At 31.7% G+C, this 60,948-nt stretch overlaps 4 protein-coding genes and 1 non-coding gene across 6 annotated transcripts; 1 reads left to right on the top strand and 4 right to left on the bottom strand.

Moving 5' to 3' along the window:
* Window positions 1–491: 491 nt before the first annotated feature.
* LOC125605518 (protein COFACTOR ASSEMBLY OF COMPLEX C SUBUNIT B CCB3, chloroplastic-like) lies at window positions 492–1,580 on the bottom strand. The gene is made up of 2 exons (XM_048775212.1): window positions 1,124–1,580; window positions 492–1,048 (listed from the first exon to the last, which is right to left on the bottom strand). Exons 1-2 carry the CDS (start codon window positions 1,172–1,174, stop codon window positions 569–571), a joined length of 531 nt encoding a protein of 176 aa, XP_048631169.1. The 5' UTR covers window positions 1,175–1,580; the 3' UTR covers window positions 492–568.
* Window positions 1,581–3,969: 2,389 nt separating this feature from the next.
* On the bottom strand, window positions 3,970–6,092 carry LOC125605521 (tyrosine aminotransferase). 2 transcript variants are annotated; one of them, XM_048775215.1, is made up of 7 exons: window positions 5,745–6,092; window positions 5,223–5,562; window positions 4,922–5,140; window positions 4,786–4,845; window positions 4,541–4,696; window positions 4,368–4,461; window positions 3,970–4,291 (listed from the first exon to the last, which is right to left on the bottom strand). In XM_048775215.1, exons 1-7 carry the CDS (start codon window positions 6,014–6,016, stop codon window positions 4,170–4,172), a joined length of 1,263 nt encoding a protein of 420 aa, XP_048631172.1. In that variant the 5' UTR covers window positions 6,017–6,092; the 3' UTR covers window positions 3,970–4,169. The 2 variants fall into 2 exon arrangements, with proteins under 2 accessions (XP_048631172.1, XP_048631173.1); XM_048775216.1 differs by having other exon boundaries at window positions 3,970–4,286.
* A 6,713-nt stretch (window positions 6,093–12,805) lies between these two features.
* On the top strand, window positions 12,806–12,912 carry LOC125605522. The gene has a single exon (XR_007336995.1). It is a non-coding gene; the product is annotated as a small nucleolar RNA R71 (small nucleolar RNA).
* Window positions 12,913–27,521: 14,609 nt separating this feature from the next.
* Window positions 27,522–32,465, bottom strand: LOC106379857. Its single transcript, XM_048775220.1, has one exon. It carries the CDS (start codon window positions 32,463–32,465, stop codon window positions 31,569–31,571), a length of 897 nt encoding a protein of 298 aa, XP_048631177.1. The 3' UTR covers window positions 27,522–31,568.
* Window positions 32,466–42,936: 10,471 nt separating this feature from the next.
* Window positions 42,937–44,049, bottom strand: LOC106453707. The gene has a single exon (XM_048775219.1). It carries the CDS (start codon window positions 44,047–44,049, stop codon window positions 42,937–42,939), a length of 1,113 nt encoding a protein of 370 aa, XP_048631176.1.
* Window positions 44,050–60,948: the final 16,899 nt, after the last annotated feature.

Below are 60,948 nucleotides of genomic sequence, written 5' to 3'. Positions count from 1 at the left end.
CTCCTTCATGCTATTCTCATCTTCATCTATCTTCGTCATCTCCTCACCTCCTTCTATCATCTCTCTCTTTGATCATCTTTGATCTTCTTCTATCTTTCACCAAACCCGCTGTTACATTGTATCAGATGTTAAACATTTTAGATGTTGCGGATGTAAAAATGTTTTATAAAAAGAGATTATTTGGAAAAAAAAGAATTCTATACTATTAAAGCACTGTTTTTAGTTGTTGGAGTTATTCAAGCAATGGTCAAAATCTAACTAGTTTTATAAAGAGAGAGAAATATAAAAAAAAGGAGAGAATAACTTGGGGTTATTACTGAATTGTAAATGACTGCGATTTCCATTATAAAGGCAACATTGTGAGTATTCGCATCTTTGTCAAAAAAAAAAAAAATAGAGTATCTGCATCTTAATGCAACATCTATCCAAAACGAACAGACCAAAATCTCAAAATATGGATGCCCAGAATTCAAAAAATAATGAGCAGCACATACAGAAAGATATACCATCAACAGAGGCCAAAAGAGTGTACAAAAACAAATGTATTACGGAGTAAGATTCTCAGATTCTAGCTAATTTGTTGTTGAGAAACAAGAACGAGAAGTCCCTGTGGACCAACCAAAATCTCACTAAGGAAACTCACAAGTCCGAACCAAACCACTGGAGTTACATCGACTCCTGCAAGTGGTGGAATCACTTTCCTCGTCTGAACAAGGATTGGTTCGGTCGGAGCGTACGCCAAAACGTACGGGAACTTGTCAATTGGGAGTTTCGGGTACCAAGACATAACAATCCTCAAAATAAAGAGAAACCCAAAAGCTGATAAGGCAGGACCCAAGATCCCAATCGCGAGCTTTGCGGTTCCTGGATCCAGATCTGCTAGAGATATGTTATGCAAGGCCTCCGAGATTGGTTTTGACGAGACAATACTTGAACAGAGGCTTGTTGTTGTTGTTGTGTCTACTTCGATTTGGGTTAACGATGCTGAAACCACTGGAAGACATGCAGACCGAGTTCGAATGTTGGGACATGACCGTCGAGATTTGGCCTGAAAAATGTATTGAATTCGAGAGATGGTTAGAGAAAACAGGTGAGTTGATGCATCTTGGTCGATTTGTCTCACCAGACTGAGCGCCGGCAAGAAAGGTACGAAGCCGGAGGCTACTGTTGTCATCGCGAACTCTGTACTTGGTGAACAAAAAATGTTGATTTTTGACTCTGTTTTTGATTGAGCGTAAGGTTAAGAATACAGACACGACTCTGAAAATCTGGTGCAGGAGGATAATGCTGACATGGAATATCAGAAGCAAAAGTTTTTTTTTTCTTTCAAGGTAAACAAAAGGGATTTTACCGAGGCAAACAGATTACAAGCAGGATCTTTAACGAGAAATCGTGTGTTGTGCCACTAAATCTAAAATCCAATTCTGAAATATCCCTCTAGTAAAATGGTTCTTTGTGATTTATATTTAATGTTAATTATTATGTTAAAATATATGTTAATTATTACTTAAATAGTCTCGTGGCAAACAAAGAAAGGTGTGGCGATACTACACTCTTATTTTTTTAATAGAATAATATTTTCAAAACTTTATTATACATGTCTCTGATTTATTAATATTTTGTTTGACATATTTAATAATGATAATAATTTATGAAGTAAATATTTTAAATTCAACTAAAATCGGAGAAAATTGTGGTAAACACAATAATTATACATAGTTGACGTTTAAATAATTTTTGGCTAAGAATGAGCGTGTTTTTATAGTTTAAATATGTTTTTAATTAAACATTAATGTCTTCTTTACTTCTATTAAATATAGTTGACGTTTTCTAAATCAAAGTGTAAAATCTGTAAAATTTTAAAATGTATATTTAATAGGATATGAAAAATAGTTTATGTATTAAACGGAGATCCAAAATAGTTCGTGTGTTTAATGAGTAAATAAAAATTAGTTAGCGCATTTTTTAAGAATTTTCTCTTTTACAGTTTAACCACGTGTTTAGTTAAACATTAACATCGTCATCACTTCTTTTAAACATAATACGTCGTCTAAAGCGATGTGTAAAATTTACGAATTTTAAAAGTTTGTATATTTAATAGGCAACAAAAATTAGTTCGTGTATTGAACAGAGATCCAAAATAGTTTGTGTATTTTATTGGCAAATAAAAATTAACTAGGTGTTTTGTCCGCACATGCGAACATAATCATCTTACGAATAATTATTATTTTATATCTTATTAATCCAAAAATCGGCATTATAAACTAATATTTAATTATAAACTGTTTTATATCTTAGTTTTTTAACTTTATAATAAAAATATTGTTCTCAGATAGCAACACAATATATATAAGAATTCTCATAAGTTTTAAATATATTTTCACAATTTTCTTATATTAGTTTATAATTAATTATTTAATATAACATATAAATTTAATATTATTAAAATAAAATACGTGTTTTATTATATATAAAATTCATTACGGGTTTTGTGAAAATTAATAAATACTCAGTTAAAAACTAATAACAAGTCAATGACCTATATAAAAGCTTAAAACCTAATAAAATATGATAAATAAGAAAATAGAAATTTTAATATAACATATAGATTTAAATATTATTAAATCAAAATTTGTTGTTAATTATATATAAAATTCATTACGGATATTTTTTTAAATTAATAAATTAGTGATTCAGCTAAAAATTATTAATAAATCAATGACTAAGCTAAAACTTAATAAAAACATGACAAATAAGAAAAATTGACTAAAATCATGGAAAACATGACAAATAAACAAAATCAAAATAATTATATATCTAATTACATATGTTATAGTTATATTATTTAAATTAATAAATTATGGACTCAACTCATTATGGATTTTGTGAAAATTAATAAATACTCAGTTAAAAACTAATAATGAGTCAATGACCTATATAAAAGCTTAAAACTTAATAAAATATGACAAATAAAAAAATAAGAATTTTAATATAACATATAGATTTAAATATTATTAAATAAAAATTCGTTTTTAATTATATATAAAATTCATTACGAATATTGTTTTTAATTAATAAATTAGTGATTCAGCTAAAAATTATTAATAAATCAATGACTAAGCTAAAACCTAATAAAAACATGATAAATAAGCAAAATTGACTAAAATCATGGAAAAACAAATAAGCAAAATTGACTAAAATCATGGAAAACATGACAAATAAACAAAATCAAAATAATTATATATCTAATTACATATTTTATAGTTATATTATTTAAATGAATAAATTATGAACTAAACTAAAAACTATTAATAAATTAATGACTCAGTTTAAATCTAATTAAAACATGATAAATCAGCAAAATTACTTAAAATCATGAAAATCATGACAAATTAGCTAAATCACTTCATAAATAATAGTATAGATCTGTGCATTTTTAAAGAATTTTTTCTTTGGATAATACTAAACAGTCTCACACAATTTTATCCTTGGATTCAAATATCGTACATAAATTGTCTCACCTAGGAACGATATATTAAGGGGGGTGATTGGTAGTTGCTGTAGGTGCTGTCCACAGCCCTATTTATTTCCACAGCACCAAATTCAGAGCAATCAAGTTTTAAATTTTTTTTTGAAACCACAGCTCTTAAAATATCCTACAGCTGTACAAGTGCTCTGCAGAGCCAAATATCCAAAGCAATTTTTTAGTGCTTCAATAAAATTCTACAGCAATAAAATCTAAAGCCACAGTAAAAAGTCAACAGATTTTTTTCTACAGCAAAATATTTAAAGCTACAGCCATTACCAATCGGACCCTAAGTTAACGAAAGAGACTAAATCTCGAACCCCACATATTCGTATATTTTCTTAATTGTTTTCGAACGTTTCACCGCCTTATATTATCCTTTTTAACTCGTTTTTTTTTTGTAATTTTCAATCTAGATTCCCATGCTATTTCATGGTGATGGCTGCTATTAATTTTTTTTTTGCATTGCTAGTGTTTGACAAAGAGAGAACCTCATGGTAACAGCTGCTGCTTGGCATCACTTGGTTCATATTTTTGTTCAAAGAAAAACAAAGCTTACTAGTTATTACAATGTCTTGTTTTAGAAGTTTCTAAGCAAAACCTAATTTGCTTGGACTCTTGAGAAGGAGAGAGAGACTTACACTCATGGCTTTTTCTTGGAGTGTCTCTGGGAAAAGTTCTTTAGCCTGGAAAAGCCGTCTATGAGGAGATCCAGCTCAATCGCAAAAGTGATACGTAGCCAGTTCTTGAGCCCAACAGCCTGACCTGCAAGAGCCTCATTGATTATCTTAACTGCCCGTAACTGTCAACAAAGCTCGTTAACAAGATTACTATATTTTACCTGGTAGGATGATCAACGATTCCTCTTTAGCCAGCTTGCAGCAGAAATCCAAATCATCACTGATATCTTCGAGTAGCGACAGGTTTAGCTTCACCTGCACCGATAAACAAATGGATTAGCCTCTGAGATTGAGCTTTGACTGATGAGTTAACCTGATTGCCTCAGTTCTTTACCATCGTGAACATGGACCCCTCGGGTTTGCTGGGGCAAGTGATGCAAGGGATCTTCATAATCTCTTCATAACAAATCTCTGCACATTCTCTCATCTTTTCAAGTTTCACTGAGAAGAATTCTTCTTTCGTATTCCCAAGGATCTCAGGAATGGCACCCTGGCTCAGATGAAAAAAAAAAAGAAAGAAAAAATCATGTTTCCTAACAGAGATATGTGTTACAACACCAATGCATCCCATCAATATACCTGAATGAACGTTACAGCGTCCGTTGAAATGTTGATGACGTTGGTAAGAGACTGAACAAACTAATATATAAAAGACACAGAAGTTATATCACATTCACATACAACCAAAATGTAAATCAATTGCTAGGAAACAAACCCCAGAATCTTTCATGATGCAATGAGGGTCAAGAGTCACCATCCAGCCAAGTCTCCAGCCTGGAACAAACCATCTTTTCGATATGGCGCCTAACAAAACTACAGGCACTATCTCTGCAAACTCTGCCATGGACACAAATGGTTTATCCCCAAATGCATAATGGTCATAAACTTCGTCTGCGATCAAAAGTATTCCAAGCTTGCAAGCTGTCTCTGCAATCTTCATCACCACCATATACCAAAAATGAGTAAAACTTTGCGATTAAAAAAAAAACCGGAAAAGTGAGAAGCAAAGTGCACACCTTTTGAAGATGTTGGCGGGAAAAAACGTTTCCACAAGGGTTGCAAGGGTTGACAACAACTATAGCTACGGTTTTGTCGTCTGCAAGAGCTTCAACAGCATCGAGATCAACATCCCAACCATTTTCTGGTAGGAGGTCGAAATAACGAACCTCTAGCTGACTGAAAGACGCTCTGGAATCATACATGGGGTAAGTGGGCCTAGGCAGCAGAATGTTGGCACCAGGATTTGCGAGTGCGGAGATCAAAATCTCAATTGCTTGCAAACAACCAGAAGTGATATGAACATCATTTGGAGATATCTGGTAAGAGAGATCGCGAGAGAGGTACTCTGCAACAGCTCTATTTGAAGGGGAAAAAAGAGAAACACAAAGTCATCAAGATTTGAATTCAGACAACAACAGACCCTTAAGACAAGACACCCTCGAATAATGATATGGCGCCTAACAAAACTACATGCACTAAGACAAGAACCTTAAGACAAGAACATATAAAAAAGGAAAAAGAAGAGGAAGTAATCTTACTTCCTAGCGACAGGAATACCGGAAGCAGAAGAATAGTTGTTAAACTTGGTGGAGCTAACAGCGTCGCAGATGGCTTTAACAGCTGATGGATCAGTACTGAATCTCGGGAACGGAGAAGGGTCGCCATGTCCGAGGGCGATGACGGGTCTGGTGCCACCTTCGTCGAGATTACTGATTAAGGTATTAAGATACTCACGAATGCTTAAGGAGCTTGAACGTTCGACCACCTCGTTGGCTCCGAAGTTCCATCGCTTGGCTCCGATTTCACCCATCTTTTTTTGTCGGAAACGTAACACAGAGGAACTGAAGCTAAGGTTTTGTATTTTTGTTTGTGATATGTGACTGGCATAGAAGATTCTCTTCCCCAAAATATCTAATCCATAAAATCAAAATATAAATTAATTAAAGGGTTTTTTTTTTGTCAACATTCTGGATTTTATTAAATTCCAGCAAGTAAAGAAGAGTACAATTGAGCATCGACGTAACACACACGCGTCAGCTTAAGAAAAAAAAGAAATACAATACGTGTTCAAAATTTAACATGCAGATCTGAAAACTGTATCTCCGGCGCCCGCCAACGAACCACCCCTGATTGAAGCTACAGCTCCTCCATCACCATATTGCATCCTCTTTACTTTGCACTCTTCAACCTCCAACTTTCGCTCAATCCTTTGCTTGTGTTCAGAAAACTCCATGTCCATCGAATAATAACTCTAAGATAGATCGATTGACCAAACAAGAGATTTTTGCTAGACCATCTTCAATATAGAGAAGATGCCAGCTTTGCCAAGTCTCCGTTAAAGCCAGCCGAAATCAAATTCCACATCACCGCTTCCTTTCCGTTCAGAGACTTTACTAGAGCCATCTATTGGCTTCTCAAACAGAGAGTGAAGATCGATTCTTTCAGAAAAGGATTAAGTGCAAATCACAATTTAATGCGAAAGAGGAGAAAATAAACTTTTTTTAAACTCAAAACAAATAGGGAAAGATAAACATGAAGAACAGTCCCAATTTGTTTTGATTATGCACAACAAAATCGCCAAGCGAAGAGTAAATCCGATAAGCTGAAATTTTAAGAAAAATAGCCAAAGGATTGAGCGAAAAAAGATATTACATCTATGCCTGGCCATTCGGAGTCCCAATCGAGTTTCGGTTTAGTCCAATCGGGTTTCGGTTTTTCGGGTTTATCAAAATCAGCCTTATTCGAATTATATTAAAATTCGGTTCGGGATCGGTTCGGGTTCTATCGAGTTCGGGTCGGGTTTAATAAATCTTTAAAGAACCGGTATAACCCGATGTACTTTCGGGTTCGGGTTCCAATCGGTTTAAATGTACCTGATTTATATCTACTTTGTAACCAAAAAGTAACTAAAATCGGTTCTTTGGTTTTAAAGTACTTGATTTCTACCTATTTTGTAACCAAAACATAAATAAAATCGGTTCAAAAAAAAGAAAGGAACATCAAATGTAATCATTCAAAATCAAGTAAAAGGTAAACATAGTTATTGATCGAAAGAAAACCAAATAAATGAAAACATGAAACGAAAATCAAGTTCTCATGAAATGAAAAACATTATTCAATGAAAAATAAAACCCAAATCTAAAAACTTCAACATTCAACCGCCACCTTCAACCATCAATCTTCATATAATATATAATTATTTTAGATGTTCAATATATTTTGAATACATATTAGGAATTGAGATCATGTTTGGTACAAGTTCTTTTTGGAAATTTTGAATGTTTCGGGTTCTATCGGGTATCCATTTAGGTTCGGATTCAGTTCGGATAATACCCATAACCCGAAATACCATAAAACAAGATCCATTCGGTTTTTATGTCGGGTTCGGTCGGTTTGGATTCATTTTTATCGGTTCGGGTTCGGTTCGAGTTTTCGGATTCGGTTTATTTGTCCAGCTCTAATTACATCAAAAGAAGATAGATGAAATATTGATGTCTGTGAACAGGGAAGAAGAGGGATAATTTTTTTTTTTTTTACATTGGATAATTATGCTATTACAACTATCAGAAATATTACAAACGATTTTACAGCCGATTCAGGCATGACTGTTTCACCTGAGCTGATTCAGGTATGACTGCATCACCTGAGCCGCCCTATGGGATCCACGCTTGACGGTACTCCTTGTGCAATGATGCAGATCTCTTGTAAGTCTTTTTCTCTTTTAATTCGTATAATTTTGTCTTTTTTGGGAATTAAAATCCAGACTTCCTGATATAGAAGCATTAATGAATTCTTAGTTAAACCACTATACCAAAGAAGTTTCCACCCTTTGATGTTAGGAGTTTTCAAGGCTCCTAAGACAAATGTTGTAGTATAAAAGATTGTCGAACCAGTTCTGAGGGATATCAAAGCACTGAGAATGCAAGTACTCACTTAATCTAAGTGCAACCAATGATTTAGATGGGTTTTAAACTACTACTAAACTAGAATGCAATAACAGAATGATACTTTCTTAACTAAGGGAAAAGAGAACTCATGGGCATAGGGATTAGACCTTGGGTGATCAAGTATCGAATTAAGGATGGCAAATGATCAATCAAACTATCAACCTTAAGCCTAGACACAATTCTAAGCAAGCTCTATGTCTAGATGAATGCTCATTTGCTAACATATCTCAAACATCAAATGTCTTTGGTTGAATAATATGAAAGCAATCATTACTAACAAGTCTATTAGCTATCTTAGCATCTTTAACAACAAATGTCTTTGGCAAAGTATACTAAAAGCCTAGGAGAGTTGTCTCGGGCATTTCATCGAACACCTTTCGGGTGAGAAATGCCTAAGGATCAACTTTTGAGTGGCCAACTCAGAAGATGCATTATGATTACTCTACTAGCAAGGAAATATGAATGATCTACACTAAAACATCCTAGCTCTAACCTAATCACCCTTAATCTCCCTAACCCATGAATTCAAAAGATGATTACTCACTAATCTCCATGATTCCTCTTAAACCCATATTGGATTTCAGATTAACCATGTAGAGAAATAGATAAGAAATCAACAAGAACACAAGAACATAACAATCAAAATCCAAGAGATCCTTGTGTATTTCTCAATAGATCAAAAGATAAAAGATAATCTGCCACTGGTGGCTACAAAAGATGTTTAAAACATAGGTTTTTGAAATGTAAAAACGTGCATAATGAAATGACCAAAAGGCCCTTAAGTAAAACAGAAATCGAGCAGATAATAGGCGCGGAGCGACCTCGGCATGTCGCTCCGGCAAGTCGCTCCGGCCTTCGGGAGCGACCTCAGTGGGTCGCTCTGAGAGGTCGCTCCAGGCTTCGCTTCGTGTCGTCTCGCCATAGAGACGCGAGCGACCTCGGGGTGTCGCTTTGGGAGGTCGCTCCGAGAGGGGTGTGAGATGCGAGCGACTTCGTGGTGTCGCTCCGGGAGGTCGCTCCGGGCTCGTTCTCGCGTCTCCGAGTGATGAAACCGCGAGCGACTTCTCCCTGTCGCTCTGGTAAGGTCGCTCCAATAGGGAGGTCAGAGCGACTTGGTGGTGTCGCTCCGGACTGGTCGCTCCATGCCTTGCTCGCCCAATGACCACTCTAAACACTCCTTTTGAGCTCCAAATGCACCCAAATGTCTCCAGAAACTCCATGTGGTACTCAAATACCTGATAGAGACATATGTATGCAAAATGCAACCTAAACATGTCTAAATCCTAATCTATATGATGAAAATGTTTATGAATGAATGGATAAAACAATGTAAATATGCAAGATATCAACTCCCCCAAACTTGTTCTTTTACTTGTCCACAAGTGAACTTTCTAGAACTCATAGGGAGAGAGGTTGAAGGTGGGAGCACATAGCCAAAAGAAACACAACTAGCACACTCTCTTATTACACTCTAGCTTCTCTAGGCCTATCTTAACTCTTTTTGTTCTTACACTCATCATCAAGCATCCACACATTCAAATCAACCAACTCTCACATTCATTAAGCACAAAACATCAGGTGAATTCTTGCAAATGGTCAGTTGGTCCAAGTCATTTGGTTGGGTAAGGGAAGGCTTTTATTCAAGTGATTCAAGAGGTTCAAAACATATGATCTTTAAGGTGGTTTACTCTCAAAACAAGTAGCCTTGACATTGCACATAATATATCTAAGAAAGGGACCAACTCATGCATACAATGCTCAATCTCCATTGTTCTACCCTTTTCCCAAACATACAATTACACAATCATTCCCAAATGTCAAACCCAACTCACATCTCTCACCAAAAGATCCTAAGAACTTTAACTCTTTCTCTTTGAAATCTACAAGGGATTTTTCACAACCTCAAAACATTTCTTAGCTCCTAACAACTTTGCTAGCCCCCTTTTCTTTCTTTTCTTTTTTTTTTTTTTTTTTCTTTTTTTTTTTTTTTTTTTTTTTTTTTTTTTTAGGTTGGGGGCCAAGACTTTTCAAAACTAGAGCTAGAGGTTCTCTACTTATCCCATAAAACAATTCACTTAAGCACAAAGAGTCTATCCTTTTTATTTTTCATTTCTCCCAAATCATAATCACAACACTCACCCCCCACCTATAGCTAGACAATAGAGTGTCCAATCTAGCAAAAATGAAGATCAAGCATTGTCGTTCCCGATACTCTCAACATTATGCACATGTAAGACTTTCCGAAGAAGGCCTCACTCATCAAACAATGAAAGCTTAAAAGGAAGGAAAGGTTTTGGGAGTGGTCTACCACTAGAGTTTGTCAAAAAGATTGGCATAAAAGATGTGACAACTCAAGTGTGTATAGCCATGACTCAGTACACAAGGGACCATGAGCAAGAAGCATTAAGTTCGTTCAGTTCAAATAAGGTTGTAGTTGGCTTCAAAGACTGAGTTTCAGCAATCAACAAGTTTCAGGAAGAGTTTTCAAGGCTCGAAACATACAAGTCTTTTTGAGAGGTGCAAAAGCTACTCAGGTGCAACGTAGTGTTCTTTACAAGGCATTCAAAATCATTGCTCCCAATGCAAGTGAATGCAACCTATATGCTCTAGACTCTCCTAAAAATGCAAATGATGCAAACTAAATGATTGTTTTTTTTTTTTTATGCAAATAGGTATGCAATGCATGACTCAATGAAACAACATCAAAGCAAACATGATCAAATACTTGGTACCTCCCCCAAACTTGAGTTACACAGTCTCTGTGTCGTCAAGTAGAGAGAGATACCGAAAAGAAGACTAATATGCAAAAATGAAATGGTATATACAAGGGAGTGTGGTGGGTTACCTTCTATAGGGAATGAGTAGAGGGAGATGCTCCCTCCTCGTCGTCCTCAGGTGGTAACTCTTCAAGGTGCTCATCAGCAGGAGTGCCCATCTCTTCAATGTAGAAGGCTTGCCCGAACACAGTTGGTTTCCTCATTTTCCTCTTGATGTCAAAGTGGAGGATGTTCTCTTTACCCAAATGGAGATCAATCGTGCCCTCCTTCACATTAACAATAGCTCCTGCTGTAGCTAAGAATGGCCTTCCTAGAATCAATGGATCTTGAGCCTCCTCACCCATCTCAAGCACCACAAAATCTGTAGGTATCTCATACCTTCCAATCTTCACAGGGAGGTCCTCTAAGATGCCCACAGGATACTTCACTGAACGATCAGCTAACACCAGAGAGAGTCTACACTTCTTGTACTGAGTGAATCCAAGCTTCTTTGCAACAGACAAAGGCATCAAGCTGACACTAGCTCCCAAATCGCAGAGACTTTTCTCAAATACCATAGGTCCAAGAGCACAAGGTAGTGTGAAGCTTCCTGGATCCTCTAATTTCTCTGGAACATCAAGCCTCTGGATGATGGCATTGCACTCATGGGTAAGAATCATCATGCCTTCCATCTCCTTCTTCTTTGCAGCTACAACATCTTTCAGGAACTTGTTGTATTGAGGAATCAACATGAAAGCATCGATGATGGGCATTGCAACCTGAGCTTCACTCATTTGCTTCTCAAACAGAGCCTTGTATTTCTCTAGCAGCTGCTTCTTGAATCTACCAGGGAATGGAAGTTTGGGTTCATAGGGAGGAGGAACAAAAGAACTTTCACTTGCTGGAGTAACAACTTCACCATCTTTTACTGTCTTCTTCTCTTCCCCAACCTTTCCTTTACCTTTGGCTTCCACTATCTTCTCCAAGATCTCGTCATTGATCTTCTCATCAACAATCACCACTTCATCATCTATGTTGATGGCAACCCCCTCACCTAGTTTCTCAGCATCCTTGGTGAGGGTTTTAGGAGGTAACTGCTTACCACTCCTAAGGGTGATAGCTTTGGCCTCCTTGGGGTTTTGGTCAGACTTTCCAGGTAGAGATCCTTGCTGGCGATTCTGGTGAGTGTTCATGGAAGCAAACTGATTCTCTAAATTCCTGACTGTAGAAGCAAGGTGTGAGAATTTGTTGTTGAGCTCATTGTAGCTCCCATCAATCTTGGAATGAAGGTTCTTCAACTCATAACCAACATGCTTCTCACTTCTAGTCTGAGACTCCAAGATTTGTTTCAGTAAGGTATCAGTGCTGCTCTCTTGAGGAGCAGAGGAACCAGACGAGGGGTTTTGCTGAGGCTGATAGCTGCCTTGCTGGTTGTTTCTAGGCGGATAACCACTCTGTTGGTTGTTGGGATAGGATTTCTGTTGGTAGTTGTTGTACTGAAAGTTGGGCTCCTTTTTGTACCAGCTACCATTGTTGTTGATGAAGCACAACTCTTCCTGACCTTCCAAACCCTCAACCTCATTGACAGCAAGTGGATCTTCCTGCTTGGAGTTACCAACAAACTTCAGCTGCTCTTGGGTGGCTTTTTCAGCAATGAGTAGGTCGATCTTGTCTTCCAAAGCTTTGATCTCTTTCCTCGTCTGCTTATCATCTGTTCTACTGCCTCTGTCGTGGTCTCCACTGTAGACTGCATCACTCTTTACCATGTTGTCAACCAGCTCTTCTGCATCCTCCTCAGTTCTCCCCAAGAAAAACCCATTGCTAGCTGTATCCAGTCTGGCTCTGTACTTAGGAAGAGCACCACGGTAGAATGTGCTCAGCAAGCTCTCCTTAGAAAAGCCATGGTGTGGGCATTGAGCTTGGTAGCCCTTGAATCTCTCCCAGGCTTCACTGAAGCCTTCCAAGTTCTTCTGTTGAAAGCTGGAAATCTCGTTTCTCAGCTTAGCAGTTCTTGAAGTAGAGAAGAACTTCTCCAAGAATGCTTTCTTGCAGTCATCCCAAGTGGTGATGGAGTCGCTGGGTAGAGACTTCTCCCACTGACGTGCCTTATCCCCCAAAGAGAAAGGGAATAGCTTGAGCTTTAAGGCATCTTCGGACACACCATTGGTTTTTGACAACCCACAGTAGCTGTCGAACCTGTCCAAGTGATCAAATGGATCCTCTAGAGCCAAGCCATGATACTTGTTGTTCTCGATCACGTTGAGGAGTCCTGATTTGATCTCAAAGTTGTTGGCTGCCACAGCGGGTGCTCGGATTCCCAATCTATGACCATGAATGTTGGGGCGGTCGTAAGTGCCAATGGGTCGAGCTGCTCGCTGTTGGTTTTGAGGTATGTCTCCCATATCAGTATCCAATCTCTGCAAGTGAGCCTGTTGCTCTTCTTCTCTTCTCTTTCTAGCACACTCTCTCTCTAAAGCTCTGATGTCTGCAGCTCTTGGAACTAGGTTTGATGGACCCCTGCTCCTCAAGTTCATACACCTGTAGATTAAAGGGAGGTGAAGAAGAATCAGTAACAAAAGAAAATAAAAATGACTTAGTCTCAAGCAAGTGACTAAATCTCAATGTTTAAATCTACTCAGAATTTGGCAACGGCGCCAATTTGATGTTAGGAGTTTTCAAGGCTCCTAAGACAAATGTTGTAGTATAAAAGATTGTCGAACCAGTTCTGAGGGATATCAAAGCACTGAGAATGCAAGTACTCACTTAATCTAAGTGCAACCAATGATTTAGATGGGTTTTAAACTACTACTAAACTAGAAAGCAATAACAGAATGATACTTTCTTGACTAAGGGAAAAGAGAACTCATGGGCATAGGGATTAGACCTTGGGTGATCAAGTATCGAACTAAGGATGGCAAATGATCAATCAAACTATCAACCTTAAGCCTAGACACAATTCTAAGCAAGCTCTATGTCTAGATGAATGCTCATTTGCTAACATATCTCAAACATCAAATGTCTTTGGTTGAATAATATGAAAGCAATCATTACTAACAAGTCTATTAGCTATCTTAGCATCTTTAACAACAAATGTCTTTGGCAAAGTATACTAAAAGCCTAGGAGAGTTGTCTCGGGCATTTCATCGAACACCTTTCGGGTGAGAAATGCCTAAGGATCAACAACTGAGTGGCCAACTCAGAAGATGCATTATGATTACTCTACTAGCAAGGAAATATGAATGATCTACACTAAAACATCCTAGCTCTAACCTAATCACCCTTAATCTCCCTAACCCATGAATTCAAAAGGTGATTACTCACTAATCTCCATGATTCCTCTTAAACCCATATTGGATTTCAGATTAATCATGTAGAGAAATAGATAAGAAATCAACAAGAACACAAGAACATAACAATCAAAATCCAAGAGATCTTGTGTATTTCTCAATAGATCAAAAGATAAAAGATAATCTGCCTCTGGTGGCTACAAAAGATGTTTAAAACATAGGTTTTTGAAATGTAAAACGTGCATAATGAAATGACCAAAAGGCCCTTAAGTAAAACAGAAATCGAGCAGATAATAGGCGCGGAGCGACCTCGGCATGTCGCTCCGGCAAGTCGCTCCGGCCTTCGGGAGCGACCTCAGTGGGTCGCTCTGAGAGGTCGCTCCAGGCTTCGCTTCGTGTCGTCTCGCCATAGAGACGCGAGCGACCTCGGGGTGTCGCTTTGGGAGGTCGCTCCGAGAGGGGTGTGAGATGCGAGCGACTTCGTGGTGTCGCTCCGGGAGGTCGCTCCGGGCTCGTTCTCGCGTCTCCGAGTGATGAAACCGCGAGCGACTTCTCCCTGTCGCTCTGGTAAGGTTGCTCCAATAGGGAGGTCAGAGCGACTTGGTGGTGTCGCTCCGGACTGGTCGCTCCATGCCTTGCTCGCCCAATGACCACTCTAAACACTCCTTTTTGAGCTCCAAATGCACCCAAATGTCTCCAGAAACTCCATGTGGTACTCAAATACCTGATAGAGACATATGTATGCAAAATGCAACCTAAACATGTCTAAATTCTAATCTATATGATGAAAATGTTTATGAATGAATGGATAAAACAATGTAAATATGCAAGATATCACCCTTGCATCAAATTAAAGGGCTTAAATTAAAATTATTGGGATATGACAAATTGCATCAAAACTCCCTTAAATTATTAGCAAACTGACAACAATTACAATACTAAAAGCCAGATATCCTGAAATTTTAGCATGTCCACGTCCCCAAAGAAAATCAACCAATGGGAAGTTGTTTTTTTGCCACATCACACACGGATGTGACACGTGTCTCTTCTTTAAATTTTTTTTTGGATTCGTGACTTCTATTGGGCTCATACGGGAAAGGTTTTGGCCCGTTAAAAATTGGTTCTTTCGTCCACGATGCGTTGTTCCTAGGGTTCGTCGTATTTCCTCGAAGCTTTGATAAGTTCCAGCAACAATGAATGCGAGTGAGACGAATGTTGCGAAGAAGCTCTCTGTCAAGCTTTGATTTGTCGTTTTGTCTTTGGTTCTTATCGGTGACGTTACGAGATTTCTTGATTCATCCCCTTTAAGAAAATTCTTAACTCCATCAAGCACGATGTCTCATTCAATGGGTGGTGGATCTCCACCTATAAAAAGGTCAGCCTTCATACCCTGATCATCATCCTCACACTTCCTGACAGTATAAACTTTTTTAACACATTTTTTTATAGAAATTTTGATCGAGTTCAGACATTGAAACAAAGTTGATCTCAGCTGATAATGGCAAGGAGACTCCAACTTCTTTGATTCTTACAACTTCCAATTCAAAGGTTTTTTATTTCACAATCTTTTTCTCTTGCCTCTGACTATAAAAAAGTGATCTTCTTTATGGATTCGTGATAGTTTAGTCCAAGATATTCTCTTGATATGTTTGATTTTGTGTTTGTGATCATGTTTCGAGAGAGATTGTTGGACCCAAGAGAAGCAAGCATGATTAAGCTGGAAGCAATAAAAAACTTAACGGAGACGTGTATGTGGGATATCACAATGTTGAAGGTGTTTCTTAGATGCATCAATGTGGTTAGCTCCAACACGATCGTAGCCAGTTGATTGGTAGCCTTGAGGTGTCAATCGATACAAAGCTTCAAACATCCAGTGTGAAGATTGACAGTGTTTATTTTGGCCACTATATCTCTCTAACAATCATGGTTAAGTTATTTGTCACCAACTATGTTTATGCTTGTGTTGGTTGTTGCAAAAGATCTGTTTCTCTAACCCCATAATAATCATTTCAGATTTTGAACTGGCATGAGAGGTTAATCCAAGTTCACATTGATCGAGTATGTTGTTATACGCTGATAAAGATTTGATTCCCTTTTTCTATCGCAATGTCTCTTTTAGTATATCAATATATGCGTCTATATTTCTACTTCAGTGACCCATAATTTTATTAGTCGGCAGACCGTTGCTGCCTTACTGACTCTAAAAGCTTTGTGCTGACAGGTAAAGGGCATCTGAAGTACTTCTACAATCCGGTGTATACACATTAAAAGTTGGTTAGTATCAGTTTGAGTGGTACTCCATCAGTGGCTCTTCTCTGGGACCCATGCAACAGACCGACTGCTGCAGAGGCTCTGTACGTCCCGTTCTTTCAGGTAAACAAAAGAGTATTTGCTTCGACCCTATGGCTGTTACCGTTCCTGTTTAGATCTTGCTGATGGATATTCATAGTTTAAATTTATTCATTTTGAAGTCTCTAATGGGCTCCATTCATTGCATTTATACAGATTCAACCGCAAGTGTGGCCAGAGATAGTCCCCTGAAACGAGGATACCAATGGGATAAAGTGTTATAGTCGGATTTTTTGAATACCTTAAGTTGAGTAGCGGTATGAATTAGAGCAGAGTGATCTGCGGCCACTACATCTTGAAGAATAAAAATGGAAGGAGTGAGGCCAAAAAGAAAATAAATAGACATGCGAGTGAGTGACGGAGTGAGGGAGAGAGGGGGAGAGAGGTGAGTGCAGGTAAAAAGTAAAGTCATGTTGTGAACATTAATCTAAAAAGTAAAATCATGCTGTGAACATTAATCTGCATCGAAGTTAATTTAACTGCTTCCACCGTAATATTTTATTTTTCTTTTGCGTTGGTTTTATTCTGGATGAAGAATGAAAAGATTAATCAAGTGTTGTGATGCAGACGTAGCTATCATTGGATAACTATTTACTTCAGGTTTGGAAGATCACCATGAGGAATTTCCCCTGAGAAGTTGTTTGCAGGGTTCAAGACTCTAAGTCTGGCCAAACTTGAAAGAGAGGCTGCGATGCTTCCCTTGAGTTTTTTAAATATCAAGAATCTTAAGATTCTTTTCCTGGAAAATCGCTGGTAATGGACCCGGAAAGTGATTAAGTGTAAGATAGAGATGAGTCAGGTTCTTGAGGTTGATGATAGAAACTGGCTTTTTTTTCTATCTGTAACAAATAATTCTTTAGCTGGAGAATATTTGCTGATAAAATATGTGTTGTGAAACTGGAAAGATAAGCGGGCAATGTATAGCCGGTAAAAAATATATGTTTTACAGTCCAGAAAAAATTGACGGAGCCATCAAAAAATCGTGATCATTTCTCTTCGTTTAAGTTTTTGATTGTTCTGTTATTTGATTCTTGCGTGAAAAATTTCCCACTGGTATAACAATTTCTTTATAAGTGAAAATAGGAATATATTGATAAACATGTTGAAAAAGGTTGAAATAATCTACAACATCTTAAAATTAATGATAAAAAGATAAGAACGTTGTAGAATTTAAAGGAAAAGATGAAATCCTATTTAGTAAAGAAGATTATTCAAAATTGATAATAGAATAAGACAATAGAACAATAAAGAAAGGAGCTTGACATATTAAGAATGGATTAAATTGGTTATCTTTAAAAAAATAAAGAAATTGGTTATCTGTTGACCAGAAAATATTGGTGTCGCAATTGTTTATTCATTGAGAAAAAGCCTTATTTACATATCATGCATTTAAAAAAAAAATGTCAGAATACATATTATGCATTATCATATGACATCCAAAGACAACTACAATATAGAATTTTAACCACAATACATAATTTGTTATACTTTGTTAATAACTATTTTCTCAAGAAAATAACAATATTATGCAAATACTATTATGACCATTGCTCAAAAATTGATTATATATATATATATATATATATATATTGGAAAATTAGATGGTCCAAATAAATCAAAATATATGTAGGGCAGGTTGAAGAAAAAAACTTCAAAAGAGAAATGTTCTAATTTGTGTATATTTAACAATTATTTTACATTAAATATAAATAAGCAAGATAAAAAAATTCAGAACATAACTAAGATTAATTCATTATTTATTCATTATCTTTATTATGTTATACATGGTTTCTAATAATGAAAATAATTTTAAAATTGTCTAAAAGACATATATTTTTATAACACATATCTATATATATAAATATAAATACCAAACAAATAACAAAAATTGTAGGAAAATTCCGGGCGTAGCCCGGACCCGACCCTAGTAACCATAAAAACACGGTAATTAACAGACTAATCATAAAAAAACTAATGGCTATAATATATTTCGGCCGTGCATGTGGGCATGCAAATTATATAATTAGTTATTAATACATTCACTACTAATTAAAAGACTAGAACTATATAATTATTAAGTATGTATTCTTTTGAAAATTCTTCCGTATTTTTTTTTAAAATTTTTTTTGGTAAAATAAATTTCAAAATAAAATTAAGAATTTTACTTTTTTAATATTTAGTTATGTATTTTTTTTCATTTTCAAATTCTTATGAACATTTTTTTTTCAAATAACATCTTAATATATATAGGAATTATCTTTTTATTTTAAAATATTATTTTTTTAGATTTTGGATAATTTTAATCACTTATTTAGATTTCATATTTTTATTTGTTGGCTAATTTATATATTTTATTTATTAAGGATATAATAATATTAACACTATAACTTTCAACGTGGAAGCTCGAATGCGAAAAAAAAACTTCACAAATAATAGTATAGATATAATATTTATTAATTTCTTTTTTGTCCTTCGAATAGAAACACACACATCTTAGCCTACCTTTTATTTTTGAGTTTTTCTTCTGTTCACCTCTAGGATGAACATGTGTCTTCACCGATAAAACGATAGCAAATAAAATTTGGGAAAATTGCCAAATATGACCCATAATTTGATTTCAAACACAAAGGGTATACCCCAACTTGATCGAATGTAAAACTAATCCAAAAGGTTAGTGAAATTACAAGTAGCCCATTATGACAAAAAAAAACAGAATTTACTTTTACGAATATAACCCCTGGAAGTCTTCTAGGGATTTTGTAAGTATTCCAAGAAGTCTTCTCATATTGTAGATCTTAAAAATAATTTATAAACTTTATTAAAAATATTTTAATGGGTGAAAAATTGAATCATGCAACTCTGAACATTTTTAAATCATATAAATTAAGATATAGTAAAGTTGAATAGTTTTCAACACATATGAGTGAATAAAGTGAGTTATAGTATTCTTTGGTTTAGGGTTTGGTAATATATGTTGTAGTATTATTTGTATTTTTAGGGTTAGGATTTCAGAAGCTTGACATTTTTTTGGAATATTAAAATTTGACCTATATGGTTTAGCTTAGAGTATATTAAACACTTTCAATGTTTTTTTTTCTTCTATTTAGTTAGTTATTTAAGCTTAAGGTATAAATTTCTTCTAATAGAAAACTTCCCTCAAAGTCTTTTTTTTTTTTTGGTCAAAAACTTCCCTCAAAATCTTTTAAATCAAAAATATTTAACCTAAATAGAAAAATTTTGTTTCCATATAAAAAAAATGTACACATTCTATTTCTTCCTCTCAAATGGCTGCAACAAAAATATAATGATTCTCATCAAAACTCTCCAACCTTTCTCTAATCTTTTTGAACTTGAAAACATCAAACTTTATATGAATTTTTCATTTTTTTTTGTCTCATCTCACTAATTTATCTTGTTTTTGCAGATTTTTTATCACATGGTTCTCATCTCACTCCTTTAAATGTAAATCTATTAATTTTGGATTTCTACTTTTTTTTTGTGTTCTATAAGGGTACATATATCTAATATTCCACACATTTTCTCTTTTTGAAGCCATCTGAACGTTTTTGGATATGCAAGTTTTTCAGATCAAGGTTTGAATATACATGTTTTTCAGATATGGGTCAGACTCCGGAAGACTTCTCGGAAGACTTCCTGGAATCTTCTAATGGAGTTTTCTTCCATGTTTGCTCTTTCATAACAGAATTGAGCATTTTGGTAAATTTCCATGTCTGTTTTTTTTTCCATTTGGTAACCTCTTTTTGTATAAAGCTCTTACATTTTCCCAAACTAACACTTTCCAACCTTTGTCTAATCTCTTTGAACTTAAAAACACCAAACTTTATATCAATTTTCATTATTTTCTCATGTCTTTCTCACTTATTTATCTTATTTTTGCAGATGTTTTATCACATGATTCTCATCTTTCACTCATTTAAATTTTGGATATCTATTTTTATGTATTTTATAAAGGTAAATATATCTAATCTTTCAATCATTTTCTCTATTTTGAAGCCATTAAAAATTTTAATATCTTTAATTTAAAATGATTTTGGATATGCAGGTTTTTCAGATCTGAGTTTGGATATGCAGGTTTCTCAGATCTGGATCTGATTCAGGAAGACTTCTGGGAAGTTTTCTCGAAAGTCTTCTAAAATATAATGCACCTGAAGACTTCCTAAAAGTCTTCTGACTTCATGTTACTTCTTTCATAACAGATTTGAGCGTTTTGGTAAGTCTCCATGTCTTATTTTTCTTCATTAGTTAACCTCTTGTTGCATAAAGCTCTTACCTTTTTCTCAAACTAAAATTTTCTAACCTCTCTCTAATCTCTTTGAACTCGAAAATACCAAACTTTATATCAATTTTTCATTTTTGTCTCATGTCTTTCTCACTAATTTATCTTGTTTTTGCAGATTTTTTATTACATGGTTCTCATTTTCCACTCCTTTAAGGTAGATCTATAAATGTTGGATATCTTTATTGTTTGTTTTATAAAGATAGATCTATCTAATTTTCTACCCATTTTCTCTGTTTTGAAGGCATTTGAACGTTTTTGGATATGCAGGTTTTTCAGATCTGAGTCAAATTTTGGAAGTCTTCCCGAAAGACTTCCTTGAAGTCTTCTGACAGAGTCTTCTAAAACATAATTTCCTATAAGACTTTCTAGAAGTCTTCTGACGGAGTCTTCTCACATGTCAAGAGGAATAATCTCTAACTCCATGTGTAATAGTTTTATTTATGGCATGTTTTGTGATTTATGTGTGTACTTTTTTAGTTGTGAATTCTTTTATAAATTGAACAGATATTAATGAAAATTTTAGTAAATATGTTCATGTTTACAATATTATCTTGCCAAAAATGCTTGAACTTATTGAAGTTATTAATACAACTTTAATAGCAAAATAAAATAACACAAAATTTAATCAAATTTACTAACATTAAAGGAGAAGAATTCTAAGAAAACTTATTCAAATTCACAAAATATCAAAACTTACATAAGTTCAAACATATAGCACTTTCACTAGAAGTTTTTTGGGAAGTCTGCTCAGAAGACTTAAATTTAAACGGAAAAATAAAATATAAGCGGGAAATTTAAGCGAGAAATTAAAATTTAGGCGGAAAACTTAAATTTTAAGTGAAATTGAAATTTTAATTCTCATGAAAATTAAAAAGTATATCTAATGATCTAAGAAGACATACAAATCATATAACTCGGTAATCTTGAAGTTACTTAACCGTATTGAAAGTTAAAATAAATATCTTAAAGTTATTTAACGAGTTTACAAAACCTAAAGTATAGGACTTCCGTGGAATGTCTTCTCGAATTAGCTAGAAAAGTTAATAAACATGAATGTTGCTAACCTCATAATTAAAATCAATTAAGTTATGAATTTCATTCAGGAGCCCCATTATCGATTAATATACATGAATTAACAAGAAAATGTTATAAATTTTTTATAGTTATAGAGAAAATGAAAATTTATTAAACATTGACGTAGAAGACTTCCACAGAAGTCGTCCGCCAGAAGACTTTCAAGATGTCTTCCATTTAAGTCATGATTTCTTTGGAAGTCTTCCTTTGTAAGTATCAGCTTACTTTTGTTTTTGAAAAAATATCGAAAATACTAGAGAAGACTTACTGGTAAGTCGTCTGGACGAACAGTTCTGGGAAAAAAAAACTGATTTCATAGTTTCAACCAGTGAGATAACTTGTTTAGCACACATAAGTCTTCTCCAAGCACCCATAATCTCAAACAAAAGTGACCCACAAAGAATCGTAAGCTTCAATGGCTCTATGAACCATAAAAATTTTAGAATCAAAATCTTGGGTTTTTTTGGATGAATATGGAGAGAAAGTGAAAGAGATGTTGTTTTTAGTTCATAAGAATTGAGAAAGAAAGAGTGTAAATCAATTTTTAGGTGCATTAAGAGCTTTAAATTGGTTATTCATGGTGGTTGGTGTATTGATGGCAATGGTAATATTGTGAATACTTGAGTAAGATGAGGGTGATATAGTAAAATATGCATTTTCGAAAAAAAACAGGTGATGAAATTTTCATGAATAATATGTACTTTGGGGGTGAAAGAGGCAAGTCAAAGTTCCAAAAAAAACAATGGTTAGTTTTGTGTCTCATTTCAAGTTTTGAGTCATATTTGAAAAAAATCATTTTTATTTACCAATTGATCTTTAAACTTCTGCATAGTTTTCTTATATCTAAAAAAAATCTATATTTTAAACTAAAATTATTAATACTTCCATTAACACAAATATAAATTCAAATAAATAATTGTTTATTCAGTTAAAAATTAAACTTACTAGGTAAGGAACCCGTGCGATATCGCACGTGAACTCATTTTATAAAAACAAATAAGACATATTTTATTATTCCAAAATTTACCGCTATGAATTCTAAAGATTTATCATAATAGTTCATCTCTAAAGACTATCATTACTAACAGTTGCAATGGTTTATACATATATAATATTATAAAATAACTAAATTATCCAAAATTAAATTATCTAAATATTTTAGCCAATTTAAATATTTTTTAAATGCATATAAAATAGATATGAAAATGAAATACAAGATAACTCATTAGCACTTTATGCCAATTTAGGATAAAAATGTATATCCTGAGATATTTTGAGAATTCTTTATAAACTTATGCAGTTTTTAAAATAAAAACACACATCTTTAAACAAAAAGATAACTTTTTAGAAATTTATAAAAATTATGTTAAAAACGCATGCTTATAGTTTTTAACACGGTCTCTTAAAACTCAATATAATTTTTAACATAAAAATATACATCTTATAAAAAGGCATCTCTTTATACATTCTAACAATTTCTTAAAACTGATACATAAAAAAAAATAAAAAAATTTTAAATGTTTTCAATTTATACTTTTTCAAATTCAAACTTTTTATAATTTTTTCGAATTTTGTTTTCAAAATTTATTTTTGAAAATCAAAAATTATGTTTGAAACTATTTTTTAAAAAATTTTAAAATATTTTTTAAGTATTTATTTATATATTTATTAGAATCCTAAATTTTACATTCCAAAAATCCCACCATATCCCTCAACTCTAAACTCTAAGTCTAGATTAGTTAACTCTAGGTGTATAAGTGTATTTTACCTTTCATTAAAAGTATGGATAAAAATGGTTAATGTAAACAAGAAAAGTGGTACTATGAATGTGGTATTTGTGGTAATTTTTCTACATAGGGAATATCATGCATAGATTCACTACTACTTCAAAACTATTGCATTTTAAGATGAAAATATACATTATTATATTATTATATAATATACATTTCAGACATTTTAATTTTTTTTTTTTACAAATACAATTCTTAAAATGAAAACACATATTCTTAGTTATTTTGATAACTTATTTTATATCAATGCAACTGTTAAGTTGAAAAGGCACAACTGTTAACATTTGTTTTGGATTTCTCTTACTAATGTCAATTAAAAACTTAATATCAATTAAGTATATATTATTTTATACATTAAAAACTAACCATTATATTGACAATTTGTATTGCCTAGCAAATGAAATTGATCATAATTAAGAAACTGAAAATTTTCAAATTCTACTGGCATCAAATAGCCATTAATAATCTCAAATTTTGGTTGAACATTAATACTTAACTTAAAACGATGCTTAGTTTCTCTGTTGTTTTCCAAACTCCGAGATCACTAGTTAACAAAATATTTCCCTCATCTTCTTCAAATTTATAGACTTTCATTCATCTGTACGAAAAGTCACGACTTTTAGATTTGAAATAGTTATTTACTTATTTAAGATAATACATTTACAATATATTTTGAATAGGCACATTTATTACAAAAGAGAGGAGTTGCGATAAGACATAACTCATAAGAAATTTAAGCAAAAAAAAATTAAAACCCTCCGATAAGAAAACAGACAATTATGACCGTCGGATTGTAACACTTCACTTTTTTAAAAAATATGAAAAGATACATTTGTTACTTTAAATGAAATGTGTTTTTCGAAAAGAAAACTATTCAGAGAATAGTTGCCAAATATTATTTTCTTGATGACATAAACATTCATAGCAAGAATATTTGTATCCTTTATATCATAAAAACAGAAAAATCTGACCGTTGAATTGAAAATTTTTTCCTATAAAAGAAGATGTCAGCGAGTACACAATTTGAAAATACTAATAATTGTAGAAAGACACAAATGAGATATTTTAACTACTTTTTATGAAAATACACAATTTTTTATAATGAAAAAATATAACTCTTAAAAACTAAACATTCCAGTTTTTTTAAATGAAAGACACATCTTTTTCATAATGAAAACATACAACTTTTAAAACTAATACATATTAATTTTTAATGAAACTATACAAATTTTTAAATATTAATTGAGACTCCTAATGAAAATACACAACTCTTAAAATTAATAGAGTTCAGTTTTTACAATAATAAATAACTTTTATAATGAAAAGATACAAACTCTGAAAACTAATATGTTTCATTTTTTTATGAAAAAAATTCAACTCTTAAAATTTATAGAACTTATTTTTAATGAAAATACACAATTTTTATAACGAAAATATACAACTCTTAAAATTAATACATTTCATTTTTTTAGTGAAAAGACACCACTTATAATGAAAAGATACAACTCTTAAACTAAAAGATTTCAGTTGTGAGTTATAAACATTTGTGTCTTTTCATTTTAAAAATAAGATTAGTTTAAAAATAAGATTAGTTTAAAAATATTATCAAATTATAAAATGATGTGTGATTCTATAATATATATAAAGATGAAATTATTTTAAAATAATTATGTGTCTTTTCAATATGCAAACTATTGAAAAAAGTTTTGATGTCAAAGGTTGTGGCGCTGTGTTTCTATACTTTTGTGTTTTTTTTAATATAATGTTAAAGGTTGTGTGTTTTAATTATAAACAGTTGTGTTTTTTTAAGGGAAGTTTACTAAAATGACACAAATTAGTTATGTTATTACTAGAATGACTCATATTTTTTGAAATTTATTAAAATATTTTTTTGGTCGAAATTGCCCATACACATAGTTATAACAAAAAAAAAATATTACCCAAATGCCCTTATTATTTAATCGACGGCCGATTTGTTTTCAAAAAAATAAGATTAGTTATAAACATTTGTGTCTTTTCATTTTAAAAATAAGATTAGTTTAAAAATAAGATTAGTTTAAAAATATTATCAAATTATAAAATGATGTGTGATTCTATAATATATATAAAGATGAAATTATTTTAAAATAATTATGTGTCTTTTCAATATGCAAACTATTGAAAAAAGTTTTGATGTCAAAGGTTGTGGCGTTGTGTTTCTATACTTTTGTGTTTTTTTTTAATATAATGTTAAAGGTTGTGTGTTTTAATTATAAACAGTTGTGTTTTTTAAGGGAAGTTTACTAAAATGACACAAATTAGTTATGTTATTACTAGAATGACTCATATTTTTTGAAATTTATTAAAATATTTTTTTGGTCGAAATTGCCCATACACATAGTTATAACAAAAAAAAAATATTACCCAAATGCCCTTATTATTTAATCGACGGCCGATTTGTTTTCAAAAAAATAAATCTAATTTGTAGTTAATCAAATTAGTAATGGGCTTTTAGTACTTTTGCTTATCCCTCATTTTAGTCTAGTAATTTAATTTTAATATGAGTTATTGTAGTAATTTTAAGATGAATGTGAGTTAGTCTAGGTAATTACTCTTTTTTTAATTATAGAAATAAGGTTAGTTTAGAAAAGGTTATCACTGGCACCGTGGCGTTAGTTATTAGCATAACCACATATTTATTTATGTTTACTGTTGTCGTTTTGGTGTTGAAGATCGGTTATATCGGTGGAGGTTTTGTCCAATCTTCATCACTGTTTTGTCTGAATTCTTTTGGGCTTCGGTTCATCATGAAGATTTATCGTTTCCAATGTAAGGTCGATCATATTTTCTCATAAACGTTTTCATCCCTTGTATTCGTTTGGTGTTGATCTCTGTTGCCAAAGTGCTTTAGTGTCTCTAATTAGTAGAGTTTTCGTCCGGCTGTATCAGCCGGTGTTTGTACAAAAGGTTGCGCTCCTGGTCCTTTAAGTTAGAGATTCATGATCTTCTTAAAGTTTGTGTATCAGACCTTCAACGCTTGTGTCGTTGTTATCAAATTTGACATGTGGTTTGTACTTGGATTAGTACAAAATGTGGAAGGAAGATAGAAATCTTTGCAACCAAGGTTCCACAAAGCAATATTTTTTAACAATGGGAGTTCTATCTGGAGACGTACTCAGTGAGAAGTTACGGAGGAAACAACATGAACACATAGGGATATTCACAAAACATCAAATATTTTGCTATTCATTTGAATATATTCTAAAATTTTGTAACCAACTTAACTGCACATAATTTTTTTTTCTTCACCATTTTATTAGATTAGTGAAAATTTTATTTTGAAAAAAGTATGGACATAAACTATTTGTAGATATCCAAAATTTGTTTAAATAGTCACATCTTTTCAATTTAAGGTTGTGTTTTTTTGAAACAATACTTATATGGATAGTCACAACTTTTCATTATTAATAGTCACATTCTTTTAATTTAAATATAGTTATTTTCAAAAGTTACTTGTATGAATAGTCATAACCTTTCAACTTAATTGGAATTCACAACATTTGGAATTAATTAGGATTGTTATTATTAATAGATATATATAACAAAGATTTATTTAAAATAAAATTGTTACTGGGTAAAATTTGTAAGTCTTAAAAAGTTATTATTATACTTTAATAAAAAAATATATTTGGAATGTCCTCTTTTAAGGAAAAAAAATAGAAAAATTATTGGATCAAAACTCAAACTCATTTTAAATTTACGTTTAAAAAAAAAGAGGATAACCATAAGAGATGCTCCTATTAACAACTAAGAGAACAATATAACACAAACACTTGCTGTAACAAGATAGATATAGTGAAGCTCATATACACAACAAATCGGTATATATACTAATCTACTACAATCATTTTCAAAAACCATCTACGAGAAAAGCAGAAAATAGTAATGACAACACACAAAACAGTTGATACCATTGGAATCTCTCTCACATGCCATCTAAAGAGACATAATGTCACACGTTGCAGCATCCTCAAGATATCATCTCAGCCATAGTATGCTCGTTTTACCACCTCTGACACAAGCTGCAAAAGACCGACATGTTTACAACAAGTTGAACCTAACAGATCAGGTGGCCAACTACCAGAGGCCACTACATTGTAGGCATATAAGAGTACCTTATGTACAAAAACATCAACATTGGGCTGCATCACGTACGGACCACAGCCACAACTTCATACGACTATGCAACATATCTCTACGGTCTGCCCATGCTATACACTAAAAAAATTAATGAAGGGATCACATATCGGATAAACTTAGATAGGAGAGAAAGAAACACAAATCAATAGTTTGCTGGGAGTACACATGTCACTCGTCATGATAAGAAAACACAGCAATCCACTTTACATAGCTAATTTAAGAAGCCAAAGAATTCCAAAAAACTCCTACATGAAATTTATAAAAGACCAATGCTAGAAGTGTTATTATTACATACAGATGAGAAGATTCCTTGCTATCATTTAGATTTGTTCTAGAGAAGCTATGGTAGTTACACATCCAATCTTGCTTTTCCCGTATCTCTTACAATTGATTTCCCAAAACACAAGCAGGCCCAAACCCAAATAATGAAATTAACCCATTTGCATATCAAATGCCAACAACAATTTAATGACACAACAACTACACCATCATACACCCACCGACGCCAAAGCAAAAACTCCACCAGTACAAAATGACACCATATAAACCTTCTAAGTCTCACTAAATAATACAGCCACCACTCACACACATCCGTGTAGGTAAACATATGTGACTACACGACCAAATATATCTAAAACACCATCCTCCCACAAACCATTTATGCATACCAACAAGTACTCAATAACATATGCAAGTAACCAAGTAGAACCACACCATCTATACAACAAACGAGTAAGCAATATTTTAAAATCTTGTGCGCAGCGCGGGAGTACCCCTAGTTATTAGAAACGAGTAAGCAATATTTTAATATATTTTTACACTGGCATTTTGTATAATCTTGATTTTTTTTGTTAAGAGAAAAAATAGCCGACAAAAAGAATAAGAAGAAAAAATTAAAACTATGTATGATTGCTTCAAAAACTGATGGAAACAAGAGTGGTTATTTGAGAGGGGGACCTTGAGTCCAGGGGCGGACGTAGGTGAAGACCTAAGGGGACACGTTGTCACGGACTGATTCTTTACTTAGCCAGAAAGTGCAGTTTTAGCACCTTTTCATCCTAGTGTTTGCTAAGTCAGCCTAACTCCTATAACTCGATCAGTACATAGAGAGAGAGTAGGGACAATTTAGAGAGAAATTAGAGCTTAAGGAAGTATTTATTTTATAACTTGGTGAATGAACCTTACAATGAGGCTTCAGCCCTTTATATACACATCCCACTTTCTTAATGGACGGTCGAGAATGAACCGATCTAACAACTCGGATCTTTTCCTATCTATGAAGTTACTTAGTGGTGAAATAGCCTCCCTTAAGCAATTTCGCTCCTAAGTACTCTACATATTTTCACACACTTTTTATAATATTTAATACTTAGATATTTTACATAAGTACTTCATACATAAGAAAACTAAGTAAAAATGAGCTTGAATCTCCTTTCGCTTTGCCTGATATATGGCTCCTCATCATGGACGTTTTTGGGTCTTCAAAATGAACTGTGATATCCTCCCCCACCTATGCTGGAGTTTCGCGTTGCTTGGTTTTACGTAAACAACATATTATTCAGCCTTAAGTATATGTATGTCCATCAAGTTTCCTGACTTAACAGTTTACATACCACTCTTGGTAAAAATTCAACAATAAGTATCACGATGTAAAGATCAGATTATGTCCAAGCTTCTAACCAATGGTATATTTCTTGTGCTACAAAGTTATCAAGAATCACAACGTCCCATTCCATTGAATCTTCATTAACTAAATCACTAACTTAATTATGAGATGTGCTACTAGGACATTTGGCCTAGCCGACCTTGCAGGTGAAGTTGAAGTTGGAATCCGTGGATCCTTCCATGCTCTTACATCATAACCTAAATAGATCTTTTGCCAAATCTCCAACAACAGCAGAGGCCTCACTGCAGATAAACTAGTCTATACATATATATGAAGGGGTATCTATATCACTAGCTCGAAATGGCAAACTTAGTGTATAGTACTTACCACGCAAAATCCGGACACAATAATGTGATCGCTATCTAATATGTTTGTTTCACATATATGGATATGAGGGTCACAAATTTTTAAAATAAAGGACAAACCACATATTATACTAGATATTTTATAATAATTTTTAAGAAATAATTATAAATAAAAAATTAAAGATATCAGAATTTGAATTAAATCCTAACGTGAATGGTATACCTCCAAAAGAGAATTAATTTAATATAGGTTTAGTTTTTGTCTAGAAAGGTACACGAGCTTACAAACCCAAAACCTCGGCATCATTAAAAAAAAATGAACACTTTATATTTCATTTTTTACATTTACATTCGATGTGGACTATTTTCAATCAGAGAAGAGAGGTATCCAACTCATTGAAAAGTATTTCGAGAGACTGCAATGAGTGTCATCCTCTTTGGCCCAGTGTTCATTACTGAGGATGTTTTAACAATAAAAGACGGATTATATTCAACAAGAACAGTTACAAAATCTTACAATTTCAATGAACTCTGGTAATCAAGAGCCGACAAACCAACACAAAGGTCTTCAGAGACGAAAGTCCAAAAATGGGAAAATATGGAAACATAGAACAAGCACATAATCTAAACTAACAGATCCAAACTGGCAGAAGCAAGGAACAGATAAAAAAACCCAACAAAAATCAATAACAACAAGGCATGAAGATTGTGTTTCAAAAAAAAAAGTGTTTCAAATAAAACAAGTCATGAAGATTTTCTTTAGAGCTTTTTGATAGAGACAAGATGAGGGAATCCTCCTATAGTGAATATCCCAAGAGAATAAGAGACTAAAGCTTCATACTCTAGGAGACAGAACCACTTTTAGTTCATAAGTCATCAACCAGAAATGCGCAGACAGAGAAAAACCGACTTAAAACACAAAATTGAAGCATGACAGACTGTAGATCTCGATCAAATCATAAGATAAACCACAAGGACCGAAACCACTCATAAACAGGTTCAAAGTTGATCGAGAACTTGACAAGGATGAAGATCGAAACCAAATATGAGCCAAATTAAGAGAGATTAATATCAACATGCAAATCATTCAATCCATCATTATGTATCTTGGAAATAAATAGATCTGAAGGGTAGTAAACCCAACCCACGCTGACTAGAAAGATTAATAGGAGAAGAACGATTAACACACAGCAAGATTAGCTAAAACTCTTGTTCCTTCTGGAAGGGGCAAAGCAAGATTGAAGGTCTGGAAATCCACATGTAGAGTAAAACGAGAGCAAAAGCAAAATATCTAGATCAAAAGACAAAGAGCGACTACAGCTCTATGGAAGCAGCCGGAACGACAAACAGTCAATAACAAATGGATAGATCTAGAGAGAAGGTTAAAACCTCTATTTTATGGTTTATTTGTGTCATTCCTTTGTTAGATCACTTTTTCTCTTCGGGGTAATCGGTTTATTGGAGAGAAGGTTGTAAGTTGTAACATCTAGCCTTTAGACTGGAGTTATGTTTATTTAGAGGGTAGTCCATTATTCCCAATCAAAATATTTCGATTAGACAGGAAAGAAAGATATCCAAGACAACTATTTTTTTTGTCAGCATATCCAACAATATGATTATTTATGACATAAGATAAGAGATTTAGCATCAGAAAAAAAGAAAGAGAAGATAATAATATTGTCACTTGAACAAGTTACATAGGCATTTTTTTATTTTCTGTATCTATTTTTAAACTTACGAGCCCAAATAGGCTTCCCGTCGATGTAAAACTTTTGTTTACTCTCGCCCATAAGTATACGATCTACAGTAACGACTGAATCCAAGACCAGCCTCGCATATAGTGATTGTTGTTGAACATCCTGATTACTATTCAAGTTCTCATTGGGTAAGTTTCCACCGTACTTAGGTATGTGAACGCCCTTAACACAGTTTTCTCCATATTTTTCTGTGAATACCAGCCTCACTTCCGCTTCGGATACTGGGATTCCACGAGAAAACGTTAGAAAAAGGGACCGGTCGTTTTCAGTTGCGATGCAACTAGCATTCCAGCCCCATATACCACTAGGGATATGGAATAAATTTCTGCTGGAGAAATTATCCAAGGAAGCAACACTAGGCATCACGTTGATGCTCCCAAAAGTTGGATGCGGGAACCCGGGGATGATGAGAGGCTGGTTGTGGCTAGTGATGTAGGAGGATGGGAGAACTTGTTGAACGATGTCAGAGAAAATTCTTGAGCAAACAGTGGTTAAAAAGTTTTTGATTCCTGTGATGGCACTGTATCGATTTTGGTAGATTATTTGAAGAGATATATCCATAAATTCTGCAGTCACAGGGATCTGACTGAAACCATTTGGAGGTTCTTCGGATTCAAGACACCGGAAGCATAAGACAGCCTCATTAGCAAGAGCTGCAATGAGTGGATCGTTGAGAGCCATGATGACTGAGAAGATGTGCTCAAAGCCAAAGTCTTCAAGCCAAAGCCATGTGGCCATGACAAGAAGTGACTCAGCTAGAGATCTTGAAAATTTTTGTACCAATTTAACGAAAAGCAGTCTTTCTTGAACATAGAAAGCATGCAGTTGTTCAATGCTACAATTTGACATAACTGACTGGGATTTTTAAGAACTGAGAAAAAAATACCGACCGTCCAAAGTTTAGAGAATGTGAAAATTAAAGATAAACTATATTGTTCTCGTTATGTAATAGGTTCGTTTTATACAGATATATGAGGGTCACAAATTTAATAGATTAAAGATAATGAACAGAAAGATTTCATTATCTCATTTTATCCACACGATAATTAGATATTTTACCAACCAATAACTATTACAAATAAAAAATCAAAGATATAAATGATGGGTGTAAATCGCATTGTGAAAGGTTTACCGCTCAAATGATAATTTTAATTTAACATAGTCTGAATTATCCCTAACAAAACTTTATAGTCATTCAAACAAAGTAAACATTCTATTGATCCGCCTTGTTTTTTTTTTCTATTTTCTGAAGTGGCTCTGACCTAAGAATTAAGATCTTCAAATCATCTATATGATATTTAAATTTTCGCAAAAATGAAGAAGAATATTTTACATTTCTTCTTATGTTACATTTACAATTGTTGTGGATTATTTTTCACAATTCCCGAACCGAAAACGATTTGTTTTTTTTTTTGGAGTATGACAGACTATTGGAACACATGTTTAACTATTACAAAAATGTAAAAATGTTATATGTTAATAAAGATTGTTACAATTCAGAATATCAAATACTTTTATGAGATGATATATATGCTAAGTGTAAGGTACCTTTTTAGTAAATTACTGATACCATATGAACCAAGCTATAATTGGATATTATTTTTTTCTTTGATAAAAGTAATCAATAAAAATTTGACATATCTATGATTCACTGTATACAATATAATCTTAACATATATGTATAATATACATTTTAGTTATGATATATTTTATTTTCAACTATTTGTGGTCCTCTTTCCTTTTATTTAACTGAATATATCTAATTTTTTTATTTCTTTTCTATTTTGTAATTGTTTCTAAAAATTATAGATTATTTCAATAGTTTTGAAAATATATTTTTTTTTGCTATCAAACGATATTTTTCTTTTGTTTTTCTTTTAAATATTTTTTTATCGTTGTCTTTATTTTCTCGTGGCTGTGAGTTTGTATCTCATTTTATATTTTTAAAAATTGTTACAAACCATTTTATTGTAGAAGGGCTTCTCTTCCTTCACATGACCTATTTTAGATTTTAGACCGGCTCAAGATAAAGAATACTTAAAAGGAAAAATAACACAAAGTGAGGAGTGCCAATTAGAAGAGAAAAATAAAATGAACTGGCAAAACTAATCAATATATATATATATATATATATATATATATATATATATACAGAGTTAGCCATGCAAGAAAGGGTCATTCAGAAATCACCGCTTAAGAATATAACACTCATCACATCCTTTCTAGAGAATGTTGGGATCACTTACAATAACACATTTTCATGTATCTTCAAATTATCCTAAATCACACTTTATTAATAATTAAATAACATCTCCATTAACTGAATAATCAAAAAAAAAATTAAAAGAAAATAAAAATACCAAGTAGCAAAAAAGCGTTCAACGTCCAAACTACTAACTAATACTCAATCTCACCCGAAAAGGGTAAAGGGAGAGTGAGCAACAGGAAAGTCAGTCATTGATAATGTGATGTTAAACCTACAAGTACAGGGACTCAGACTTACACTTTGACACGATTATCTAGTCCTAATATTTAACAATCATGACACCTAATACGCTCAAGCCTTGTAAGTAGGGGTGGATTCACACACATAATAAGTGTGGTACGTGACACATGCTCAATAATATAAATCCTTTGAGTAAATATGTACGTAGTGAAAGTGTTAGCTCTTCCGGCTAATTCTTGACGATTGGTGCCTCGCCCAATTCATGTTCGAGCCTCCCCTTCTGTTCTTCATTTCTTTCAATTTTTTTAAAAACACTTTTGATCACTGTCACCAAATAGTTTTCCCTTTTACCTTTGTTTTTGTGTTAATTACCTAAACTATTCTTTTTTTATATATAATTTCTTTTATTTTGTGTTAGTTTCTTCAAAAATATAATTTATTTAAAATTTACTCAAACAATCATTTTTATTCAGTTTGCTTTTAAAAATTAGACTAAAATAAAACACTTTTAATCACTTTGTCAAGAAATATTTTTTGCCTTTACCTTTGTTTTTGTGTTACCTAAACTATTTTTCACTTTTAATTTTTTTTATTCTTTACTTTTTTAAACACTTTTAATCACTTTCTCACAAAATATTTTTCCTTTTACCTTTGTTTTTGTGTTACCTAAATATTCTTTCTTTCTATAATAATTTTATTTTATTTTATTTAGTATTAGTTTCTTCAGAATATAAAATTGATTTAAAATTTGCTCAAACAATTATTTTAATTAATTTTTTTAGTAATTAGAAAAAAAAAATAAAAAACTAATTTTATAGATATTCTGTGAAATTTATGATTTATTAATATTTATTAAATTGAATATTTAACCTTATATGATATATTGATTTTAATTGATTCATTAGAATAATATATAAAGTTTTAAAAATTAATTTAAATTTTATAAAAAATAAAAAGATTGGAGATCTGTTCTGATTAAACTGAAACTACACTCCAAAATCGCCATGAAAAAAAAAATCTCCAAAGAGAAACTAAAAATCTGATCTATTGATCAGAAGAACCAAAGACAAAAGATGTAACCTCATCTCCTCATCGTATTCCCTGTGAAAGAAGTAGATAGAAAACAGAAAAAAGAAGAAGAAAGAGAGAGCATTTTTCTTTTATAATTTATCTTAAGACAATCAGGGAGAGAGAGTACAAACAACAAAAATTGTAAATATAAAGTAGGTCACCTTTTATTATTTTTTCTTTCTAAAAAAATCAAAATGGTAAAACTGTGAATATTTGTGTTCCATAGGGTCTGCAGAGACTTTTACAAGACTTTGTTATTGGGTCAAAAAAGTATGTTGTCCTCTTTGCAAATAAAAACTGGGTGTTTTTCAAAACCAACCCATATTTTCAAATCAAACCCAAAACCAACCCCTTCTTTTTTGTCCATATGATTCATCAATAAAATTTCCATACTATCCTTATGTTTTTGAATTATTCACAAAATTACCATTTTTATTTATTTTTTTATTAATTTCGAAATTAACAAAAAATCAAATACACCCTAACCATTTCTTCTTATTTACAAAAATGCCATCACCATCAACCTTTTTCAACCACCATGAACCACCATTTTTGAGCTCTAAAGCTCTAGAATTCAATTTTCAACCATTTTTTTTCTCATTCTAACCCAAAAAACTTCATTTCTTCTCATCTCCTCTACATTTACATCTAAAAAACTCTCATAACTATCATTTTCATAATCACAAACTTCATATTTTCGAATTTCTTCATTAGTGAATCGTTAAAGATGCTTCTTTTTGCTCATATTTGGAGTTTGGACGGTTGAAAAGGTTGGAAACGAGCTTTACACAGGAAAAATGTAACTATTTACATGGTTTTCGTTCTTTTTCAGATCTGTGTCGCGACGGTAGACTGTTTCGTATGTCTAACGCCTCTGTGGAGACTTACGATGCAGTCTATTTGTCAACGCTCGGGTTAGTTTTGCAATTGACCAGACAAATTTTTTTTCTAACGCACACTTCCCCAATAGTCTCCGTCTTTACCTTTGACAACAAAAATAAAACTTTCAGTAGACTTACTAAGACGTCTACCTAAAAGAGGTTAGTTTTCATTTGACCGAACTTTTGACTTTTCAAAATAAACTTCAACGAAAGTCTACAAAATGTAGACTGCCAACGAAGTCTATAAAATGTCAGTTTTGCATTTGACCAAAACTTTGACTTCGTGGAATAGGTTAGTTTTGTGTTTGACCAAAAAGTTTAAAAAGCAATCAAAAATTTATTAAATTGTAGACTTCATATGCAGTTTTCTTATCTTAAAAAAAAATGTAGACTGCTTATAAAGTCTACTTTTTTATTTTGGTCAAATGCAAAACCAACCCGTCGGATTTGAGAGTAGACTTCACAAGAAGTCTACACACCTGTTGACGTTCATTTCAATCTACTGATTGGAAGTCAAACTTGGTCAATTGCAAAACTAACCTCTTTCAAAAAAATTCAAACATGTAGACTGCATAGGAAGTCTAGTACTGAAAGTCAAATCTTGGATGAATTCTGGTCAAGTGTGATTTACTGAAATGAAAGTCTACATGTACAAAATCACAACTTTTATTCAACTATAGAAAGCAACCCGTAAAATGGTCAATTGCAAAAACCAACCCAAAGAGTAGACCTATTTGACAGTTTACGTCTGTAAACTGAAAAGAACGTCTACATCTTCAGAGACTGAATATTAAGTCTGCATAGAAAAATCTATAAAAATGTGAATTTGTGTATTAAATTTGTGTATTATTCATTAAATTTTTTCTAGTTTTTTTATTTGACAGTGTGTGTTAGTTAATCCTAATGGTTTGAGTGATTTTGAAAATAAATTTTTTTATAATTATGAAGGTATAATTCATTTGATTTGACAATGTTGTTAGCTAATAATTGTAGACGTATTTGTAAGTCTTCGTTTATAGTTTTGCTAGTAAGGCTGAGCTTGTTTCAAAGCTGAAGTCGGTGGCTGTGGAATATAAATTTACATTCTCAGCATATAAGACAACGAAAACTCTGTATGTGTCTAAGTGTCGTGTTCAAGGATGTGGTTGGAAACTTAGAGCGAGTGTGAAGCATGGGCCAAAGACATTTTGGGTGACAAAATATTCGAAAAGGATGAAGAATGTTCCTTGTGCATGATGGCTGTACACATGGTAAACTTCTTGAAATGACACAAGAAGATTATGATCTGGACAACAAAATTGAGAAGATGGTGCTAACCTATTCCTTACCAAACATCATTTAAAACAAATGACTCCGAATAGGCAAATACTCCTCTTATGCCTGTCACGAATAATCGACAAGTACGGAACTTGATCGAGTTATCTAAGATACACTTTGTACGCCTTTGTGTATCAAGCCTGCGCCAAATACACTAAAATGTTTTGGATTGACTATATGTTAGATAATAAGTGTAGACGTTTTTGTAAATCTACAAATGTAGACTGCAGTTGAAGTCTACGTCGTAAATTCTATTAAAAGTGTATTTGTGTATTATTCATCATAGTTTTTCATGATTTAATTATTTTACAGTGTATGTTAGTAAAATTTTAATGGTCTTGGATGAATTTCACAATTTAATGTGTTATAATTATACACTTGATACTTATTGCAAATTGTTTTGATTAGTGTTACTTTTGAAAATTTTTGGGAAAATTTTGTATATATTTTCTTCTTCTCACATGTGTGTTAGTTATTATTTTAGCTTATGGTGGTTTTACTTGTTTGGTTGGTTAGATCTTGTGAAAAAATTGATATCTAACAAAAAATTAATAATATCATACAAGTGAAAACAACTAAAATGAATACAATGTTTATAGATTATGCATTAAAAATTATTTAAAAATTAATATTTTATTATGAAAGTTATTACAGAACAATATATTAAAAAGTATTCTTGAGTATGTTTGATTTTTCATAATCTTGATGCCTCAAATAAAGTTTTGGAAAAAATACCTGCAAAATAAAATAGAGTTATGAGAAAAACATAAGATAAAAAATGAAATCATATTTTAGTAGACTTTATATTAAGTCTACTTAAAGTTATTGTTTAGTAGACTTTAGTTGAAGTCTACACTAATGGAAAATTTTCATATCTAAAAGTGTGCATTTAGAAAATTTAAAAATACTTTGTTCTGGAAAATATTTCAAAAATGGTTTTTTGTCATCATTGTAACAAAGCAAAAAGATAATGTATGAATCTATAAATTTAGTTCATTATAAACACAAAATATCTTATAATGAATATATGGAAAGCTTACATTTTTGGGAAGATGATTTGAAAACATTGGAAAAGAATATTTGCAAAATAAAATAAAATTATGAAAAATAAGATAAAAATTAAAATCATATTTGAGTAAACTTCTAATGAAATATGCTTAAAAGTCAAGGCTAGTAGACTTCATTTGAAGTCTACCAGCCGTAAGTTTTAAGTAGATTTCAAATGAAGTCTACTCTATAAAAAAAAATAGATCTGAAAAATAAATACATTAAAAATATGAAATAAGTTTAAATCTAAAAAACTTTTAAAAATATGATTTAATAGACAAAATAGTTATAAATTAAAGACATATTAATATGAATTTTAATATGTAACTTTATTTGAATATAAATACTAGAACACATATTTTAAATCTATAGATGTAAACCTTTCATTTCTAGGAGGAGAAGAGAACAACTATGGAAGAAAATACCTGTAAAATAAGATAAAATTATTAAAAAACATAGAAAAAAAATTAAAGTCATATTTTTGTAGACTTCCAATGAAGTCTGCTTAAACTTTGTGGTTTAGTAAACTTCATATGAAGTCTGCAAGCTTTAGTAAACTTCTTTAGAAGTCTACACTGTCTGATAATTTTCAGATCTGAAAAATATATATATTTTGAAATGTGAAAATAATTTTAAATCTGAAAATACTTTACATAATAGAATTTATAAGGTAAACTAGTAGAAAATTAATGTAGAGAGCTTGATCTATAAATTTATTTGAATATAAACATGTAAATACATATTTAAAATCTATTAATCTAAAACTTACATTTTTAGAGGAGAAGATGAAATCCATGAGTGATAATACCTACCAAAAAAAGATAATATTGTGAGAAATAAATAACATAAAAATACACATTTAAAATCTATAGATCTAAAACTTACATTTTTAAAGGAGAAGATGAAAACCATGAATCATAATATCTAAAATGACAAGATAATATTGTGAGAAAGACTTGAGAAAATTTTAGAGAGAAAGAAGATAATGAGAGAGTCTTAGAAACAATTGAGAGAATTTTAGAGAGAAGAGAGAGAGTTTTAGAGAGAAGGGAGAGAGTTTTAAAAACTTGTGCAGCCACTTTAGAGAGAGACTGTATAAATTTTGTTTATATAGGGAGACAAAAATGTAACTAGGTTAAAATTTACGATACTGTAGACTTCGTTTGAAGTCTACTAAAATTAAAATTTTGGAGTAGATCTTACTATAACATAGTAGACCTTTTTGGAAGTCTACTATAATAATTTAATTATTGTTGTTTATTCTTTATTATTTTAATAATTTTAATATATGATTTATTAAATTTATTTATTTGTTTTTTAACAGTTATAGTATATGATTTCACTTTTTTATTCGTAAGGAACTTGACTTAGTTTAAATATAATGATGTTTTGTAAAACAAATTGAAAAATATAGACTGAAAAAGACGTCTTCAGATAAATAAACTTTATTGTAGGTCTACGAAACCCTAAACCACAAATATCAAACCCTAAATGTTTTGCTTGATAATCAAAAAGTCTCATTTATACAAAATATAAACAACTAAACATTAATATGCAGATTTAAGTTAAAAAAAAAAAAAAAAAAACAAAATCTAAAATCTAACCCTATGAAATCAACTACTAAAAGACATAACATGTTAGAACCTTTTGTTTCTAAAGTATGAACATAGTCTAACACATGATAACCAAATTAGTATATATTCTTCAAGATAGTTCGATTATATGAAATTTTAATTTATTTACTTCATATTATCCATTATATTGATGATTAGTTAAAAATATCATAATAATTATTTTTATACATTTTCAAAATTAAATAATTAGATCAAATTAGAGTGTAGACTACAAAACAATTATATAGGGTAGACTTCGTAGGAAGTCTATATATATGTAGACTTCTTTTATTACGTGTAGACTTCTAAAGGATAGAAATTAGAAACGTAAAATACATTTCTGTTTTTTGTTTGGTCATAAGGGTTAAATAGTATTTTTCACTACTCTTTTAGGTTGGTTTTGCATTTGACTGAAAGTGGGGTACACTTTTACATTTGACTTGAATATTTGGGTTGGTTTTAGCAAATGTCCCATAAAAACTTGGCATAACCCATACTCCTAATTGATAACTTACTCACGACCCATTCTTACAATTTTTTCCTTGTTTTACTTCGTGTTGCAGCATCTATCTATTATCATATCTAAACTTTTTTTCTTCACTATATTTTAATGAATAAGTACTAATAAATATTGGCCGATTATCAGAACCAATCCAAGGTGGTTGATAAATACAAGCAGATGATTACATATCAATGCAGTCATAATTAGCCACTGCTCTATAAATCTGAGATTTAATTTTGAACTTGGATTTATTACCAATACAAGTAAATCTTCCCTATATTGTTTTAAATCATGAAGCCCGGATAACAATAGCATATGATAAAATAAGGAAAATGAGGCTTATGCCTGATAGCTCCTAACTCCTTCTCATAATTGCCATTAATATCATTGAAGTCCCGAAATATTAGTTGAGGTTTGTGCTCATAAGCTCGAGCAGCAGCAACTTTATTAGTTTTCACCAATGGGCCTGACGATGTTTGAAAGTATTTCTGCCATCTTTTACATACATGTTTGAACAATAGAGAGAAGGGTTTTCCAAAATGAATCTTGACCTCATCATTTCAAAAGATGGCTAGTCCACCCTTCCCTCCTTAGCAGATACTACAACAGAGTGAGAATATTTTTAGTTCTTTTCCTACCTTATATACACACTTATCTACATTCATGATTTATATGAGAAGCATAACATCAGTATTTTGAACTCTCCTAATATCATTCAGATGTGGAATTGTCAGAGGTATTCCCAACCTTTGACAATTCCAAGCAATATCTTCATCACTCATGTGGTGTGTTTGAGAGTAACCACAATACCATGAACACTGGTTGATTGAGCATGGTATGTAGAAGACGAGCATATTTCTTGCCATTAAGAGGATGAATTGAAGGTTTATCCTCCATATATGTTTCTTGAGCTTTCATTTTACCGCATGTTCTCATAAATAATAGCAATTAGTTGCAGCATTGGACTTCCCAAGCTTTTACCTCCACTCTTCAACCCGAAAACTCCTTTCTCCATTAATTCCACATATACACCGATTGCGGTAATTCTTTCTTGTATTTTCGCTTTGGTTCTTGTCTTTGTCAACTCCACAGATGCAGCAGAAGAGCACTCTGGACACATTTCACAACCATGCTTCAAACACTATTACAAGTTGTACCGAACATCTGTAGCATATTGTATCAAAAGTCAAATTGTCATAGCTGAAACTAAAACTTAAGGATTGGTAAGGGGTTTTAATTAGAGTTAATTGGTTTGTACATGTTGAAATACAAGAACAGAGTGATATGGTTCATTAAAAATTCTTGGGTAAACACGAAACATAATTCATGCTTTTATCTTGGCAACAAGACAAAATGGTGGGATTTAATTAGAGTTCAGCGGTTATTTTTTCCTATAGAAATAACATTGCCTTCATAGTACCATCCAATAGCTTTGGTTTATTCTTTTCTTGTATGAATGTTAAGATCAAGCTTTGATCGTAAATACCATATTTGGTAACCGTCTGATCAAGCTTTGATTTATTATTCTTCTGTACGAACTACATACGCCGAATTATATCATGCATTTTACATTTCAAAATCTGACACTTTCCACTAATAATGAATGAATTCCTTGCAAAATAATTCCAATGGCTACTATTTGTTTGTTTAGTTTTGTTGTCGATTCATTTTAGTTCGTACCTCTTTTTCTACATGCTGAAATTTATTTTCATAAAAAAAAAGTATCGTACCACGAAATAAATACAACCTAAATTTTGTTTGATAATCATAATTTTATGAGAACCGTTTGTTACCTTACATATAATTTTATCGTAATTAATTTTAAACTTTGGTCCAAGAAAATTTTCATTTTGTAAACTTAAAAATTCTGATATTGTGGTATTTTTTATCAAATTTATAAATGTCATTAATGTTAAGATTCTAATTTAATTATGAATATTCTAATTCTTATCCCTATATCAGACATTTAATTTAAATATTCATTCTGAACTTTTACAACCAAGGAAAAAAGGTCTTTTGCTCCTTGGGTGCTGCACTTCAGGTTTTAAAATTGTATTATCCAATAGATGTCCAATAGATGCACTTCAGGTTTTAAAAATTCTGATATTGTGGTATTTTTTATCAAATTTATAAATGTCATTAATGTTAAGATTTTAATTTAATTATTAATATTCTAACTTATCCCTATATCAGACATTTAATTTTAATAATTATTCTGAACTTTTACAACCGAGGAAAAAAGGTCTTTTGCTCCTTGGGTGCTGCACTTCAGGTTTTAAAATTGTATTATCCAATAGAAAAAAATTCACATTCAAAACGAAAGATATATTAGAAAATAGGTAATCCACCTTGCCACTTTAATGAATTACAATGTAATAATAAAGAACAAACACTATTTTTTATTCAGAAGCAAAAACACAACTTATAAGACTCAAGAAGACGGTCAAACATGCGAGGAGGAGGGGGCAGCGAAGAACTTGTGAACCCAAACATGTTTTCCATCAATAGTGAACATGTTTTTGTTCATTGGAGTCACGATATCTTCAATCTTCGACGCATATTCCATCTTCAACACCATCCTCGCAAACAAGGGCTGCTCATTCTCTTGCACTTCTTGCATCACAATGGCTTCTATCACTTCTCCAAACTCCCTCGTGAAGTGAACCCTAACCTCCGATTCAGAAATTGGATATCCTTTGGAAAACTTTAGAATCACCGTCCTATCATCTGCCGGCGTCACCTCTTCCTCGTCCTCCTTGATGTCCGCCCCCTCTGTCTCCATCACGACCGCCTTTGCTTTTTTTTCAACATCTGGAGCAGGAACCCATTCTTGTGGAGCACTCACCTTTATAGGGGTTGATCGTCGAACACTCGATCTAATAGAGGTTCGTTGTTGAACACTCGACCTACAAGAGATCTGTTGTTGAACATTCCACCAGCTAGGGGTTTGGTGTTGAACACTCAACCTAGTAGGGGTTTGTTGTGGAGCACCCAACCGGATCTTCTTCATCTCCTCAATGAGTTTCGCCCTCTCTATCGCCAACAGTTGCTCTTTGTAGCCCTTCTCGTATATATCATCGAAAGCTCGGTTGCAGACATCGTTCAAATTCTTTGTCACTCCAACGAGAATAGTTTCGCGGTACTGGTTGATGTAACTAGGAGTGAGATTACTGTCAGTTAGACCTTTGAGAAAAGGAATAACCACCTCATCATTGTTGTTGTGGTTAAGGAGGAAGAAGCTTGAGTAGTCTTGGTTGTATAAGATACTTAGACACACACCGACTTCATTGGCCACCGCGTCGATTAACATGTCTTGTGATGAGACAAGATACGCGACCAAGTTGCGTGCAAAGCGAAGTTGCTCGACCACGAGGAGAAACGCAATCACTTGAGACGATTGGTTCATGTCTCGTTTTAGAACAAAGACGAGGCGAGTGAACAAGTCTCTATCGATTTTGTGGAAAGAATGAAACTCGTCTCGAGTTACCTCCACTTCAAATAAAGAAGAATCGGTTGAGAAAAATGGAGAAGGAAAAAGAGAAGAAGAATAAGCCATAATATTTCTTAGATTTTTTATGGAGGTGGTGAAATAATATTTGTTCTAGACTAAGTTTAAATAGATGACTTTCCAGTCAAATTGGTCAAAAGGTGCAATCTTTTTTTTCTATAATATACTTCCTCGGTCATATCTCTTATTAATGAGATTGAAAGTCATATACCTTCTGATAGAAAGAGTATCAAGGCTTCGTTTAACTGATAGATCATGACCCTTGGATCATCATGGATGATTCATCATTCATCTCTAAACCATGTATTCCAACTTTTTTTTGAATAATTTCCTTTTTATAATTCTTTCTTTTATGGAAAACCCTAAATCTTTTCTGACTTCTGAAGCAAAAATAAAAACACCTCATATATTATTATATATTACAATTTTACTAAATCAAATTAAAATTGTGAGGTTGACAATTGATGATATCTCTCTGTATAAAGTATGGTTGAATGGATTTTCTTTCTTTTAATGTACAATAAAAGCATTTCGGGTTTTGAATAATATAAATAAATAACATCTTCTTATATAGAATAGTTATATAGTAGAAGATTTGTACGAATGTAAAAGATTACATACTTTTTAAATCTAGAGTATCTCGAACTTATTGAAGGGCTCAATTTAATTTCCAAAGAAAAGTGTAATCCACAGATATATCCTCTTTCCGGTATTGAAATGAATTGTAAGTAAGAGGCGCATATTTGTGTTGCCACACGATCGAGTATTGTGAAGGGCCTTTGAACTTAAATTGCTTATCAATCTAAAACTCACCTGTCATTAGACCATCATTGTGTGGTTAGATTAATTATACTGCTAAAAAAGGTTACAAACTGGATTTTTTTTCTTATGGATAACTTCTTTGTACACAACCATGATCTTGGGAACAGTCAAAAGTTACATTAAAAAAGGTAAAAAAATATAAAGGTAAGACTACTAGAAGTATTTTTATTTAAATTATTAATTTTAATAAAAAAATCTTATTTCTTTGTCAAATATAATTGTTACTCTGAGTAAAAGCTTTAGAGTCATAATGTTTCTAGTGCTCTCTTCAAATTTTAATATTCCATGTTCGATAGATTAAGAGGTTCTTGCATTGCCCATAACCAACCATGGTACAATCTTGCTATAGCTTTTAAAAGCCCAAAACAGCACAACCAAAATAATTATTTTGGACGTCCTGATTTTAATTGAAATTAGAACAGCAAATTTTACAATAACAAAAAATAAGATAAGAGTTATTATTAATTTTTATTTTTTTCTTTTACTGTGAAATATCAATTTTGAAATTTTTCAAACCGTTCGTTAAAGAGAAATAAATGCAAAATTAACAAAAAAGGTGAATGCAACAAAAATAGCAGAGGCAATCAAGAAATATATATGTGAGGATATAAATATGGGACCTGATGCCTTAACAACTCATTTGTATCAGTTAGGTTGGGATATTATTGGAAAAGATGTGATCTGTGAAGCAAAAACATTTTTGATACATTATACATGAAAAATGGAACCAACCATACCAACATTTGTATGATCCTAAAATAGCTAGGCCAGCAACATTATATGATTATAAGTCCACTGGTTGTGAAATATGATTTACAAAATGATGCAAAAAATTTTGTAAAGAAGATAAAAGTTTTCCTTGACAAAATTGTTGTGCACATAAGAGAAATTAACTTCGACGAAAGTAAGGCAAAAAGTATGATTGAAAAAAAATACCCATTTAAAATTTCTATATTGATTGTGTGAAAATTATAATTTCAATCAGTTAACCCGTATTTATACTAGCCTCTTTTTCCTATAGGAAAATATCTTTATTTTACTAAAAATACTTTTTATAATCCAAAAAGCATATTGTACTAAACGAGTGTGATCTTTTAATGGTACACAGAGATTTAGTCACTTCCACAATCAATAAAATAATATTTGAATCTCCAAGCGCCTTCATAACATCCTAATTGTTCTTGACCTAATTCACTCGTTAAAATCAAAGAAACGAGTTTCACATAATGATATGGTGATAAAGACATGCATCACTAAAGCATATGATCAGTTAGAATGAGATTTTTTAGAATCCACATTAAGAGCCTTCAATCTCAGTGGACATTTGAACAAATAGATTATGAAAACTGTGAAGCCTATAGAATATCTAGTTATTATATATGGAAATGTGAAAGAAGTTATAAGGCCACAAAGGGTCTCCGACAGGTTACCTCTTGTCTTTGTACCTCCATATAATAAGTGCAGATGTTTTGATTAATCTAATTGCAGATAACATTTGGTCTGAAAAAGGAAATTAAATGGTTATGGATTCTCTCCTATCTCATCACTCCTCTTTGCAGATGATTCTCATTTTTTTGTCAAGCAAACACTAGGAATAGCAGAGAAACTAAAGAAATTCTCAAAGAACATGAGCTTGCATCAGATCAAAAATTAATCCATCCAGATCCATAATCACAATCGGCTCAAGTACATATGGTGCTACAACTACAACTTAAGGATATTTTGAATATTCCAAATCATGGAATATATATCATGGAGGAGATGATAAATAGATAGGGCTGTTGGAACAATTTAAACATTAAAGAAAGAAATGTTTGAGAACATTTTAAACAAGGTTTGTCAAATAAAATCAAACTGGAGCACAAATTTTATGTCAAATACTGAAAAAGCAGACACTTACTAAATCAGTGAGGTTTTCAGTGCCAGTTTTTTCAGTGTCTTGCTTTAAATTACAAAAAATAAATAGTGGATGAAATAACATATATGTTGATGCATTTTTTGGTGGGAAACCGGATAGCATAACAAAAGTATATCATGGATTGCATGAAAAAAACTGCAAGCTTTGAAATGGTAACACTTTAAACGGCACCACGATGCGGTTAATATAAGCTTTTATTACTATTATAACAGTACTACATCTATTCCGCATGTTACCATTCATACCCTAAGAAGGAAGAAGATTTAGGTTTTAAGGATTAAATTTTTTTTAATGATTCTCTTTTGGCTAAACAAGTATTAGGACTTCACAAACACATGAACTCTTTATTTGCACGACTAATGAAAGATTGATATAACAAAGACACAATTATATTGAACTCACGAATCAACCGTATGAATGAAGTTACATTGTTACCGGTTTCATCATCTGAAGAAAGGATTATACACCATAATTGGTGATGGTGAAACAACAAAAGACTATAAAGACAATTGGATAGAAAGAAATCCCCGTGATCAGCTATATGCCATCAGATAGTCAATGATCTATTAGTTAGAGACTTGATCACCTCCAAGGGTAGTAGCCAACAATAGAATACCAATCTTATAGGCAAGTTATTTTATGAGGAAGATAGTAAAATAATCATATTAATCTAGTTACAATCAAAGATAAAAAATGATTGAGTTATCTGTAACTATACAACGTGTGGAGAACGTAGTTATTGGACAACAGATAAAACATCAATCCCATCTTAACAAACATTAATACATCCATAATGGACTAAAATCAATATTATGGAAGCTCTAGGCCATGCCAAAAATAAAATATTTCATATGGAGGATCCAATCAAGAATTTGGAACAACTGCTAGATTAAGTACAAAGGGTAATTTTATGGATATGTTTCGGAGATGTTGCTCGACATCAGAAACTATATCACATATTTTTTTTCATGTCCGATCTCATAAATGATCTGGAGAATGTCTGAAAGTACATGGAAATATTACCATCACATTATGTGTTGATCATACTATTTCAATCATCAATGTACAAAACATACCATGGCTATCCAATCTGAAAGTCTGCTTCCTTTTGGATCATGTGGAGAATATGGAAGTCAAGATGTAACTTAATATTTCAAAAGAACATAATCTACCAAAACGTTATTATGGAAGCACATACTGAGGTACAAAAATAGATAAACGATACAACCAAGCCTAAAAGTGAATTACAGTGCGAGGGAGAACCAGTCACTTGAAGTTCACCTAACAATGAAGACAAAAAATATAAATGGGCACAACCAAATAATGGAATTGTTAAATTTAAATTTTATTCATATTTAAAAGAATGAGATTCAAGAAAATACATATTCGATTGTAAGAGATCAAAACAAAAACACTTTACTTTGGGAAATATCATCGATTGGCAATGTTACGACGGTTGTGGAGGCTTTCTACTAATCATATATGCAAAAAAATAGAGCACAGGTTTACATTCAATCACTTTGTAAGAGATTTCAAAATGTTATTCGTAGATATCATTACAGAAAATTAATTAATGTTTGCATTCAAAACATTTTATTAAGATATTTATGTCTCGAATCAAAAATTTATATTATTTATTTAGATACACTCGGAGTGTAATCAGATATCACGATATATTTTGAGTGAAAAAAACATGTACTCTCATTTCAGCTTTTGTTGTGTCAATCAAGTGGAAAACAATTCACTACAAAAAAAGAAGGGAATTGAATCACTTAAATTGTATCACATAATTAAGTGATTCTATTTCAAATCACTTATTTATAAATGAGACAAATAAATACAATTCAATAAAATGATATGTTTTTTGCACTTTGTATCACTTTACCAAATATGATACTATGATAAAAATTTATATCAGTTAAATAAATGATGTATTCATTAATTTAAGAAAAATTCCCTAAGATAGCTTTTTTTTAGTTTTTGTCACAAAGGCTTCATGTCTTATTTTTCTTCATTAGGTAACCTTTTGTGGCATGAAGCTCTTACCTTTTTCTCAAACTAAAATTTTCTAACTTCTCTCTAATCTTTTTGAACTTGGAAATACCAAACTTTATATCAATTTTTCATTTTTGTCTCATATCTTTCTCACTAATTTATCTTGTTTTTGCAGTTTTTTTTATTACATGATTCTCATTTTCCACTCCTTTAAGTTAGATCTATAAATGTTGGATATATATGTTGTGTGTTCTATAAAGATAGATCTATCTAATTTTCTACTCATTTTCTCTGTTTTGAAGTCATTTCAACGTTTGTGGATATGCAGGTTTTTCAGATCTGTGTCAAATTTTGGAAGTCTTCTAAAATATAATGTCATAGAAGACTTCCTCGAAGTATTCTGACAGAGTTTTCTAAAACATAATTTCCTATAAGACATTCTGGAAGTCTTTCTGATAGAGTCTTTTTGACAGAGTCTTCTCACATGTTAAGTGGAGTCCAAGCTTATCTTTGTGGAGGAATAATCTCTAACTCCGTGTGTAATAGTTTTATTTATGTCATGTTTTGTGATTTATGAGTGTACTCTTTTAGTTGTGAATTCTTTTGTAAATTTGAAGAGATATTAATAAAAATTTTAGTAAATATGTTCATGCTTACAATATTATCTTGCCAAAAATACTTGAACTTATTGAACTTATTAATACAAATTTTATGGCAAAATAAAATAACACAAAGTTTAATCAAATTTGCTAACACTAAGGGAGAAGAGTTCTAAGAAAACTTATTCAAGTGCACAAAATATCTAACATTATATAAGTTCAAACATTTAGCACTTTCACTAGAAGTCTTTTGGGAAGTCTTCCAGGAAGTTTTCTCGAAAGACTTAATTTTAAACGAGAAAATAAAATATAAGCTGGAAATTTAAGCGAGAAATTAAAATTTAGGTGGAAAACTTAAACTTTAGGTGAAAATTGAAATTTTAATTCTTATGAAAATTGAAAAGTATATATAATGATCTAAGAAGACATACAAACCATATAACTTGATAATCTTGAAGTTACTTAACCCTATTGAAAATTAAAATAAATATCTTAGAGTTACTTAACAAGTTTACAAAAACTAAAGTATAAGACTTTCGCGGAATGTCTTCTCGAATTAGCTAGAAACATTAATAAACATGAATGTTGCTAACCTCATAATCAAAATCAATTAATATATGAATGTTATTCAGGAGCCCCAATATCGATCAATATACATGAATTAACTAGAAAATGTTATAAAGCCTTTATAGTTTTAGAGAAAATGAAAATTTATAAAACATTGACGTAAAAGACTTCCACAGAAATTGTCCGCCAGAAGACTTCCAAGATGTCTTCGATTTAAGTCATTTTTGCTATTGAAAATTTACGAAGAAATACCTCGATAGAAGTCTACTTTGTAGCAGACTTCTGTGAAAGTCTTCCTTTGTAAGTATTGGCTTACTTTTGCTTATGAAAAAATCTCGAAAATACCAGAGAAGACTTATATGTAAGTCTTCTAGGATAAACATGTTAGTTTTGCAGTTTACCGAATTTTGTCACAAATTTGACATTTTCTAAAAGAGTTAAATGAAAATCTTCCACAGAAAATAAAACTTAAATATTACATTTAACTATATTACATCCATGTAAATAGTTTCAGGTAACTTTTTCCAATTGAAAAATAAAATTTAAGTATTTAATTTTAACTAGACGACTTCGATGTAAGTCTTCCGGCGTAAGACTTACACGAAAGTCTTCTGTGATAACCATGGTTTGACCAGAATCTCGGAGTAAAATTCTGGAAGACTTTCGTGTAAATCGTCTTCAGGAAGACTTACATGGAAGTCGTCTAACTAAAATGAAATATTTAATTTTTATTTTTCAATTGCAAAAGTAACCCGAGACTACTTTCACCTACAGTGAGAAAACTTCCACCGAGAGTTTGGAAGACTTAAAAGTCATCTAGAAAAGGTTAAACTTCTAACACAATCCTGTCAATTGCAAAACTAACTTGTTTATCCTAGACGACTTACCAGGAAATCTTTTCTGGTACTTTTGAGATTTTTTGTTATCAAAGAAAAGTTGGAATATTTCCAGAGAAGTCGTCTCTAAAAAACACACATACAGTTAATTGCAAAACTAACATCTGCATTGACCAGAAGACTTTCGTATAAGTCTTCTACGACCAGAAGTCTTACACGGAATTCTTCTGACGAATAGATCTGGAAAAAAAATCAATTTTATACTTTCAACCAGTGATATAACTTGATTAACTTCTCTTATCACAAAAGAACTTCACCATGAAACATACCCACTTGTTAATGACTAAGAATCATGAGTTTGAACCTTTCAAAGGTTAAATCAAAATCTTGGGGTTTTTTTTAATGAATATAGAGACAACGTAAAAGAGATGTAGTTTGTGTGTACAAGTAATAAGATATGAAGAGTAAAAATCGAAACTTTAGTGCATTAAGAGCTTCAAATTGGTTGTTCATGGTGGGTTTGATTGATGGCAATGACAATATTGTAAGTACTTGATGAAGGTGAGAATGATAGAGTAAAACACTCATTTAAAAAAAAAAAAAAAATAATGACATTTTCTTAAATAATCCAAACTTCTGGGGTTAATAGGGCAAATGAAAGTTTCAAAAAAATCATGGGTTGGTTTTGTGTTTGACTTTTTGTTTTGAGTCATATTTGGAAAAAAAGCCCATGAGAGTTTTGTCAAATAACGAATTTTTTTTTGACATCATTAGCGCTGTCATCAAAATTTTAAACCCAAACCCTAAACCCTTAACCCTAAGTTCTAAACACTAAACATTAAACTCTATACCCTAAACCTCAAACTATATGAGCCTTAACCCTATGAACCCTAAACCCTAGTGTTTAGGGTTTTGCTGATGGCTAGGATTTAGGGTTTTACTGATGGCGACAGTTAAAGTTTATTTTTTATTTTCAGTAATGAATAGTTGAATACTATCTTCTGATTATTTTGTAGTTTTTTCATAAAAAGAGAATATAATTTGGTAAATTTTTATTGGCTATCGTTTCAATGGTGAACATACATATTTAGTCTAAGGGCGAACAAAAAAAATCTTATTTTTCTTCTTCTCCATAATAACTCAATCATATCTTTTTTCATGATTCTTTCTCCTACGATGATAAAAACTGCATCAACCGAAAAATGTGTTAATGATTAGTACTCCAAAGATAAGGAAAATTGGAAGACAAAACTAAGAAATTCACATTATAGTTAATTATCTGAATCAATATGAGATGGAAGAAAAGGAATATAAAAACTAGATAGTGAGTTGAAGAAGAAGATGAAAAGTTATATATATGTTGTGAGTCTATTCTATATTTTCTCGACTTGTACAAAAAAATAGAAATAACATTTCTTGTAGTATAAATAATTGTAAGTCAAAGCTGATTTATCTAGAGTTCTATGGACAAAGCTATAGATTTTGAGAAAAAGACTAGAATAGCACTAAACCAAGTTTATGTTCCCAAAGTAGCATTCAAGGCTCAAAGTCACAAAAATATGTTTCATTAAAGAGGTAAATATACACTTATATCCCTTGGGTTAATTAATCCAAACCTTAGGGTTTAGAGTTAAGGGGTGGGGTTTTGGAATTAGGGTTTAAAATTTTATAAAAAAAAATACTAAAATAAAAAATAAAAATTTTAAAAACAGTTTCAAAAAGTATTTTTAAATTATAAAAAAAAAATTTGAAAAAAAAAAATTATTAAAATTTCGAATCTGAAAACATATAATCTGAAACTATAAAAAAAAAAAATCTTTTTTTCATTTTATTTATTTTTATTTTATTTATTTTTATTTATTTTTGTTTGTTTATTTAATTTTAAACCAAAGGTATTAGGGATATTTTACCCTTTAATGAATGTCATTTTTGTGACTTTCGCCTTCTAGTGCTATTTTTGAGACATAAACTTTAAAATGTGCTATTATTGACAATTGCCCATAGATTTTCTTTCATATTTGTTTTTATATTTTCGTTAAACAACCGATTACAACCAATATGTAATCGGTTATAGTATATTATAAATATTATTTACTATTTTATTTTAATGGCACAGTATAATACAGTATAATATATTTTTCTTCAACTCGTCTTCTTCATCCTTCTCCCCTCTTCTCCTCCACATTTTTTTCTTTCTCATTCTTCACTCCTCCTCTTTTTTTTTTTCCTCATTTATCTTCCCTCTTTTCCTTTTTTTCATTTGTTCTCTTTCCCCGTTCATCTCTCTTCCTTCTTTCTCTTCCTCTTACTCCTATTTTTTTTTCTCCGCTTCATCTTCCCTTTTTTTCTCCTCAAAAGTAACTGATATGTAATTAGTTATAGTATATTGTAGACACTATCATACTATTAATTGAGAACACGCTTAAATGAAAATGTTATAATTTTATTGGTTAATTAACGTGCTATTGTGGCTCACCAAAATTTACTTAGGATATCCAGTCATATGTGACTAGGATTACACTTGCCAAATTTGATGACTAGAAAAAATATTTAATTTTAAAATAAACAAATAGAAATATTATTCAGCTCAGCCCATTGCATAGACAAACACATATATTAGTCAAATACTATAAAATAATCAATCATTAGATTATTATTATATAAAAATCAAATCACTACAATTGAAACATCATTAATAAACAATTTTATGCTAATATCTTACTACATTCAATTTTATCATATTATACAGTGTATATTTTATGAATTTCAGATTTATATGAAATATATAGTGTTATGTAAAATATAAGATATAAATGTATACAATTTTATAATAAAGTATATATATGATTCCAATTTGTAAGTACTATATAGTTTTATTTCAAATAATTTAATCAAAAATTTTTTAAAAAAAAATTAGTATTAATTTTTTACATATTTATCGTGTAAATAGTATACTGTTTTATACATATTTTTTATACGATAAATATACTATACTCGTAAGCTGGGTTTTACTATTTTATTAATGCATTATATATTTAAATATGATATTATAGCATGCTTTATATAATCATTCTATTGATTCAAAATTATTCATTTAATATTTAAATATTTCTTTCATAAGTTATAGTTTTCTAAATAACCATGAATTTAATATTAAATATTTATAGTGGGATATGTAAATTAAAAAAAAAATTGGAATCTACTTTTATATTTTATATTTCTTCTTATATATTTTAATATTTAAATATATATAGTGAAATATGTCAATCAAAAAGTTGTTACAATCAACTGACGAGAATATTTCTCATATAATATCATGCATTTAATATTTATAATGAGATTTATGACTAAAAGTTCTTGTACAATATATTCACGAGTTATTATATTTTAGCTTTACTAACAAAATATTCCAAAAATAATCTTATCTTATAAGCATAAAATGTTTTGAAAATGTGTTAGAGAATATTATATTTCTTAGCTTATCATGTAAACTAAATCATTTAGAAAGATTCACCAATATACTATATATAAGACATTCACAACAGAAGAAACAAAGTCACTCAACTTTTTATGCTGAAATTTTTTATGTTGATAATGTTTTTATTATTTTAGAAACATTAAGCTTTTTATATATACATATTTTTATGAGAGCTGATTTTGCTTTTGGTTTATATGCCTGTGCACTATTATAATGATTCCTCCCTTGAAGCCATATACAATTCATCCCTTGAACCATATATGATTTGATCGTCCTTCCTTTTTTCAAATTTTTCGATATGAACTGTTATCTCCCTAATCTGTATCTCCTCTAAAATTTAGGTAAAACCGTTATGTTTACATTTCGTAGTTAATTTTGAAGAAATTAAGCATAAATATGACCAGTTTAATTTTACAGTTTAACGTGTTTTGAGTTTTTCTAACCTTTTTTGTGTATATGCAGATTAACACTATTGTTCAAGTTTTGTTGTATCATGTTCAAACACCGTCATCTCTTTTTCCAAAGGTATGTTTTTTTCATTTCCCTATTAGACTAACATTGACTAACATCCTCCACAATAATGTCATTTCGTTTGTAAACCCTAATTTTTTTTCCTTTTGATTGATATACTCTTATTGCTCGCTTTTTTGTAACTGAAACGTTTACCTAATTAAGATTGTTTTCATTTTTAAAGTTAGAGTGAGTCATTGAGTAGAGTTTTTTTTTTGTTTTCACTATAAACTTTAATTTTGTACACCTGCTTTTCTTTTTCTTATTCAAGTGCTTAACTGAGAATCTTGAAAATTTATATCAATAAATCAAAACATTCTCTCTTTACAGCATGCCACCTCAACATTGTTCTTTCTTCATGTTGTCAGCTAGGCTCTTCTTTAAAAAAGTCTCACATGTTTGTTGATATAATATTGTATTGGATATGCTTGTCAATTAAAAGTTGTCATGGGCCATGTTTAATATGCCCATTATAGTTGTCAACGTCACTTTAGGAGAGTGGGCCGCTTCTGCTTTGCTCCTTTTTTTGGAAATATGAAACAACTACTTCGTATTTAAAAAAAACACAGACCACGATAAAAATTAAAACATTAGTAATGCATGCCACAAACCAAGTCTATATCATTAATCCACAATAAGTTTAACTACAAAAAAACAATGATTCCTACGCAAAATACATCGTTTTCATTACTCAATTAAATCTCGGGCCCGCTCATACATAAATTACACACACCTGTATATAAACTATGGGCCACTACAATCACAGACAAGCACATATATATATATATATATATATATATATATATATATATATATATATAACATATGCCTCAAAATTTTACAGCAATGCACAAATCATCGGTAAAAAATATTGGCCACAATGACCCAATAATTACCAACTAGTAGGCCCAATAACAATTCAACCGACCATCCGATGTTACATGCACTGGATGCCTTTAAAAACACATATAAAAACAATTGTCACCACATGTTTGAAACTCAGTTTCTTGATTTTGCATAGCCTTAAACTTACACTACTCCTTTATTTAAACCATCTTCAATGATACATCATTTTGTGGAAAAGCATAAAAATGAAAGAATTTTTTCCAATAATACATCATTGTAAAGGAAAAAAAGAGAAGATATAATTTGTAACACATCAAGTTTGAGAAAATACTATTTACAATTTCATTTTAATGTTAAACTCTTTTTTTATTTAACAATTGATCTTTAAACTTCTATGCAGTTTCCTTATATGTAAAAAATATATATATGTATTTTATACTAAAATTATTAATACTTCCATTACCACTAATATAAATTCAAATAAATTATTGTTTATTCTTATGGGTGTCAAAATGAGTCAAATGGATCAACACAACCCATAACGCAAATGAGTTTACTGTTAATGGGTTATGGGTCAACCCAACCCATTTATTTAAATGGATTGGGTTGACCCATTAAATTAAATTGTTTAGATGGGTTAATGGCTAACCCATCAACCAACATCTTTATAATGAATTAATTTTAAGTTAAGACCAAGTTGATCGAAATGAGAAAATGTTTTTTGTGGTTTAGGCGGAAAAACACATTTTTGCGGAAAAATGAGTTTTTGCAGTTTCGGCGGAAAAACTCGTTTTGTGGGTTTTGGTGGAAAACACGTTTTGTGGGTTTTGGTGGAAAACACGTTTTTGCAATTTAGGCACGAAAACACGTTTTTGCGGGAAAATGAGTTTTTGCAGTTTTGGCGGGAAAGCGTGTTTTGTGGTTTTAGCGGAAAAATGTGTTTTTGCGGATTCGGCGGGAAAACACGTTTTTAGGTTTTGGGAGGAAAACGCGGTTTTGCGGGAAAACGCAGTTTTGTGGGAAAACGAGTTTTGTGGGAAAACAAGCTTTACAATATTGGCGGGAAAACTCATTTTCTAGTTTTGGCGAGAAAACACGTTTTGGTGGAAAACGAGTTTTTCCAGTTTTGGCGGAAAACGAGTTTTTGCAGTTTTGGCGGAAAAACACGTTTTGTGGTTTTGGCGGGAAAACGCGGTTTTGGTGGGAAAACACATTTTTGCGGTTTTGGTGGGAAACACAGTTTTACGGGAAAACTGATTTTTACAGTTTTGGCGAGAAATTGTGTTTTTGCGGTTTTGGTGGAAAATGCGTTTTTGCGGTTTTGGTAGAAAAACGCATTTTTGCGGTTTTAGTGGGAAAATGCGTTTTTGTAGGAAAACTGGTTTTTCAGTTTTGGCGGGAAATTGCATTTTGTGGTTTTGGCGGGAAAATGCGTTTTTGGGGTTTTGGCGGGAAACATGTTTTTGCGGGAAAACGAGTTTTTGCAGAAAAACGAGTTTTTTGCGGGAAAACGAGTTTTTGCAGTTTTGGCGGAAAAATGTGTTTTTTGGTTTTGGTGGGAAAACAAGTTTTTGCGGTTTTGGCAGGAAAACGCATTTCTGCGGTTTTGGCGGAAAAACATATTTTCGCGGTTTTAGCGGAAAAACGTATTTTGCGGTTTTAGCGGGAAACGCATTTTACTACCGAATAAATGATTGAACTTTAGAGAAACTCATGATTTCTCAATTCTATCAAACCTTAGAAATGGATTTACTCATGTTTTTTTTTTAATTGAAAATAAAATAGGTCAGAGTTGACCCAACCCAATAAATCCATTAACTTGTTAACCCATTAACCTGTTAACCCATTAACCTGTTCATCCATTAACCTGTTAACTCATGAACCAATTGGATCAAAAATAAATAATTCATTTGGGTTAATGGGTCAGTTTGGGTTGGGTAAACCCATGTGTCATGATCCATTTTGACACCCCTATTTATTCTGTTAAAAACTACACTTATATACTCCCTCTGTTCCTGAAAGTAGGATTTTTTAGATTTATTTTTTGTTCCAAAATGATAGATTTTCTAAAATTTTAAGGTACTTTTAGTAGTTAATGATGAAAAAGTTGTATACTTTTAAGAAACATTAATTGAAATTATTTGAATTGGTTGAATACTATTGGTTGATATTTATTGGAAAATGTATAGTACAAAAATAATAAGTTCAATTGTAAAAAAATAATTGTTTTCTTAATATGCGTGAATACTCTAAAAAATCCTTCTTTCGGGAACAGAGGGAGTATATAACAAAGATTTGTTTAAAATAAAATTGTTACTGGGTAAAATTTGTAAATCTTAAAAAGTTATTATTATACTTTAATCTATACTATTATTTGCGAAGTAAAATTTTGCAACGGAACTCTCACGTTAAAAGTTAGAGCGGTTAATATCGTTTATACCCTTAATGAATAATTATATAAATTTGTCAAAAAATAAAAACGAATTTCAAATCTATCTGATTAAAAAAATGATTAATATTAATAATAAATTGTTTATACTTTTAATGAATAAATTATATAAATTAGTTGAAAATAAAAACGAATTTAAAATATATCTAATTAAATAAGTGATTAAAATTAATAATACTAAGAATTATCTAAAATATAAATAATGAAAAACGAATTTCTATTAATACTATTATATTTATATAGTATATTAGATAATTGACTATAAATAAATATAATAAAAATTTCAAAAATAAAAATATGTTTTAAAACATAAGATAATTCTTAAATATATTCTGTTGTTATCTGAAATTAATATTTTATTATAAAAATTTTAATGTTTGATATTACATATCTATAATATATGTAATGTTTGATTTATCTTTTTAAAAATATAATTAATAATTTATTATGTTGATTTTGATTTAATAGTTATAAGCAAATAAATATCTATAAGAACACTATGCCCGCACATGCGGGCATAACACCTAGTAAGAAAATATATTTGGAATGTCCTCTTTTAAGGGAAAAAATAGAAAAATTATTGGATCAAAACTCAAACTCATTTTAAATTTACGTTATTGGATCAAAACTCAAACTCATTTTAAATTTACGTTTTTTTAAAAAAAATGAGGATAACCATAAGAGATGCTCTTATTAACAACTAAGAGAACAATATAACACAAACACCTGCTGTAACAAGATAGATAAAGTGAAGCTCATATACACAACAAACCGGTATATATACTAATCTACTACAATCATTTTCAAAAACCATCTACGAGAAAAACAGAAAATAGTAATGACAACAAACAAAACATCTGACGCCATTGGAATCTCTCTCACATGCCCTCTTAAGAGAAATAATGTCACACGTTGCAGCATCCTCAAGATATCATCTCAGCCATAGTATGCTCGTTTTACCACCGCTGACACAAGCTGCGACATGTTTACAACAAGTTGAACCTAACAGATCAGGTGGCCAACTACCAGAGGCCACTACATTGTAGGCATAGAAGAGTACCTTATGTACGAAAACATCAACATTGGGCTGCATCACGTACGGACCGCAGCCACAACTTCATACGACTATGGAGCATATCTCTACGGTCTGCTCATGCTCTGCACTGAAAATTTTAATGAAGGGAGCACATATTCGGATAAACTTAGATAGGAGAGAAAGAAACACAAATCAATAGTTTGCTAGGAATACACATGTATATCACTCGTCATGATAAGAAAACACCACAACCCACTTTACATAGCTAATTTAAGAGCCCAAAGAATTCCAAAAAACTCCTACATGAAATTTATAATAGACCAAAGCCATAAGTGTTATTATTACATACAGATGAGAAGATTCCTTGCTATTATTTAGATTTGTTCTAGAGAAGCTATGGTAGTTACACATCCAATCTTTCTTTTCCCGTATATCGATTTCCCAAAACACAAGCAGGCCCAAACCCAAATAATCAAATTAACCCATTTGCATATCAAATGCAACCAACAATTTAATGACACAACAACTACACTATAATACACCCACCACCGCCAAAGCAAAAACTCCGCCAGTACAAAATGAAACCTTATCAACCTTCTAAGTCTCACTAAATAATACAGCCACCACTCACACACATCCGTGTAGGCAAACATATGTGACTACACGACCAATTATATCTAAAACACCATCCTCCCACAAACCATTTATGCAAACCAACTTGTACTCAATAACATATGCAAGTAGCCAAGTTGAACCAAACCATCTATACAGCAAACGAGTAAGAATTTTTTCAAAATCCCACATGCAGCGCGGGAGTACCCCTAGCTAGTAGAATAAAGCATATAAAACACTCATTTTAAATTTTTAATTCCTTTGTCTGAATTTTTTTTTTTTTTTGAATTGAATGTTAAATTTAACTAAAACAAAAAGATTGTTCTTACATCAAAGGATGCAACATTTAATTGAAACCCAATTTAATCTCTATCAATCTAAAACCTCCAAATACTATTTGCTTCTTTTAATCTTCTCTTGTACTAAACCAGTAGACCATCCCATCTCCTAATACTTTGTCACCTCTCCTTCTCAAGATTGTGAATTTGTTGCGCATGTTCTTATCAATCCTTCGGATCAAGAGCTCCACAGGACAAGAGTCCTCACCATGCCTTCTTCTGTTTCTCTCACACCAGATCGTGTGTATCGATGATTGGAAAATGTATTTGATGGTGAAGGTCTAAACTCTACTCCAACTAGTGTCTCTTGTCATTAGCCTGCGAAGCCTCCCCCACTCTGCCGTGTACTGAGAACCCATCACCCCTTTCATCAACTTTCTCCAGACTTGCTCAGAGTAAGAGCATTCGAAAAACAAATGTTGTAGTGTTTCCACCGGCTCCTGACAGAAGATACAAGATACATCAGCATTCCCATTCCAGCTTCTCATTCTATCCCCTGTTGAGAGTATCCCACGCATTGCAACCCATGTGATAAAAGAGTATCTCAGAGTTGAATGCTTGAACCACACTGCTTGGTGCCAATCACAAGTCGGAGTGTTTTCCCTTATGCTCAACCATGTTTCCTTTGTAGAGAATCTCCTCTTATATTTACCTTTGTTGTTTCTCCATAAAGATACATCTTCCTCTTGAGTCGCATTAGCTCTGAATTTATCCATTTCTTCCTCCACTTTGTTTAGAATAGGAAACCGATGATACCTTCTCCTATGGTTTCTACTCTCAGCCACTGTTGCATTCTTCGGAATCCCTAGAGCCATGCTCCCTCCATCTCTTAAGATATCATCCAAACACCCCAGTGGCGTCCATCTTTCATACCAGAATGACGCCTTTTCTCCATTTCTCACTTCAACTCCATATAACCTTTTAGCTATCTCTCTGTATTT

This window comes from Brassica napus, unplaced genomic scaffold (genome assembly GCF_020379485.1).
Source record: "Brassica napus cultivar Da-Ae unplaced genomic scaffold, Da-Ae ScsIHWf_763;HRSCAF=1102, whole genome shotgun sequence".
Taxonomy (NCBI): Eukaryota; Viridiplantae; Streptophyta; class Magnoliopsida; order Brassicales; family Brassicaceae; genus Brassica; species Brassica napus.
The sequence above is the reverse complement of the archived record's forward strand: the minus strand, read 5'-3'. Positions and strand labels throughout refer to the sequence as shown.

Bases quoted from the DNA above. Each gene is read 5' to 3' on its own strand.
- LOC125605518 (XM_048775212.1), bottom strand. From the start codon at position 1,174: ATGACAACAGTAGCCTCCGGCTTCGTACCTTTCTTGCCGGCGCTCAGT. The intron at 1,049-1,123 runs GTGAGACAAATC...TACATTTTTCAG, and splicing joins TCTTGCCGGCGCTCAGTCTG to GCCAAATCTCGACGGTCATG.
- LOC125605521 (XM_048775215.1), bottom strand. From the start codon at position 6,016: ATGGGTGAAATCGGAGCCAAGCGATGGAACTTCGGAGCCAACGAGGTG. The intron at 5,141-5,222 runs GTGTGCACTTTG...GTGGTGATGAAG, and splicing joins CCCGCCAACATCTTCAAAAG to ATTGCAGAGACAGCTTGCAA. The intron at 4,846-4,921 runs GTTTGTTTCCTA...TTTATATATTAG, and splicing joins GCATCATGAAAGATTCTGGG to TTTGTTCAGTCTCTTACCAA.
- LOC106379857 (XM_048775220.1), bottom strand. From the start codon at position 32,465: ATGTCAAATTGTAGCATTGAACAACTGCATGCTTTCTATGTTCAAGAA.
- LOC106453707 (XM_048775219.1), bottom strand. From the start codon at position 44,049: ATGGCTTATTCTTCTTCTCTTTTTCCTTCTCCATTTTTCTCAACCGAT.